We start from the raw sequence: 71,400 nt of genomic DNA, 5'->3' as shown, positions 1-71,400 counted from the left end.
AGATGGTCTGAGTTTGGCTTTAATGTTTCATACGACCACGACTGTAGGAGCAGGAAGGCTGGGAAACATGGCCTCTGCTGCATATTCAGTTAAACCACACTGGATAGATGGATGTATGGATAGAGGGGTGTTAGTTACATGTTTATTTTAGCATAATTCACTTATGTCTTTACATTTTGTTTACTTAATGTGTATCTAGTTGAATGTTTACACAGTGTGTGCAGCGGTGGACGGATGGTTGGAAAAGGGAATCACACATTTAATGTGAGTTTAGTGAAATATAGTAACGGAACAGGAATGGACAAAGTATTCAGTGGGTTAGGATTTTTTTTCAAGTCTATCTATCGCGACATATATGGAAATTGAAAGTGTTATAGGGTGCTGAAATCATTTCTTCTTTCCTTACTAGATATGAAAAAATGCCTTTGTAGTGCAGCAGCACTTTAATAAATTTGGGTCAATTCCTCGTTCTATGCAAAAAAGGAAAAACTATATAATATATAGAGAAAAAATTACCAACTCAGTTTCAAGCTGAACTGTTCAATGCATTTTTGATGTGTTTGCTACAGTGTGGTCTCTCTCTCACTTTTGAGTATAAAAAGGACAAATAATTACAGCAACTCTTTTAACACAAGTATTAAGTGAAACCCGAAAACATTTGAACCTATCTATTAAATCAAAAAAAGCAAACAAATCAGCAGCATGTGTGCATAAGCAGCACAATATAAAGCAATGTAAGATATGCATGAAATAAAGTACAAAGCAAGCCTGACCAACTGTAAAGTAACAAACTTTTGTTTGAAACTTGTCATCTTCAAGAAAACAGGAGGTGAGATCATTTATCTGCACTGCTCCATTAAAACAAATAATAATTTAATGTGCTGTTCGCATTAGTCTACTTCTTTACAATAAAGATTGTGACAAATTTTTCTCTACGCATACTTATATTTGATCATGTTTCTTATGTTTTGTTCTTGCACCACACCACCTGGATAGACAACCAGAGATGAACACAGTGTTGTGTTTCAGTACCATGCTCAGTAAGTTTATTTGAACAGATCAGAGCGTAGATGTAGTTGTTTGAGAGTTATTCGCAGTATATCTACTCCACTGTATGGATGAATTGCTGGGATGTATGGTTGGCTTGTAAATTGACCATCATTGATTGTCTGCAGCTGTGGTTTTCCCATGGGGCCTGAAAATGGAGAGATCAATGTGCTTTGGTAGAGGGTGAAACATAAAGCTGCTGCATTACTACACGCAGCAGATTTTTCAGATCACTGAATTAAAAAATATTTTCACTTTCATTTCATGATAAGTGTTTCATTATCGTTGTCCAGGCAGAATAATACTTACATAGCAATGCACCACAGCCATGTAGCGTCATTTTTTTTTTTTTTTTTTTATTGCAAGAGCAAAGCATGATGGGAAGTGACATTGGTGCCTGGGGCAACATGGCAGAAAGAGGGTAGACGGAGATGGAAAAAGGAAAGGGAAGCAGAGGATGGGGGGAGATATACTGTTACATCAGGGTACATAGAAATGCACAGACATATAAATCATACTACAGCAGTACACGGGGTCAGTAGGACAGACAATCCTCTGGTCTGATGTGTTCTGACTTTGAGATGATGACAGTGTTGGGGAAAACACTTGGGAATACTACACAGGTGGGTTTTTTCAAGTCCAACAAATGATATATTAATTTGTCGTTTTTCTCAATCACTTTGGTCTTAAATCATCACTCAGTGAGTGTATTTCTAGAAACAATTTGAACAAACAGCACCACACAACTGATGATGGCCTTTGTATACCTACGTCACACAAGCACTGTGACATGCACAGAGCAGGGGGAAGCTCTAACCTTCATAAGTAAGTATTTCAAGTTATGTCACTTCATCAACATCACCACCTGAGTTACACATGTTTTCATTTCTTCATGGATTTGAGCAAAGAGTGTACATCAACTTTTGTGTCAGACTCGGGAAAATCGGTAACAGAGATCCTTGAAATTCTTCAGAGGGCCTACGGCAACGAAGCAATGAGCCAGGCGAGGTGTTTTGAATAACATTAAAGTTTCAAGAGGTACAGAATGTCACTGTCCAAGGCCAAAGGAGGCACATCAGGTCAGGAGTACAACCAGGTGGGTTTTCTTTGATGTTCACAGGGTTGTGAACCGTGAATTTGTCCCCTAGGTTCAAACTGTCAACACCAAGTTCTACTGTGGTGTTCTGAGGCGTTTCAGAGAAAGCAATCGGTGCAAATGACCTGAATTGTTACGCAATGGCAATTGGGTTTCGGATGTGCGCTTCCTCCTCAAGTTCAAGGTCCATGCTCAAATTGCAAATGTGGTCTCAAAAACACGTGTAACTCAGGGGCTGATGTTGATCAAGCGACGTAACTTGGGATCCTTGCTCATGAAGGTGATTGCCTCTCCCGGTGTTGTGCACGTCACGGTGCTGCAGTCCGTTCACGCGCAACAGGAACAGCGTCTGAATTTTTTTGTGAACTTTGGCAAAGGCTTTAATTGAAAATGCACATATGGCTGCACTTTTCTGTACAGTACAAAGCTGCACATGACTGTATGTGAGAGACTGATTGCAAGAGATTGGACAGGACTCACATTTCAATATGCTTCTATTCTTTGTACTGTGAGTGTTGACATATCATTACAATACAGAATAGAAAAAAAGACAAAAATGTTTTACGGCACTGCATAACACAAAGAAAAAAAATACCAAATTAAAAATGTAAACCAAGGAAAGACCCCTTAGGCAGAGTTGTACAAGACACCCTGTATGGGGAATAACAGTGCAGTCTTTCTACACCTCCTGACATTCCTGTCTGTCGGTCACGGATTCTCAGTCACATCAAAACAGATATGCATCTTCTGGAGTGTCTCACTTTTTACTGTAAAGAACAGTTACTGTAGGCAAATAGATTTGTTTCACCTGTACATACTGGTGCTGTAGCTCCTGTCACCATTCCTTTTAAATCAGTCGCTGAATAATCTTTTCAAGTAATCTTATAGTCAGTTATTTTGTAAATTAGACATCAGACAGCAATCTGAAGATTCCAGAGCCCAAGATGATGGTTTTGAATCTTTTGCTTTGAAGAACCATAAGTCCAAAAACCAGAGATATTCAATTTAGGACAATAAAAACAAAGAGGGACAAAAAACATCCCCACATTTAAAAAGCTGGAACTGTCAAATTGTAAAAAAATACTCGGTCTGTTATGTGTAGACCTAAACATGACACCAAACACCATCACAGACCTGTGAGACCAGACAGGGTCTCGGTGAAGAGACCAAGCTGTACAAACGACCTCACACTAGTAAGAAATCTGTGACCTTGTCTCTCATCCCACACACATTAACACTCGAGTACAAAAATAAGAACACATTGCATATTACACTCTGAAAGTCAAGTTGTTTGTTCTTGTATCAAGAGCATGCGTGTGATTGATTACATCGTGTTGAGAAGGATCTAACATGGTGTCCTTCAGCTCCACTTTTTTTACATGTGCCGGCAAAGGTAATATTGCAGAGTAATCATAACAACATCTCTGCCTAATAATGCCCTGTAATGAGATTTCCAGTTACACGTCCACTGATTTCAGCCTGCTGTATTTCAGCCCTCTCAAACAGAAAGAGGCTGAAATTGGTTTTGGCACCGAGAGGTACTGAAAAAGAGAAAAGAGAGAAAAGACGGAAAACGAAAATGTTGGACTGTTGATTTTTTTTTTCTTTTTTTCTGATGTTTTTAACAAATAAGGTAAATGAAAGACCATTGCAGAGTGATATAAGAAAGTCTGTGTGAGGTGTGCAGTGAAAATGTTTCTGTGTTTGCATTGGGGTAAATGCATTGCTACCCATGCAAATGTGTATACTTGTGCACGCATTCATGTGTCTATTTTACGTGACAAAATGTATGTAAATCCATCGTTGAATGATTTCAGATGCTTTGAGAGAAGATGTTAGTCTAAAGACCTGTAATTAGCTAATACATTGAATCATTATCAAGATGACACTACTGATAGAAACCAATTTGTGCAACATATTGTCATATGTGACCCTTTTTTAGTGTCTTTGTGTGTGTGCGTACCTGTGTACTCGTCTGTCTCCCATTTTTTTTCATGTAAGGCGAGAGTTGAAGTTGCCAGCAGGTTTTCTCATTAGTGAAAAAAGAAAGCTCGTTCGTGCTTTTAACCCACGAGACTTTAAAGATAAAGGGAGAAAGACAGAATGACAGACAGGGGCTGGGAGGGGGATTATGGAGAAAGAGGCTATGATTGACTCGCTGAGCAACTTAATAAGTTTTTAAATGAGAGGAAAAAAGAAAACTGGAGTGAAAGCGGAAGGGAAACAAAATAAAAAACTACACTGTTGAGGTCGAGGCAAAAGGAGATAGATGGGGCAGACAAGAGGCATAACATTATTTATGGGCTGGGAGTAAGGTGAACATGAAGCTGCATCACAGACTGGAGTTGTCTTCTAAAAAGCCATGTGAAGATTCACTTTTCTCCGAGTCTCGCACACACTCTGAAGCACTCGTGACTGCTGACAATGCACACACACAGAACACACACTCACATACACCTCTGATCCCATTCATCTATCAATATTTTAGAGTGGCAGAGCAAGGACACCACTGTTACCAGGCAGACTAAAAAAAACAAAGATACACAAATCATAATTAAGACAGACAGACAGAGTTAGACAGACAGATAGATAGACAGATAGATAGACAGATAGATAGATAGACAGATAGATAGATAGATAGATAGATAGATAGATAGATAGATAGATAGATAGATAGATAGATAGATAGATAGATAGATAGATAGATAGATAGATAGATAGATAGATAGATAGATAGATAGATAGATAGATAGATAGATAGATAGATAGATAGATAGATAGATAGATAGATAGATAGATAGATCTAACTAATGTACACCCAGTGCATGTTACCTTCCTGCACCCATCACCTCATGGCTTGGGGGATAAATAGAGAGAGAGATGGCAGGGCTGAGTGGAGGGACTGAATCAGTATCCAGGGAGAAAGAGGGGGATCACATCTGGACCACAGACTGAGCGAGAGGAAGAGCAGGATGAGGAGGAGGAGGGGTGGAGCATAGACTCAGTTGAATGAATCATTGCCCTAACAAACATACACACACAGTCATTTTTCCATCATTAAAGAGGACATTACATTGACTAATATACATCCTCTGGAGATTTACCTTAAGTGTAACCATAACTAATGCTTTCCCAACCTTAGATATAATATGCACGCTTACATTTAAACATTTACATTATGACGACTTGCTTTTTGTCCCAAAAGAGAGGCAGGTCTCCACAATGTGACTATTGACTACTATATAACAGCTTTATGTCCCCACAACAAGAGTAATACAAGTTAACACACACACACACACACACACACACACACACACACACACACACACACACACACACACACACACACACACACACACACACACACACACACACACACACACACACACACACACAATCTACCCTTCCCCACAGCCTGTTTCACCCTGCAGCACCCACTGCCATACAGCTGCCGACCCCCCTTTTAAAACACTCTAACACAGACGTAGTTACAGTGCACTGACTCACACAGACAGCCACACGCATGCTGTATCCTATCTAATATCCATTTCATATTTTTGGGTTTTAACATCTATCCAGCTCAACAAAGGAAACTTCACAGACATTAACAGCCCTTTCATCAGCACCGGATTTGCATTTATGCACAGTTGAAAATTTCAGATCAATTTAAAGGAGCGCCCTGTGGTCATGTTTGCCCTGTTGCAAATATCAAATCCCAACTAATGGCATTTACACTGACATTTCCACCACTCTGTTTTTCTCTTCACAGATGGCGTTAATGTTTTTGATCATGCCCAGCGTGCTGCGAAGCCTCCTTATAAGAACTTTGCCCCACAGCTTTTTTACTTCGTGTGTGTGTTTGTGTGTGTGTGCATTCGCGTGTGCTTCCCACAGTTATGGACACACAGATTCCACAGTCAGGCAGTCAATGGAGCTCCAGTGTGGTGCTGTGATTGTGCTGGTCAATGTGCTCCGCTGTGTGACTGCATGCCCCCAAGACTGAGGCTGAGTCTAGACACGAGTCAGCCAAGCCGCCCTGCTGACCTATATCCTACAGTTACACTAAGTGAGAGACATAGAGAACCAGAAAGAGAGGGAGAGAGGCGAAGGGAATAGAGAGATAGAGGGATGACTGGGGGAGACACGAGGAGAGGATGCAGAAAGTGAAAGGGTGCAATAAAGTAAGAGAGCAAATTGAGAGAAGGGGGGAAAGACGAGAGACAGAGATTGAGCGAAAGAGCAAGCGAACATGCAGACAGGAAAGAGGGGGATGGAGACGGAAAAGAGGAAAAGCGAGGGAGCGATGCGGCTATGGATAATTCAGAATGAGTTAAAAGGGGGAAGGGATAGGAGGAGAGGAGAGATTGGAAGTGGCAGCCACTAAAGCAAAGAGAGAGCGATGGCTAAGTACAGGATGTAAAGCAAAAGAAACAGAGGAGAGAGCACTGAAAAAAAAATCCCAAGAGAAGGACGACAGCCACATCAAATTATCAGCATAATCTCATGGAAAAACACTGAAAGATGTATCAAAATTCACATTAGCATACTGCATCAAACCCTCTTTATTATGACTGTCAATGCAAGAGATTCCGAGCACTTTTCTGTAAATAACAATTCTGTAGAATTTATGATTAAATTTTCAGTTGATTCAAGTTGCGATTGGAGGGCAGTCATCAGTTAACCATTTATGAACTTTTAAACTCTGCAGCATTTTTGTATAAACTACAATTCTATAGTCAAGCAGTCGTAAAACAGTCTCCAGTATTTGGGAAATACAGTCCTATCAGCCATCCTTTTGTCATGGTACACATGTACACATCAAGACTCAGTAAAGGCACTCTGAAGTAACTTAGTGTTTACCATCTCAACCATAAACCTCAATGGACAAATCATCATCTATGTCTTTCCATTTTTTTCTTTCTCTTTTCCCCATTACTCTTCCTCCCATATATGAGAGAATGAATAGGCCCAGACAGAAGAGGACAAAGACTTAACATGTTTTTCTCTCTTTTCTTCTGCGCATTGAGAGGATGAGCTGGACTGTACTAATAGTCTTTGTGTGTGTGAATGGGACAGAGGGCTTTTTGTGTGTGTGTTCCAGACAGCGGCGCATAAGGCAGGACTTAAGTAGATGTTCGCCAAAGCGTATGTAATGCCAGGGAAATATCAACTAATCCCTACACTCTTCTATCCTACCCCTCCCTCAACATCCATTCTTCTCCTCCTCCTACTCATCATCAGCATCATCAGCATCACCATCATCATCCTACTGTACTGTTAAATGACACCCTTAAAGTAACATTTCTCAAAAGACTTCTAAACAAGATTTGCAAATTTGAACTAAAGGAAGTGCCAAAATCAAAATTCAGAGATGCAGATTCAGACATGGAATCATACTGTACTGCACTCTCTCTCTCTCTCTCTCTCTCCCTCACACACACACACACACACACACACACACACACACACACACACACACACACACACACACACACACACACACACACACACACACACACACACACACACACACACACCATACACTCCATGGGGGGATTGTTGTTGTTTCTTAATCCTGGTGGATTAACAGACTAACAGACTCATTTTACCTCAGACCAAACAAAGAGAGATGTCAAATCATCCTCGCAAAGCTAAAGGTGATGATTGTATTACCGTGATGAAGCTGCATGTATGCTTGTGTTTGTTAGTAGGGGGTAGGGAGTGGTGGCGGGGAGTTATCTGGCATCCACTCCATGAAGAAGAAAAAAGGCTGAAAATCATAACACCTGTTGGGAACATTCATAATCTCTCTCAGACAAACACTCTTTTTTTTTTCGGAAAAATGTGTTCATACACTCACATATATGCATCATGCCACAGTATTAAAGCCAGTGCCTGCACTCTGATTGCATAGGATGTCATTAGCCAATGTGCTAACTCCAATATTCTCACAGAGCTGTGAGTGTAAACTGCTTAAAGACGTAATCTTATATACTCTGTAGGAAACACGGCGGTCTGTCAAACAGTGGTGCTGCAGAGTGTCCACTAATCCACATGCTAGACTCCAGATTAACGAGAGGGGATGGGGACGTGGGCAAGGGAGGGGTTAAAAACATGCCGGCCAGACCCACTCCCACCCCCACCACATCATCACACACATACACAACCATAATCACTCCCCCTCCCTTCAGATTAAAATGCTTAGTGCTGCCACTGTGCGACAGACAGTAAGAGGATCTCTGGGTGGCGTCCCCCAGGGCTTCGTTATTGGTCTTCTAGAAAAGCCCCCCTGGAATGGACACCTATAGACAGGATGGAGGTCAGAGGTCAAGGGTTAGGGGTATGAAGGGTGTACGATGAGGTGGTTATAAAAGATACATCTGTTTGTTTTGATGAGAGGGATTACTATATATCAACCCGGGGATGTCTCATGAGAATAGGGTAGAAAAAGCTTCACTTCACTAAGGCATAACATATCAGAAGAAAGGGTTTGAAATATGATTATAATTTGCCATCACACACTCTAAAAACTGTCTAACATAAAATTCTTGATTACTCTGGAAAGTGTAATTTGCTCAAACTAAAATCAGACACACAGTTTGAGCGGTCCTCTTCAATAAAGTCTAATGTCAGGAAGTGTTTCTCTTCAGGCCGACCCATCTTTCACAAACCATCTGTGAATATTGACTGAAGAGGCTGATTTAGAAAGCTGCTGCTGTATCCTCCGTTGGTTTATATCATTACGAACCACTTCAGAAAATCAAGTAGCCTTGTACATGAAAGCTTCATACAGTCCCAGTTTGAAATTTCCTCCCCATTTGGACGTCAACGTTTATTAAGCTCTCCCAGAGAAATCATCGACGACTAAATTATTTTGAGAGAGAGCCTCGGGCTACGGAGGCACATTCGATATGCCTACCGAATTTTTTTTAAAAATATATATATTAAGAGGAACAAGGAGAGAGGAGAGAAGGGAAAAATGACTGACTCAAAGTAAAACTAGATTTAATATCTTAATGGCTTTGTGTGGAAAAAAAAAAAACTGATAATAGAGAAATCCAATTAAAATCTGATGATTGGCACTGTGAGGTAGAGACATGAAACTGTTTGTCTGAACCACTGGCTCTATATAAAGCTTTGATTAGATGATGCTAGTAATAGTAGCAGCCAGACTAATAGGTTGTATATTTTTAACTCTGATATACCACAGGCTCTGAGCTCTTAACACAAATGAAATGTGTAGTATCAAAAAAAAGAAAAAAAAAAAAAAAAAAGGGTCCGGACAAAGTGGTTGAATATAAATAATGGAGTAACTCATTACAGGAATACATGAGGATAAAGGTTTAGATTTGCATGAAGACTTGAAATTATACTGAACCGTTTTCAGTGTGTGTGTGTGTGGTGGGTAAGCGTTTCCCCTAATGCCTCTCAAGGTGACTTGGCCTTCCTCCTTCAGGGCTTTCCTTTCAATTCTTTTTGGGATTGAAATTATGATGAAGTAATTTTTCGACAGAAATTGCCTATGTCACTTGTGGTATCTCTCGGCAAATTTCTCAAGTGTATTTTCAATCTCTCCCTCTCTCTCTCTGTCCTCCTCTTCCATCTCTCATCTTTCTCTCTTTCCCTTTTCTCTGAGCTCTCACTTGACATGTCAATGTGTCAATGTCACATTACAAGGAGGCAATATATGTGAAACAATTTGGAGCATGGGTTAATAGAAAAGATGAACAACCTCTTTATTTCGCACCAGCAAAACAGCCTATCTTTGAGTGCTATATATGGTTATGCTCAGAGCAGCATATGTATGTGTGTGTGTGTGGAAAATGTACTGTAATAAAATAAAAGACAGAAAAATTTGCACAGACACATGGAATTACACTGTTTGTGTGTATGTGCACACTCACAAAATCACACATGTGCTCCTACACACTAACACACACACATATATATATATATATATATATATATATATATATATATATATATATATATATAGTTTAACAGTGAAAAATCACCTGCTTGTTTCAGGGGAAAATAAGAGGCAGTGTGGAACATGTCGTCAGATTGGAGAGGAAGACTCCTCAGAGACCTCTGGCCTAATTTCTTATTTTCAAGAGGAAACTTATCTAATTATATATAAGTTAACTTCCTAGTGGTCGATTCAAGGGCAGCACTGAGTGGTACGAATGAACAGCCTTAACAGAAGCAAGGCTGTCACGTCCTGCTCTCTTCCAGCTTGTTGTTTTCTCTTGTCTTTCAACAAACAATCATATCTCCCCACTCGTGTCGCATGTCGTTTTGTTGTCGCATGTGCGTGTGTCTGTGTGTTTTTGTGTGTGTGTTTAGTACAGACACATTTCCTGTCTGCTCCTCTAACCAAGCAAAGCCTTCGCATTGCAAGGAAGCACGTTCCAACGCCTTAATGACAGTGAATCACTGTGATGCGTTTGGTGTCAAAGAAATGGGAATGGTTGAAGAAGGCTTTGTATGTTATCATGACATCAAAGGGTCAAATGTTAAAAGAAACTGAAAATAGTGGCTTTCACAAGATTGGGAGTATACAGCCACACGAGCTGCCCTATGGGGCTAAACTTGTGCTAAATGCGAATATACTGGTGTTTAGCAGGTGTATGGTTCACCACATTCACTTTCTTACGTTAGAGTATGAGCATGCTAATATCTGCTAATTAGCATGAAACAGAACAGAGGGCAGTGCTATTCGCAGGTATTTGACAATCCAGTTATTGGGCAAATAATGGTGGCACAAGGGGTTTCTTGAAGACATTGCATATCTCATCCAAAAGGTGTTTTATCTCTCATTCGAAATTCTCAAGGAAGCAGGTGCGGTTACCTTCGGATAACATGTAGATGCATGGCCTATGTTTGCCCCAAAACTCCATTCTTTCTGTACCCTTCAGACAAGCAATGACACCTTTACCCTGAGGTTAAGCTGGAACTTTGTGGCAATCCATCCATTAGAACCACAAATGCCAACCTCGTGGTAGCATTAGAGGAAGGGAAAGAAACAAACTGAAATGAAGAGAAACATAAAAAGCATTAAAAAAAAAAAACTGGATGCAAGCCGAAATAAATGACAAACACGATGGTCCAAAATTCATGTGCAATCAGCCAAGCAGTTATATGGACCTGACAACGTTGAAGGCAGGAGGACTATCGGTCAGACAGGTAAACACACAGAGATTTAGCAAGCAACCAGGCAGCCAATAGAAGCAGACAGTGAAACATAAAAAGCAGAAGGACCTGAGATCCCATCTCGGAGCCGAGTGCTGCTGCTTTCTCCTTCTCCAAGTTCAGCCCTGAGGCATGGCCCAGTCTGCTCCCTTCCTCCCTCTCACCACCATATGGCCAGAGCAGCCTACACGCCAGTATATCTCACCAAACACAACCTCTACGCTCTTTCTCGCTCAACAGACGACGTACACTTTTGGTCATGTTTAAAGTAATTTATCTGCTATCTCTGTGGCTTTGGGAGAACAGTGAATGGTTGGCAATGAGGGGTAATCCTTCTTAATGGAGGATGGATTGAAGTCCACACCAATCACATGAAGACACATTTTATTACTTTGACAAAATGGGGAAGAAACCTTCATTGTATTCTCAAGAGCCAACTACCGCCTCTTTTATTTCCAACGCCCCTCCACTGTCTATGTTTCACTATCTCCTCTTTTCTTTATCTCATTCTTTTGCCTGCCTGTCTTCAAAAGTGTTTCACCCTGACCAGTCTGCGATTTTATCACGCTTCCTTTGGTCATTACATCACAATTATGGAGCTGTTGGTACAGGAGAAATAAGAGATGGGAAAAAAAAAAAAAGAGGAGTGGAAAAAAGCGACAGATGAAATGTAGGTCAGTGGAGATGTGCTTGGGGCAGTTTCTCTCTCTGTTTCTCTGTGTGTCTCTCTCTCTCTCCCTGGGCCACAGCTAAAGAGGCTAAAAGAGACCGGGGGTGAAAGTGCCTCTCACCCACACCTGCCTCTCCCTCTACCCCGCACAGACCGACAGAAGCTCCGGCAGTGTTATCTCTTAGAAAACCACTCTAATGACAGACGCTGGAGACCGGCTGTGACGCTAACCGTGAGTGACAGGAGTGGCTCTTTTCAGCACCGTAAGGATATACACTTGCTTGTTCACGTTCATGACATGATAATTTTTTGGTAGTATTTCACTGACTGCAGCACCAGAGGTCACCAGGAGTCAGTCCAGGGTCAAAGCAGACCCGGTGGAGTTGGTTTTTGGTTCAGTCAGTCAGGCTTTTCCCCCCCATGATCAAATTTTGGGTTTATAAATCTGCTGCTACACTGCTCACAAAAGAACACCATCAAAAACAGGCTGAAAACGCAGCTGTCCCTTTATAAACTCATCAAAAAAAGACCATACTGTTCGCTCTTTTAATGATGTTAAGACCTCTAATAAGTAATTAAAAGCATTAGCTAATATTTTATTAAACATATTACACCAGTTTTTTTTACCCCCACTGTATTATCTCTTTACCATCAGAAGATAAAACAGTTGGCACTAATTTTGTGTAAAGCTTTGAATTGTGGGAAAATGTACAGGACTACTCAAACAGTTTACAGCCATTATTTTATGTGAAACAATCACTGAAAGGCATTGGTTGTGACAACTTTACAAACTAATTAATCACCTCTTAAATGTGCCATAACTGTTATCACAAGTATGCCACAGATAAGATTGTAAAGTCTTTGAAAGTCATAAAATCTGAATGTCGCCTTAATTTTAAAGTGATTTCTTGATGGTTAGAAGTCATACAGTGACGATGCAGTGAAAGATTTCTAGAAGAAAGACACTGAATATTTCATGCATTGCACAACAAACTACACCAAAATATCAAATTACAACCTGATATTCTTAAAATAAGATAATAAAATGCATTACAAAACACAATTATCCGTTGTCCCGATTTTAAATTCTGATAGGAATAAGCTGAAGTTTGGATCAAACATTCTCTACATATGCTTTAATACCCTGCTGTTAACACTGTGTTAGTCGTCGTACAGTGCGGTGGTGGTCTGACCAGGACCGACTCTTTCATTTTCCAGGTCAGTATTTCAGTGTTTCTCAGAGGAAGGAGAGGACCCCACCCTGAAAACCATCCAGAGGACACCTGAGACAACTCGTATCACCTGAGCTGCTCTTCTTTCTGTGGCATAAGATCTATTAACCGCTCTTTATATATAACTTTTATGGGGGTAAATATGAGGTTTTTTTGTTATTATTGTTTCAACTTAGTCTCATGTAAGAATCGTGGTAATGTCTTTTACTGTAAAAACTGCAATTCAAATTGAACATCAGCAGTTGTTGTGGGAATAATGTGTTCTGTTTTGTGCAGTAATTCATGTAAACATGCAAGAAAGTATTAAAGCATCATAATGAATAAACATAAAATGAATTTAGTTTCATTTATAGGGACATAAATGTGTGTGGATGTTTTTAAAATCCGTTTTTTAACTTCACTGTCTTGACAATATGGATTGGACTTTAAATGCCATCTTGATCATATTTCCGTTTTATTGTTTGTCTGTATCAATCTAATGTTTGTCTGTATCAAACTGCTGCTTTTTCAAGAGCAGTTTTACATCATTTTTATCCGTTTTTATTGAACTATAAACAAGAAGCGTTTGCACTCCAACAAAAAGTGACGTTAACTCATAAATGTAAGCATACAATCATTTTTAAAGCTATGAACCATTAACTGTTTGACTTAAATTAACTTGGTCAAGCACTGGTCACGTTTTCATGAATCTTATTCAATATCCATTCTGAATGATCTCTTTCCACTAGACACAATATTCGATTTCAGTAGTTAAAATCAGATTAAAGCTTGACTTTTTTTTTGTGCTTGCATGGAAAAAAAAAATAGCCTAAATTGCACGAGGCTGACTAAATGTGGAAGATGACATTAAAAACTTCGCTGAGACTGTCTGTGTACGGTAGCAGAAGAGTGCGCTCAGGCTGTGTGCGTGTGCGCGCGCGCGCGCGTGTGTGTGTGTGTGTGTGTGTGTGTGTGTGCAGGCTCCGGGCTGCAGGCTGAGCAGGAGAGAGTGGGAGGAGCGGAAAGTGCTCCAGTCCAATCCGGGCCGCCGGGTAAAGCCTCTCCTATACGCTCTTCCCTCCCTCAGCCCGCAGAAAACAGTGAAACCCTCCCATAGAGGTGAGAGCGCAGATGTCATGAGAAAAGCGGCCACACGACCAGAGCGCACCGACCGACGCACCGACCGACCTCAGTCTGCCTCCCTGCGCCCCGGTCTGGGATGCTTTTAGTGCAGAGACGCTTCCACTCAGGGCAGCCAGTGGACGTCGAAGCAGACACTCGACACTCTTTTCGTTGTTGTTGTTATTTTTAACCGAGGATCTTTTCCCCCCCGCAACCCCCCCTTTTTAAGTGTTTATGTTTGTTTCTTCATGACTGCTGCTTTGGGAAGCGAGCCTCAGCACCAGCTCCAGCAACGCCAACACGATGCGAGGTAAGACCATCCCACTTCTCCAAATACCGCCGCACTTTCCCCACGCTCCATCCCGCTAAACACACACACACGCGCACACACACACACACACACACACACACACACACACACACACACACACACACACACACACACACACACACACGCACACAGCACGACAAGCTTCAGCACAGATTTGGCCTTGAAAGTTTGCTCTGGGAGTTTTTAGCTGCAAAGATGTTTCATGTATCTAAAAATCAGGGTGTGTGGTTGGATATCTCGGAAACCACCTCACTGTTTAAAAGTTTATCTGCATCCCTCTGCGTGTGTGTGTGTGTGTGTGTGTGTGTGTGTGTGTGTGTGTGTGTGTGTGTGTGTGTGTGTGTGTGTGGCCTGCAGTTTTGCAAATTCATGCCTAAGGCCACTTGAGGCTGTGATTGGAAATTAAAAGTGGCGCATGATATTTAGCTTTAATCGTTTGAGCTCCACTCCACACCAGCGGAAGTCGCGGATAGGCTGCCACCAGACCGGATCAGATTATTTAATAAGAAAAAAAAAAACTTTATTCAGTTATGCATTGGTGATCAACTTTATTGAATGATTTAGGGATAGGCTACTTTTCAAGCGCTCCACTAACCCATTTCCGTGACGCTCTGCACCGCGCCGAGGATTTTGAAATTCAATGTCAATAACGTTCTGTGCGCACATACTCACACACAGATTGGCTACACATTGACAGTCTGACACACACACACACACACACACACACACACACACACACACACACACACACACACACACACACACACACACACACACGCACGCACGCACGCAGGTTAACACCGCTCATCTCACTCTGACCAAGCCTTTCCTTGCACTTAAATTCTCTTAAAATGCATAATCAAAATGCATTTTTCGTTTCTCCATAATACGTATTTGCAGTGTATTTTAGGTACAGCACACATGAGTTAATATTTAACCTTATCAGCTTATAGTGCTTTCGGATTTTTTCTTTTTCTTTTTCTTTTTCCTCTTCTCGGCGTTGTGCAATTATCGCTGGCGCAAAGTTGCGACACTCGTTCGAGACGATCTCGAACTCTAATTAATCAGTCATCTGTTTAAGGTTGCTGAACCTCCCTGTGCTGCCATTTGCCATTTGAAACAAGCAAATTAGTTTGAAAGAAAGGAGGTCTAAATGGTGCCACATGAAGTCGGAGAAGCAACGGAGAGAAACTGTTGGGAGAATTTTGATCCACCTGTAGAAGATCTGAACTTCACACAAAACATAAAATATGTTTCTCAATAATCAATAATCAGGGAAAAATTATGTGCTCTTAAATAAAAATACAGCTTGTATGTACTTTAACCTAAACACACACTTTTTACTGACTTTTTACACTGGACTGTTGGTAGTCTAAATGGCTGGCAAACATTATTAGTGAACATATTCCTGTCATTAAGATGATTATTAATTATAATTATAAACAAGAATAATTTTAAAGTCTATCTATCTATCTATCTATCTATCTATCTATCTATCTATCTATCTATCTATCTATCTATCTATCTATCTATCCTGTTGTTTTTTTGTCTTTGAATGTCATATAAAGCTATCTGCTGCCTCAGCTTTAGGCCAACAAACCTTGGGCAAGAAAAAACATGAGAAGGCCAAACACCCCCTCCTCTCTTTCTCTCTCTTTTTCTAATCCCATGGCAAACTCCTCTGTCATGTACCTTGTATTTTATCCACATTTTAATGGGCCTTGCGACCACTCTCGTGCACGGGAGGCTTTGGGGGGTATACCGAAAGCTCCTGCTTTCACTTTATAGCCGTGGTTGGCAGAAGAGGCCCCTGAAGCGTCTCTCTCACCCCTCTTTCACCATGTCTCTCTCTCTTTCTCCCTCTCTCTCCCCATCTTCCTCTCTCCCTCTGCACGCCCCAAAGGGTTTTGTCAGATAGAATTAAATCAGTGTGGGCCGTGCGGCCCCCACTCCCAATCTGTGTGTGTGTGTGTGTGCGTGTATGTGCGTTGAGTCTCGGCTGCCCTTACACAGAAATGTGCTCACAACCACAAGGTTATAAAAAATAGAGGCCCCTCATGAGCCGTGGTAATTATCATTTAACAATAGCCACAACTCCTGAAGCCCTGACTGAAGATGATGTCACCCATCGCCCGGCCCGGAGAAGCCCGAGAAATAACAGACAGAATAATATCATCAGGGGCATTTTTGCATCTCTGAAAATGGGGCATTGTGTGTCTTTTCCAATATGGCTTAGTGTTGTGTAGGTTGTTACAAACAGCATAATTATATCTGTATTTTCAACAGCAACATGGTGATGCTGTGCTTTGAATGGTGTTCCTCTGAAACTCAGCAAAAAAAATGGTGTACAAAGAGATATTAGTGACAGGGGTAATATATTTTTGAGTATTCAAAAAAACACTTTAAATTGGCAATAAATGACAAAATAACAACCCGAACAAAAATGAGTCCATTGTTCTAGTCTATTTTTATTTGAATAATTATTTTAATAACTCTAATTAAATGTCAGATAAATCAGAGAAATAAGTTGTATCCAAAGCACATCAGAGCCAGTCATCATCATCATCATCATCCTCCTACCAAATGTTTCATTTAGTTAGAATCAATATGAGCTCAGTGCCTCCACTGAGATCTGTTAAAAACAGCCAAATGCACCTACACACTTGGAACCATATGGGTGTTTGCATACATTTACAGCATCACACAAACATGAATTGGCATGGTCCACACGTATTCTGCATGTCAATAGTTTCCTATTTACACAGTGATCCTTAAAATAGTCCCCATTAGCCCGTGTCTGCTTTGTATTATTGGTAAAAGCGTAAGAGCATTTGACACTACATAGATGCACCCGGGTCAGACAGGTCAAAGAGTTCAGCGTTGAACGGAGCAACAGGGGAGGAGGGGCTCTCAGCGCCATTTGATCTCCTCCTGTTAGCGATATGTGTCAATCACAATCTCCCACGCTCCTTCGCCATGGGAAAAGATAGGATGACAGGAACTGGGAGAGTGTGAGAGGACAATTAAGTGGTAAGGTGATGACAAGCAAAAGAAGAGGACAGGAACCACTGAAAATGTTCGGCAGGCATCTGCGACAACTCTCGTCTATCGGCTTCTCTGACATCATTTACATTACCTTGCAAGATGGCATGAGCTCACACACACACACAAAAGCTGAAAGCACTGAAAACACACACGGACACACAAACAGCTGCAATACCACGCATGAAGGCCTCATGCCAATAGAATTAGTCCCATCCTGCTTTGTTTTGGAGGCTTGTGTGAGCATTGATTTGTCCAGTTCAAAAGCATCCCGGGATCAATCTTTAGTCAAAGCCAGCGGAAGCAGTCGGTTTAGATAAATCCATAGCACATAAACTCGGTTGGCTTCAGTTTTACATTTAATGTTGAAATATCTGTACCTTTTAGAATTGCATCCATAATTACAGCTCCTGATTATTTATTAGTAATTTTGTTATGTTTGTTCCTATTTTTTTTTTAAACATTACAACAGCAACAGCGTTTAGCATTTCTAAGTTTGGTCAACAGCTACAACTCCTGTGAGCACCCACAAGGTGGAGGCTGGTGTAAAAACAGACGATAAATGAAAAATAGTGAACTTGAATAAATGTCCTATCTGCTCTGAACTACATTAAAGGGAGTTACGCACCATTTAATAGATGTTTATATAGTGTTTATTAATGCTAGATAGAGAGTTAAAGTAAAATGTTAAAGCTTGTCCTATAAAAGATGATAAAAATCATCTGAATCTGACTGAAGTGCATTTGCAACCAATTTCGCTAACGGCATCAACAACGGACAACTAAACCAAAATATAAACGGACACAATTCACACTCATTAGTGAGGCAACCCATTTAGAAACCAGTTGCCCCATTAGTCAGAAACACCATCTTATTTGCCACCAAATCAGTTTTCCATTGTCGCCATGAAATCACTTCTTGCACACAGTAGCGGGCACCTGGCCCGGATGAATCTCTGGTTTGCGGCGCTACCGGTGCATCTGTGGCCTGTTGTCAAGCTCTGTTGTTGTTGATTGTGTTGTTTATTATGTGTTTGTGCTGACTAATGGGCCGGTGTTATGTAAGAAGAGAGGAGAGATTACCCCAAGCCCATGCAGGCCACGCTGTTAATCCCTCAACACAGCCCTACTGACTGACTGAGTTAGCACCAGAGTGCTGTTGCAACACACCTACAAGCACACACAAGCACACACACACACACACTTTTACATTCAGGATTCATTTCCCACCTGTCTTAAGATACTCGCATGTTTTTAGGAGAGGGCTTGAACAATGGTCCGGCAGCAGCGTTAGGTGTCTGCCGGACCTTTTTTCAAGCCCTCTCCTAAAAACATCCCACCATGCTGTGTGTGTGGCCTGAATGGCCCTTCTGTGGTCCCACTGAGCCGCTATCATAGTCCGTGTTTGTTTAGCATGCGCTCAGCATGCACTCCATGTTGGTTTTATCCCTCCGCGGCTGTCTAGGGGAGTCTGGGCGAACAGTTTTTCCCTCCTCAGTCAATTTTCTCTCTTTTCTTAAATCTTTCTACACATAAAGCGTGGGCTATACGGCACGCTTCAGTTTGTGTCTCCACTTTATCTTAGCCGGGAGGGATTTCAGCCTGAACCACTCCTAAACTCTAAATCTGCCTTGAAGTCACAGAGTCCTCTGACAGCTCCTTCTGTTTTGTCAGTTTTACTCATCCATGAAGGCAGCGTGTCTCAGTGGACGCACAATGATATTCAATATTCACATTTTCCTCCGATTTACATTGAAGTAAAAGCTGGGGGAAGAGGGTGACTGCGCTTATTAAACACGGAAAGCGAGTAAAATATGAACAGAGAGACAAAGATATCATTGCAGGGATAGCTTTATAAAAATATACGCTTATATCAAAAGCAGGAATTATCATACTATCATAACCAATTTGGTTTTGTGGTGAGATATCGGGTGCACTGTTTGATAGTTCAAGGTCAGGTAGCATGTTCACCTGCGCTACTACTGAATTAATGCAGCAATTTGGCTAGTTAATCAGGTTCAGTCACTTATTGAAAGAAGTCGTGTCCCCTTTTTTGGACTTTTTTTTTGGTAGGATCATGATCCGCATTAAGAATCTATGAGGTGAAAAAAATAGAAAACAAACAGAAAGGAGAGAAGGGAGACTGTAAGTGAGTGAATGAGTGAGATAAGAAAAAAAAAAAAGAGGGCAAGTAAGAGAGCGAGAGAGAGAAAGACTTAAGAGTTATATAATAGTGCAATCGTGGATGTGTGTGCGCGTTCGCTTGAACAAGAGAGTGTATGCGAAACGGCGAGGGAGGGTGGTGAAAACCATTACTTTGTGTTTACTTGCATGCACACTGGCACCGGCACAAACACACACAGACACAACCTATCCTGTCCTCAGATGGCACTCGCACACTGGCTGCCCTCAGCAATGAATAACACCGGCACCTGTAATAGTCACATCCAAAGTCCACACTTGCAAACCACCTATTAGACTTTAGCTAACACTCAAAGCAGATTAGTACTGAAGGCAAGTATCAGTGTAACATTCCAGCCTCGACTTTATATATAATCATATAGATGCAGACACATAAAGAGGCATATTATCAATGCTCCTTTACAGGATAAAAAAAAAAAAAAACACGTCTCAGGCTTTAGGAAATTGTCACAAGTTTATAGCGAAGCTGTTGTTCTTATTTCGTCAAAACTTAACTTTCTGATGACGAATTGCTATTAATAGTTTATAAAAAAAAGTAACAAATCTGATTATTTGTAGATACTGTATTGTTTTTACAGTGACTACTTTTACATAAAAAAAAAAAAAAAAAGCAGAATTAGTCTCCCCACAGTTACAGTAAAGGTGTAAAGATGATAGATGAGGTGATCCTTTAGCTGCGAAAAGGCAGATACTCTGTGAAGGTGTTCAGTGCTGGCAGGTGAATAACACACACCAGCTACAATAAGCCTATAATATGACTTAGCCTACTGCGGCATCTTTTCTTAATGACAAAGATTAGCCTTTTTTAGTGCTTGTAATCTCATTGAAGGGACTCTTATTAGGTCTACCTTTCTTTCTCTCCACATCTCTCTCTCTCTCTCTCTCACTGTGTCCAAATCCTGAGAAATCTCACTTAACTCGGTGTGTGTGTGTGTGTGTGTGTGTGTGTGTGTGTGTGTGTGTGTGTGTGTGTGTGTGTGTGTGTGTGTGTGTCCTATGTAGTGGCTGTTGACGCGAGGTCTCCTGCCATTCACAAAGAGAATGCAATTATGAAATCAAGACGTCTGCTGCTGCTGCTGCTTTTTCCCTCTCTTGACTGCGATTTAATGTTCATAACGCATTCTGTTCAATCATCCCACCAGAGAGAGAGAGAGAGAGAGAGAGCAGGTGAAGAGCAGAGCAGGCTGGGTCGAGCCGAGCCGAGCTGTGTGATAGTCTTTGTGATCAATTTGCCTCTGTGAGAGATGCCCCTGGGGCCACTTTGGGGAGAACCTTGTTAGGCTGAGTTAAATTGTTGCCCGAGGCGAGCTATTAGCGGCCATCCCTGGGAGAGGACACACATACAATCACACATGTGCATGCTCACACACTCACTCAGACAGACACACTGAACACACACACACACACACACACACACACACACACACACACACACGGGCATTTGAACCTTTTTAAAACATGAACTCAAACGGGAACTCGTTCACGTGTTCAGTCTCAATCAGTCGGCCCGTTTCCCTCCTGAGAAACTCAGAAGCATTGGGGCAAAAGTCTTTACTCCAGCAGGCATAACATTGAGCCGTTCTGTTTTTTTTTTTTTAAAGGTGTTATGTAAACAAACAAAAGTTGTAATTATAACTGCAACATTTAATTTGAAATGATCAGAGAATTGGAAAAAGTACTACATAACCTAAAATGCACGCTTTGGGAGACTGCAAGCAGAAAGGTATGAGCAGATTTTTGGCTAAAAAGTCTGCGACATGCAAAATAACCATCCTAATCCTTTAAAGCAAACTAAGAGAAGCACAAATTGAAAATTTTAAGGTATTCATAATGCAGACTACACACTTTCAGAGACCAGTTAATTTCATTATTTGAGGCAGTAATGAGTAAACATATTTTTTATGTTTTTTCATATACTGTTGGGTAGTTTAATGTGTTGCAGTGAATCCTATTTGTTCATAAAATGCTTTGCATGCAAAATTATTAATCTAAAAAGACTTTATAGGTGTCGGATAAATGCACTGGAGTGAAAGGTCAAGTATTTCCTTCTAAAATAGAGAGGAATATAAGAATAAAGTACCTGGTTAAGTTAAAGCACTTGTGCACCACTGCTCCGCACTAAACTTACATTGCATGTAGGCATAAGTCTAGACATGTCTATACAGTATATTAAAGCCTTTCCAGTTCATGTACATGGTCATGCATTAACAATTTTAACAATGTCCAATCAGAGTTGGAAGAAAATGTTAATTGAATTTGAAAGAAATCATCCACACAGACTCAGTTTCCATCTTTCTCTCAGCGATTTGATTCTATTAGCTATCCACACTAAGTGCTGCTCTCTTCATTAATGCTTTAAAGTCCATTCAGCCTCACTTATGTTGATGTTCCTGTTTCCTGATTTTATCTGCCTGACCACCGACTATCACGATAAAGGATGCGAGGGCGAATTTTCCTCTACCTTATGTAAGAACTGAAAGCAATTTTCTGTCTGTCTCTCCTCAGATGTCCCTCTCTTTCTTTTTGTCGCTCCACACACTGGGATAGCCACCTTTCCTCTCCCTTCCCCCTCAAAGACACACACACACACACACACACACACACACACACACACACACACACACTCATCTACAATTAAACTCAAGAGAAACACCATAGTAGGAGGAGCGAGTGAGGTTATGGGAGGATGGCCAACGCCAACAAAATATAATTTTTTATCTCGGGAATGAAACGACGGGATCTCAGTCGATGTGTAAACGTATTCTCCTCTGCACTGATTCCCTTCACCCAAATAAAGCACGAACGCTGCTCAGTGTTTTAACAGCTCAGTGTGCACACATTGCATCTGCTAACGTGAGGGCAAAAGCATGACAGGAAATGAAAATAAATATATAAAGAGAGCGGGCTTAATACACTCTGTGTGTGTGTGTGTGTGTGTGTGTGTGTGTGTGTGTGTGTGTGTGTGTGTGTGTGTGTGTGTGTGTGTGTGTGTGTGTGTGTGTGTGTGTGTGTGTGTGTGTGTTTTCATGTTTGCTACAGCAAGAGCGCCTCAGTGTGTGTGTGCATTCTCATGGCTGATTTCAGGATGGTAATGACCAGATGCAGGCCTCTCACACTCAGACTTGCTCCTTCCACTCAAATGCGTTCTCTCAGTCCTTAAGGAAAGGTCAAAGGCCGTCAGGGTCCTACAGGTCACCCAGAGGGTTCGAGTGTGAGTGCCTCTGTGTGTGTGTGTGTGTGTGTGTGTGTGTGTGTGTGTGTGTGTGTGTGTGTGTGTGTGTGTGTGTGTGTGTACAGTGACCACGAAAAGCAGATCTGAAAATGCAGATTGTGTGTGTGTGTGTGTGCAGGCAGGGGCTTGGTTTACCCTGTGGATTTTTTCCCACGCCTCCCTTCTTCTCTTATCTATCTGAGGACACATGCTGCACTGGGCGGGAGACTCTCTCTCTGTGTGTGTGTGTGTGTGTGTGTGTGTGTGTGTGTGTGTGTGTGTGTGTGTGTGTGTGTGTGTGTGTGTGTGTGTGTGTGTGTGTGTGTGTGTGTGTGTGTGTGTGTTGGAGGTAGGATGTGGGGGGTAGGGGATGCAAGCATAAAATCATACTGTAAAGTCTGCTTTAACAAAAAAAAGTGGTTTGCAGTAATGTATGCATTCAAGCATGTCTGACTGTCTGTCTGAATGTGTCTCTGGGTGCATGTTAGGGTGCATGTTAGTGTGTGTGTGTGTGTGTGTGTGTGTGTGCCTGCGCATGTGAATCGATGCGCTGGATGACAGCCAGTGGCCCCCTTCTGTTCCCTCGCCATGGCGTCCAATCACGGCGCGGCACAATATTCTATGAGCGAACCGCAGCTGATCCCAGACCTGCTATCTGAGCAATTACCCAGAGTGCTTTGGGGCCGCATGGCAAGTTGGACAAGCTCATGCCCTCTGACATACAGCATGGGGGGAGGGCAAGAGCGACTGTTTTTCTGACTGTTTGTACGTGTATGTGTGTGTGATGGCAAAGTGTGCGAGGGGGGGTTGATGAGGATAGACTGATGGGAAAAGCGGAGGTGCGGGGTAGCGGATGTAGGCTCAGCAGCAACAGTGTGACTGTCCATATTACAAAGTGGACAAAGACATGATTGGCGAGGAGAAGGGGATGGAGGTGGGGGAGGGTAGGTGGGCCCACTGCATGGCATTATGATTATTACTATAACACACTGCCCAGCAGATTGTACAAACAAAGAGAACCGGGCTGTGTCACCTTAGAGTACATCACTGAAGATGTTCAGGCCAGGTTCGAGTCAGGAGTGATAATCACTGGCTGCTGCTGTCTGTTCAGGGCTGAAACTAAAGATTATTTTCATTATCAATTAACCTACATTTTATTTTCTCAGTTAATCAAGTAAATGTTTGATCTACAATATGTAAGAAAATAGTGAAAAACCAAATTGATCCAAATCTCAAAGAAAACAATCTAAAGAATGGCTGGAAGTTTGACTTAAATGGTTTCCAATTATTTTCCTACTGATTAATAGATTAATTGAATAAACGTCGCAGTTCGGCTGATTTTTACGAGCGGTTTCTGAAGACATTGAATAAAAGCAACCGATCAAGCGGCAATGATGGGATCATAAGAATTCAACCTTGTTGAAATAAAAAAGAAAAAGCACAAATGGACCTTAAATATATTTGTCACCAGCCACAACTGCCTGTACTGAGTACTGAAAATGTTTAAGCACTTAACAAATGGCCTTTATTGTAGAAAAGGCTGTAAAGACAGAGAAATGACATGCAACACAGATCTTTAGCCGGAGTTTGTAATTACATAGTCAGTGCCTTAAACCCGAAGACCACAGGGCTCACAAACAATGTCAGTACTGTACGCTGATGTCTGAATCACAAAGAGAAGTAAAGAGAACATATCGAAGACAGATGAAAGTGAGTAAAATGCATTCTATTTTATATATATTAAAAAGGAGAGCAGATAGTACGCCACTCCTCAGTATATTCTTTTTCAGATGTTTCTGACAGTAAAAACAGACAGGAAAGAGAGAAAAGTATGACAGCCCATAGCTGAAGTCCGTTTGAAAACCACGTGCAGTGGCAGGGTTTCATTGATTTTAATGGGACAGTATGATGTGGAAACATGACAGGAGACACAGGGGAAATAACCCAAGCAGCACCGCTATAAGCTATTCCCAGCTGTGTGCATAAATCCACTCAGTGATCACTCCACCAAAAGTTTTCTCTGTGTTTTTCATCATCGGCAGAGAGAGAGAGAGAGAGAGAAAAAAAAGCTTGTTCCTCTCTAAGCTCTATGAGACAAGGAAGACAGTGTCGCTGAGAGATGGAAATAGATCAGGAAATACAGAAACTGAAATGATTTCCCAGTCACACAGCCACTTACAACGAGGAGGAACACTCAGAGACGAATGAAAAAGTCAAACAGACTGAAGTGGAGTGGATGACGAACAGTGATAGCATAATTCACAGTGTATAGACATCTAAAACCAGCGCCAGAGTTGTTCAGCTCTAACAAGGAGTGGTGGGGGGTAAAGTGCTGATCTCCTTCATTTTCCCAGAAGAAATCTAGTTAACTGGGAAGAAGCTATGCATATTTTTTTTTTTAATGAAGTGGAGATACCACCCACATTCATCCCCAACAAATCAACCCCTGGGACTACAGTAGGAGTCGTGTTTGCATTTCTGAAGTGGCTTACACTGGCAAAAGTTACGATAGAAAGTGATTTCAACTGTTCCATAAACTGTGATAGTACGACACCAACCTCTAGTGTATTATTGCTACTGCATAATACTGTGTGCTGCTTTGGATACCACTCTGTTGTCGACCCACCCCGCAGGCTGAATGAATGAAACATGCATGTCCAGTCTGGCCGTTTGGAAACACGCACACGCACACACTAAACATGTAGAGCAACACCTAGTGGGCTTAATTTGCTGTTACATTGTCAGTATAGACAGAGACAGCCTGTTAAATAGCCATTTAATTTTGTGTGTATGCATGTATGCATAGCCCCCAGCAACCCTGTGTGTGAGATACTTATGTGCTTTAGACCGAAATATTGCTAAGATATCGGTGCAAGGCTGCTGCTTTTTTTTTCTGCAGTGCAATGTAGATAATTAGGACTCTATTTAGAGAAAGGGCCAGCCCAGGAAATACACAGGAGATCCTCACTTCATTAAAAATCAATTATCACAACACATGTGCCAGCGCAATACAGCCCTCATGGCCACAACCAGCTACACACACACACACACACACACACATGCATGTGTGCAACTCTCACATTACAGCAACTATCTTTGCCTTGTTCTTTGTGAAATTCATCTCGAGTTAGTTCACTCTATCTTTTCTTTCTCTCTCAAGAGATTGTGCAGGCCTGATCTCCTCTTAGCAGAGGAATCGCCAGCGTTGCAGTCCCGCTCTTACATAATAACCTCAGGATAACACTCACGCTCTCGCCTGGCTGAGGACGCTGTCAGTCACTCTACTCCGACTGGGTCAAGTCAGGTTGGAAATAAGTCCCATCCACCTCAGTGAAACACATGTAGCTAGAAGCGAAACAGTCCCCGGGAACAGGAATGAGTGGCTTTTTCCATAACAGTTTTTGTTTGCAAAATGGATGTCAGTGAAGTGAGTTTTAGCAGAATAGGAGTAATAAACTCCTTTCTCTGAAGTTCTTCTCTACTTTAGTAATTCACTTGTACTGCAGCTTTAAAGCTGCGAGTTTAGTTGTGTAATGTGAAAGCATAAAATCAAACACCCAAAATGTTTTATCGTACATCCCAACTTTGTAGACAAAAAGAACACAGATTTCTCTAAACACCCGACAGATAAACACATCTTAATTCTGCTACATGTATAATCCACCACTGTGCCTAAAGTATAGCAAGGCAGCCGGCATGTATTGTTGCCTGGATGTGGAAGTGGGAGTCCTTTGGTAAACAATTCACAAAGCCTCCGCTGCTGAGAGAGGGCGACAGGACGAGCAGTGATGATACACTGAGCTGGCTCCGCACACCGATGACGTCACTTCCTTTAAGCGTGTGACAGCTTAGCACATCATTGCTGTGACAGCCAGACGAGTGCAGCGAGTGGGTGGTCACCCTGGCAACAGCAATGCTGTCATGACCATCTCCCTATATCCTACCTGACAGTCCCCACTGGCAATGAACACAACACAACACACACCCACACACATACACACACACACATATTCACAAACACTTTGTCAAACACACACATGTACACATACTTTATCTTTTCCTGCGTCTTCCTTATAAGTGAAACGCTCACTCAAAAACCGTCCCTGAAACACACGAAAACAATGCACATGCCCACACGCCCATGCTCTTTTGGGCATAATTACGTGATACAAAGAGGAGTACAATTTCCCATGGGGTAAATAGAAATACAGTCGAGATATAATGTAATCGCTGCAGAGAAACAGTAAACACACACGCCTTTGAGGTGGAAAAATGTAAAGAGCTTATTCTAAAAATCTACAAAAATAATAACTATGCATATCCACATCACACACAGCAGCAGCAGGTGTGGGCTGAACACATTCAGATTGTCTAAACCCATGAAGATTAACTTGTTTTCTGATTAACATTTCAATCAAAGAGTTTGACTAAAAGTACGGGACAAACAGTAGCGGCCACAAAGAGGATCGTGAGCGCGAAGAATGAAGACGACAAGAAGCACGGCTGAGACACTGTTGTCCTGTCTTCTGTTTATTGCTCATATGTGGTCTGTTGATAACGGCCCCCGGGTGCAACTGACCTGTTTTACACACTATAAATAGCGTGTTACAGGCCGCGTTCATTGACAGCTCTGTGTATGTGGTCTGTGTGTCGTCCCAGTCCAGTGCTCTGCTCTGACCCAGTTTGGAGGCCGTTGGCCGAGAATCGGTGAAAATGGGTCACACGTTGGGCAGCACCAGAACTTAGAGCGTGAGCTACCTTAAGCACAAAGTCAAACAGCTTGTCGTTTCATCTCTCGGTCAGTCACTCTCAGACAACCTACTGTGGTGAACACAATGATCTATTGGGTTGCAGTTACTGGACTGTACGTAGACTACAACCAAGAGGACTAAAGGCAATTTCATATCTTGATGACAACTATGAATATATGAACAGCAATGCATCGTGAAACTGCCATGAAGGAGAGCACATAGTCCAGGATCAGGGCACGCTGGACGCCAGGTTTTATAAATGCTATGCCTCTTGTTAGCCACCAGGGGGCAGAGAGTCAAGAGAACAAATGAATAAGAGGAAAAAGAAATGACCATGAAAGTGTCTATAACAAGCTCATTTGTAGAGTTTTAAGGTTTTTGTTTACTATCTCTCATTTATCATTTTCTTGAACTGTGTCTCTGCAAACGAGATTTAGGTTTATGTGAAGAGAATACAGTACAAATGATTCAAATGAATCAGCTGGCACTGGCAGAGCATCACTGAAGATCAGTGTATTAAGGCAGGAACTTAAACATCCCCTCCAGGCATGTTTGAAAATATATAAAAAATACTTTGCTTTGAATAACAATTTGTGTCTCATATGGTTTTTCTATATTAAAAAAATTGTTCAATTACCTGGTTAAAAGTTCTTAAAATAACATAGACTCCTTCTCCCCTATTGAAAAATATAGAAACTATGAATATGTGAATATTTTACTTTTCATTTTAGTTCAACTGCAGATATTAGATGTCTGTTACATCATTGAAAGGCCATTCGCAGTGTATGTGCAACACAGTTTCCACACCAGCTCCTTAAACTCAGACTTTGGTAGAGCACAGTAAAACTTCCCTCCAGTATCTCTGAACATACATAATTCTGTACAGTGCAGCTCTAACAACTAAGAGAAATGACATTGACCAATGACATTTCTGATAACGAAACACTTGATCACGACGTGGTCAGACTCCCTGGGTTGCAGGTAAAAGTTTATACATAGCAGTGATTGTCTGTACCTGCAGAACTGCCTCCATTGATCCTCACAAGAGATTATCCAATTATATATATAGTGCAAACTCATTCCGCCAGACGTTCTGCGCACACGTACATGCACACACACGAACTGTACATTAAATACCCACAAACAATTCGGTCAAACCAAAGCATGCACACATGCTCAAATGAACAAAAAACAAGATAAAACTCACTTCAACTGCACCTCAGTGTGCACACATACATATTACAGCCATGCACAGACATGCATATGGAAACACGAGGTTTTTTAAATGTGCGTAAGGGGGATCAATAGGTGCACAATTCATGCAAACACAGACATGTGGATTTGCTTTGTGATTTCGTCCGTTTCTTAACTTCTCTGAACATTCATAAAACTTGCACAATTTGCTTCCGATGGGAATATGCAAGGAGCTTATATGTGAACGGCTATTTCAGCTGTGGTTAAGCCAGTGCTCAGCAGAGGAGGGAACCAGCTCGTCGGGAAATAATTTCGGATTAGATAGGCGGTCTAATCTCTTTATAGAGACTGTGCCATCTCAGCAGCATACCTGCCCTACCTCTACATCCATGTCATATCTCTTAACAGGAACTGCGGCTTTCTCTTTCTTTACATCATGGAAAGCATGTTCGATAACACCCCTGAAAGGTGCTTCTGTGTGCTGAAATAGTTTCTGTTTTTGTTATTTTGTGCCTTTGGTTGTGACTGTACATGGAGCTGCCAATACACAGTGAGTAACATAGTTCAATTAGTAAATTCATAGATTAGGAAAAGTTAAATACAGACAGCATTTAAGGTGGAGAACTCAATGTGTGTGTGTGTGTGTCTCTGTGTGTGTCTGTGTGTGTGTGCACGAGAACAAGACACAGTTGAAGAGCAAGTGTGGTCCTTCAGTTTTTCTCATTATGGCCAACCTTTGAAACCTGCAGGGGTCTATTCTTCAAATGTAACACACAGAGTCCACATACACACAGTCCTGTCACTTAGGTGTGTGTGTGTGTGTGTGTGTGTGTGTGTGTGTGTGTGTGTGTGTGTGTGTGTGTGTGTGTGTGTGTGTGTGTGTGTGTGTGTGTGTGTGTGTGTGTGGTGTACATGTAAGCAGTCCTCGATGTCCCAGTCATTAGAAAAAGCTATTACAAGGACATAAATGAATGTCCAAATGTCACTGTGCCCTTGTGAAGTTGAAGTCACAGAAGTACAATAGGCAGACTTATTGTAAGCTCCATCAGGTCCGACAGCCAACCAGGTTTTGTGCCGCTTTTTAACCTCAAATTAGACCACCAGCTGAGGTCTAACATCTGTGAGGTGACTAAACGAGGTAATCAGCAAAAGTCTATGCGGAGTCCAAAATGTGATTTGTAAAGCACTTCTTTTTTTGTCCTCTCACTTTTCTCACAGCCCAAATCGAAGTTATACCGTGCAAAATCTGCGGAGATAAATCATCAGGTATCCACTACGGAGTCATTACGTGTGAGGGATGTAAGGTGAGGCGTGATATCTTGTTTCATCAAAGCCTACTTTATTATGCTCATGCTGATAAATTCAGCATAGTTAGTCTGAGCTCTACGGGTGTCTGAAGCATGTTTTTCTTTGTTGACATGTAACCAGGGATTCTTCAGACGGAGTCAGCAGAACAATGCCTCCTACTCCTGCCCCCGCCAGAGGAACTGCCTCATCGACAGAACAAACCGCAACCGCTGCCAACACTGCCGCCTGCAGAAATGTCTCGCCCTAGGAATGTCCAGAGATGGTGAGGTCCAGTATTTCTCAATTCATATCTATGATGCGTTAACGTGCACACAAAAGTAGCAGAATTTTAATATTTTAAAATTGTACTTTGTCCCGATACAGCGGTAAAGTTTGGCCGCATGTCCAAGAAGCAACGTGATAGCCTGTATGCAGAGGTCCAGAAGCACCAGGCACGACTGCAGGAGCAGCGGCAACAGCAGACGGGCGAAGCAGAAGCTCTGGCGCGTGTTTACTCGTCCAGTTTAACCAACGGACTGTCCACCCTTAACCATGAAATCGGGGGCACCTATGCCAATGGTCACGTCATTGAGCTACCCAAAGGCGGCCACGGGAATGGAGGCGGAGTCCCGGGGGGCTACTACGGGATGGACTCCACCCAGCCGTCTCCAGACCAGTCAGGTTTGGACATGTCGGGCATGAAGCACATTAAGCAGGAGCCGGTGTACGACCTGACGCCAGTACCCAACCTGTTCAGCTACGGAGGCTACCAGGACAGTCAGCTGGGGCCCAGTAACGTCAGCATGGGAGAGCTGGGTAAACACTGCACGAGATTTTCCTCTATTTGTCAGACAGATACAGTAGATTGATTCATCGTTTAAAATCGACGTTGGATTATCCAAAAAGAAAAACTAGCGATTACCCACAAAGTAGTCATGAGAGAGAACCTGAGTCAGAGTCCTAATCTGAGAGCAGAACAGGAGATCAGACAGGCTTATACAGGTAGCTGAGGAGGTGTCATATTATTGTATGTACAGCTCAGTCTCATTGCACAAGTTGAGATTTAGTTAACTTGTACTATTAGCATAAAATAAGCACTCCTTCCAGGTAATGGCACAATAAGTAGCAATTGGAGAGCGATGTGTCTTTCTCAAAATGTTCAGCATACAGGGTTTATAGCACCTAATGTGCAAAACACATGTATAGATATGTTGTGTAAATTCCAGGACTGAATGCCCTGACCATATACTGCTTTATCAAATGTACAATGTATAAATCAAATACATGAATAAACATGGGGTATTGAGAAATAAATGAATAATCCTGTCTTCCAGACCGTATTGCTCAGAATATCATCAAGTCCCACTTGGAGACATGTCAGTACACAACAGAGGAACTGCAGCAGCTCGCCTGGCAGACACATTCCTATGAAGAGGTCAAGATGTACCAGAGCAAGGTGAGGTGTTCTGTTATGACACCACCCTCATGTACAGAAGGTGTCATTTACATTTACAGTGTTCCATGTACCTCTATATCTTTTTTTCAAATCCTACAAAATGTATCATAGTTACTTGTAGTAGTAGTTACTTTAAATTTCAGCTACTGCTACCACACTAGAGGTGAAATGTACTTCATTGATACTTACGCGTCTGCATTCGATGCATCAATGGCCATTAATGTGCGCTGCTTCGAAACGACTTTTCATCAGGCCTCGAAGAAGGACTTCAATTTTGAGTAGTGGAGATTCAAATTCAATTGAGCTCGTGTTTTTCCCTTTAAAAATGGAAATTAAACACATTCATAGTCACACAGTAGTGTCAGTCATAGCAATAATAAAATGCAGTTTCATTTCCTGACATTAATATACTGTAACTACATGAGTACAGAACACATATCACTAAACTGGATGTTTGGTTTTAGCCCCGAGACGTACTGTGGCAGCAGTGTGCCATCCAGATCACCCATGCAATCCAGTACGTGGTGGAGTTCGCCAAGCGCATCTCAGGGTTCATGGAACTGTGCCAGAACGACCAGATCCTCCTCCTCAAGTCAGGTGAGTCGACGGGGCAGCCAACGCCAGTCCAGTCTTTTGGCTTCTTTTTCTCGTGGCCTTTTAGTGAGTATATCAGCTTCAAAATCTAAACAGTCTCTCTCTTTGGTTCTTCCAGGATGCTTGGAAGTAGTCTTGGTGCGGATGTGCAGGGCATTCAACCCCCTCAACAACACTGTGCTCTTTGAAGGGAAGTACGGAGGCATGCAGATGTTCAAAGCTCTAGGTAAGACATTACTACCAGTGCATTTTGTCTTGGTATGAATAAGGAAAAAGGCCAGTTGAAAATGAAAGTAGCAGAGGAAAAAAGCAAAACCTGAAATAGAAAAAACCTTCTCTTCCCTATTAGGTACATGACCAGAATAAATGTAATGAAATTCTCTCTTTGTCTGCCCTTGTCTGTGCTTCCCTCCAAGGTTGTGATGACTTAGTGAGCGCCGTGTTTGACTTTGCCAAGAGTTTGTGTTCACTGCAGCTAACAGAGGAGGAGATCGCTCTGTTCTCAGCAGCCGTACTAATTTCCACAGGTCAGTGTATATCTCCTATTATCATCATTATGACACAGGAAGTAATGTTCGTGGACTTTAAGTGCTTAGATTGAAGGCACTTTGATGGTTTTGTTTGCCTGTTTCAAGCAGCATAAGCACAGTCAAAGTACTTACGTCCATGTATTTCTACTGTTCTGTACCGCCACATCAGCATTACATAAAGCTCTGTAATCAGCATGTGTTAACCAACTATTGACACAAAAAAAAAACAATCAACACTTTTCTCTGTTCAGATCGGCCATGGCTGATGGAGCCGCGGAAAGTCCAGAAGCTCCAGGAGAAGATCTACTTTGCTCTGCAACACATTATGCAGAAGAACCACATGGACGAAGATGCACTGGCAAAGGTAGGCCAAGCCTTTGTTGTGAGATAAGTCATACCGACATAGTACATGAAAGTACATGCATCCTTAGGCAGACAAATCAAACAAACAGTCTTCAAGGACAGGTGGAGTCATGTGAAAAAACAATGACTTTTAACCTTGTCCCTGTCTGTACTTTGTCGGTCTAAATTTCCTTGTCCCTGACCGTCTCTCCCCCTTTCGTCTGGCAGCTCATCAGCCGAATCCCAACGTTGTCAGCCCTGTGCACGCTCCACACCGAGGAGCTTCAGGCCTTCCAGCAACTCCACCCAGAAACAGTCAATGTCCTCTTCCCTCCGCTCTACAAAGAACTCTTCAACCCTGACCCAAACTCTGCCATGGCCATGCCCAAGTGACTGCCTGTGGTCCAAACGCAAAAAACGGCGCCAGCAGAGGACCAAGAAAACAAGACAGCCCCGTCCAACGAGACGATCGCAGCTGTGTCACCATCATGGCAACCACACATTTCCGAGCTCCCCCAAGCACATTTCAGGCTGGTGGGTGAGGAATCATCTGCTAGAAACTTAGAGTTACCGCCAACAATACTAGGAATGTCCAGCACTTATCCCATCCTGTTCACCGATACAGTCTGAAGAATGTATATATAAACGAAACACGCCCCCAAGCCACGACCTGAGTGGGGCTTCCACCCGTCTCCTGAACTGAAGTGACTGACCAGAAATGTACAGACTTTAAAACATCTAGGAACAATTTAAGCTATCAATCTTTAAAAAAAAAAAAAAAAAAAAAAAAAAAAAAATGGGTGAGTTAATTTGATTTAACCGTGAAAAAAAATCTTTTTTGTAAAAATATTTTTTTTCACATGAAGACATTGTGAAGTTGAAGAAGCTGGATGGGGGAGGGAACTATGGATTTAGAGAAGCTATTGTAGATATTCTTCTAGTGGAGAGCGGATTCCAGTATTACTTCTTGTTCTGTTAAAATAAGTTAGTCCTAATTTAAATATACAGCAGTCCACTGCGGCTGACTATACCTTGTCTATGTGTTTTAATTTTATTTGATAGTTTCTTGTGTACAGAATTTGTAAAGTTGAAACTTGTAAAAGAATACTGGGTAAAAACTGGGAGTCAATTTGGGTTCGTTGATATATAGAAGCCTTGTCTGGATTTTGTTCATATGTAAGGAAGGTACGACATCCTTCTGATCAGAACTTATAGAAATGTAAAGAGAGCATATGAAGGATTTAAAAAAAAAATAATGGCTACTACTTTTCAAGGTGAAGATATATACAGAAATATTCTATTTTGCAAGAAAAAGAATCTGGCAGATTTGCCATCCTATCAATCATTTATGTCTCGCTGCAATAATTACGTCCAATAAAAGCTGTACTACTTTCGAACAATCAACCAGAAACAACCAATCTGAAACCAGGACCTCACAATAAACCCCACATCTCTTCCCAAACTCCCCTTACCCTGCCTTTTATCTCTTATGTATCAGGACCTTGACATGAGCTCTTGGCAGACACAAGTGGATTAAAATCACATTGAAAAAGTGTTTTAAAAAAAATCCACTGAAAAAAGGTGACAAAAATCACAACAGACTTGAATTTAAATTCAAAACTTTCCAATCACATAAAACCTGTATGAGCGCTGTACGCTCTCATCCCTCCAATCACTATTTGCACAATCCAGTCCATGGATGTTAATCACTCTGAGCTGTGAAAAACAAAGGACCCTTTCTCTAAAGAGCAATAACTTTCACACTGCCTTTCTGATCTTACTCGTCTCCTTTCCTCCTCTTCCTGTTTTCAGCTGGTCAGAACAGGGTAGCAGTTTTAACTAGAATGCACTATATTTCACTCTCGATCACCGATTATGTCTAGCAATCATTTCTATGGATGGTTCTCATTCTACCACAGACTCCGCAGTGTTTTCAGTGTGGCACAATGTGTTGTGGGATTAGGGCATAAAACAGCACTGATTGAAAGATGTGAAGAAATGCAGATTAACCTCTGATGATCTTTAACAACATTTAAATCTGCATTAACAATGTATACAGGAAGTTGTGATAGACAATCACTTTTTGTTTGTTTTCCTAGTCATTCCATAATTACTAGCACTTAAACGTTGTCATTTTGTTATTGCTTTTTCTGCATTTTGTTGATTAGCATTTGGCCACTGTGTAAAATCACACTGGCTTTAATGGTCATTTATCTATGCGTGTTGTTATCTCTGTCTTTGTAGGTGATGGAACAAATTGAAAAATCATTGAGGATACATGTTTTAGCCACTAGATGCTCTGTATGCATTAGTTTAGCATCTATGATGAACTATGAGAAATCTCAGCACAGCTAAAGAGCTCCCTTTCAAAATGAGTGTGTAACCCTCTACACAACAGTAGCACAGAATTAATCATGGTGGTACTTTTATAGTTTGTTACCGAATCACATGTTTTGGACGAAATGTCAATTTTGCTGAAATCCTTTTTTTTTTTTTTTTTTTTCTTTTCTTTTAATCTAAGACAGCACTTTTACCTCAACTTTAAATGCTATGATTAGTGGACTCTGATCTAGTGTTATTGAAGCACTAAAACGTGAGACCTCTGTTAGGTTTTCTGATGTTTGCAAATGTTCATTGCACGGTGGCCAAATTTTCGACTTCCTGTAGGCACAGACACAGTCAAGACTAGAAATGTATCTGTTAACATTAACAAGACAGGAACCATCCTTGTTTTTAGCCTTCTGTAAATGTTTTTTTTTTCCCATTCGGCTAACGAAACAACGTAGACAGTTTGGGGGAACAAGCACAGATGTTAACCGTTAGCAATCTGTTCACATCCGTCCATTTCCTCCGAAGTCCATCATCTTTCCTTGAACCCCTGACCCGACCACAGATCAGAAGCCGGTGACTCTTAAAGACAATCACTTGCTCATTAAGGCTCGATGCACTACACAGCATCTCTCAGGGAGCAGCTCTTTTTCTGACTTTGCATTAAAAGAGGGTTTAAATATTTTTGCAAATTTACAAAAAAAATTATTAATTATAAAAGAATAACTTTTTAGGATAAAAAAAAAAAAAAAAAAGGCATACGCCGCCAACGTATGGTGGAAACGGAATCTGCCCAGACAAGGCTTTGATAGGTGTATGTCTGTGTGTATGTGTGTACAGAGCATGAATTCACTGTCCAAATCTCCCTAGAGCCCAGACTATATGACAAGCATCGTTAAATAGCACAAGAGAAACACAAAAAATATATATAGCCTACTATATGTCAGTGTGCTCTTGTCACCACTGTACGCCAATGTTTACCGCTTATTTTGCTGCTTTTGGGACAGAGAGGGAAGTCCACTAGTAAGCTGTGATTCAAGTGTCACCATGACAACCCCTGGGACAGTGAATTCCAACTCTGAATATGAAGTTTTTGTGTGTGATGTTTTTATTTTCCCTCGTTAGACTGTGAATCAGAGGGGTGGGATGGGGTTGTGAGGGGGGATGTGCTGGCAAGAACGAGTGGCAACGCAACACTGTAAGTAAGATACTGTAGCAATAAGAACTGGAGGCATTTACTACTGTCATGTTTGCATTGTAAGATTATTTTTTATTTTATTACTATTTACTATTATTATTGTTCTTATTATGACTACTATTCTTCTATTACTATTAGCCTATTGTTGTTCTGTTCTATTTGCATGACGTTTCATTGCAATGAAACATTTGGGGCTTATTTGTGTTTTCTCTTCTCATGATAATGTGGGTTTCGTGGGAGAGGTTTTTGGCAGGGTGGGCAATGGGTTTTGGGCAAATTCCGTATCAATAAGTCAGTTCAAAGCAATTTTTTTCACAAGCTGAAAGAATTTTTAAATAAAATGATCTAATTTATACACACGAAATTAAAAATTTGTCGTTGGATTTAAAATGATTTTTTTTTTTTTTTCCTCTCTCAACCTTTGAATGTGTGAGTTGCTACAACCAGCCAGTGAACGGCCCTTTCTGAACTGGCCTTATTGAACCGGATCAGAGACCCTTAACCTGCTGTGGGAGGGATCGATGTGGGGAGGGTAAATCTATTCTGAATGTTATGGAGTAGCCTGTTCAGTGTGAGGGGCTGAACGCATCATGCGCCTTTACCACTCCATCAACACAGAACGACATCACAGAGCGCACAACAAAAGCAGTCGCCATGACTTCCTGACGACTCGGACAAATTGCGCAGACATTTTTACTACACTTGGTTTGAAATGCATTTCCTACACTTAGTCAAATACACTCCAAACCTCCTTCTCCCTTTCCTAAGAAAACCTGTGTGAATGTGTGTATGAGTGAGTGTATGAGACAGAAAAGCGAGTGAGACGATGTTTGCTCTACCAATGCTTTGTAAACTTTCTTGATGCATTACACGTGTGCAATTGGAGTAGTGTTGAAAATTGTTAATTTATTGTTTAGAATGTCTTTGCGTCCCAGCAAGAGCAAATAAAAACAAAATGTAGCAATCTGTAACCGAAAACCTAAAAGGTACTTGGGCTGCAGAACCTCTTTTACACAGGACTAACAAAACAAAACAAAACAAAACAAAAAAAATACAAAAAAATGAGACATTTTGTTTGTTTTCAAAGTGCCATAGCTAGTGAGGAGAGGAAGGATTGGCAGAGTGGGGCGTAGATGCTTTACTGTGTGAGTTTACTTGAGAAATCAATCAAAAAAGGGGAACTCCAAGGAAAATGTGTATTTGATTACACTGACAAACCGTTTTTACATTTTATGCTTTTTTTCTTTTGGTGGGAACTCTGCTGGATTCTGAACTCTGACTCTACTATTAATCCATGAGCTCTACTGTTGAGTTTTCATTTTCACACGAGAATGAAAGTGTGTGTGTGTGCATGCAGGCATTTGCAATAATAGCGAGCCACAAACACCCACAATCGATGGATCAGACGGGGTTGAAGTTCAGAGCTATGCAGGGGCCTTAGTGAGTCCTCCTTTGAGATGTACATACAATGTGAAGGTCTGAAGTGATTTTTGTTAAATTCTATATTTTATCGCTTTTGTAGACATTTTGTTGTGGGAAGAAAAAAAAATAAAAGAAATTTTATGGGTGCATCTCTGCCTCATTTTTCTGAGTCACACGTACATCACACATTTAATCTTAGTTAAACGTGGAAAAATAGCATTTTGGTAAATTGGTCCATAATGTGCCAGTGTAAAATAATTCTGTTATTAATTATTATTAGAAATATTATTTAAAAAATAAGTCTTTTAGACTTTTGTGAAGTCTTAAAAGATAATCTGGTATTACTGTGATTACCTATTATGTTTCATGAGATACAGCACACTGATATAAAACCTTTATTTAACAGTGCCTTCCTCCTGTAAGCATTTACTTAATACACTGAAAAATTATAATAGCCACCTTGGTGCAAATTGTAATAATCTAATAATCTCGGGTCACAGATCCTCTCATGATGAGATGTCTGTGTTTATATCCCTGTTTACACTGCAAAGTAATCAGGGCTGACACAGGACACCAGGGCGGTATTTTATGAAAATATGTCTGTAAGTAGAAGCGCACGTGTCTACTTTTTTTCCTACTTCCTGCGTTAAAGGTTACATCCTGGTTTCATCGTCCTCTTGTTCGTCTTTCTCCGGCGTCGGCTCTTCCTCACTTCTGTTCCCGCAGCTGTCCGGACGCTTCCTTAAATCTGAACAACAGAAACATCAGTTAGCAACGTGTCGCTCCAATAACACAGTCATTACCACAAGAAAGAGAATACTGACAGGCCTGGGAGGAAGTCCATGCATCCAGCATGAATAATTTGTTTTGATTTGTTGGGAGAAATCTTGGAGAGGACACAAGAAGAGGAAGAGGAAACACAACGCACCTTTGAAATATCAAAACAACTGTGTCTGAATGTTTCTGTTTGTGTGTTTGTTTGCTGGGCTTGTTTGTTTTTGAGCACAGTTTCTTTCCGCGCAGTTATCCTCTAGATGCCGGTATCATGTCTACCCAGAGACGTTAATTAATAGCTAATCAAAGCTAATGTCTCAGCAGCACATCGCCAGCACAAAGACATGATTAATATGTAATCAAAGGCCGTGCAGCACAACGCACAAAGCAGGGCCCACCCCCATGCCTCAAACACTACTGTTGTTATAGAAATAAACGAACACTCGCAGATTAATTAGCTGGCTGTTGGTGTGTGCTGTCTTCATTTGAAGTTGTTGGGGATTTCTCAGAGCCAAGTTGGCCTCCTGAGTGACGACACAGAGGTGACATACAAATACATGCATATGCACACGTACACAAGATAAAAAATTTAAAAAAAATACTGAGAGAAAATCCTATGTAAATGCAAATGAAGTGTGTGACACACATTATTAAATGTCACTATCACACACATGTTTTCTCTGTCTCTCAGATACTGATCTGGTACATTTCTGACCTTTCAGGCCCAGTCGGCGGCAGCAGACACTGCAAGAATGTTTCTGCAGGAAACCATTGATGGCAGCATCTCCAAGATTATCAGGACCAAACAGCATCTCGCCTCTGTTACCACTGCAACAAGGTCAGAGACAGCATCAGAGTGCAGCCTGAAAAAAAATTCTTATCCATCTTTGTTCAATATACATCAAATATGATGTAAAGTTCTTAAATCAGAGGTGAATGATTTCTGAAACCAGAAGTTATTAATGGTATATTTAACAGAAGTGGTTACTGCACCTTTGGTTGTCTGCCATAATGACTGTTGGATCAGTCAACTCCTCTCCCACTCCTGTTAAGAACGGAACAAAGTAATAAGAAAAACACAACAGAACAAAAACAGCGAAAAAGAAAAAGACAGATTCACACTCAACATCTCACACCTGCAAACATACACAGGCATGCCACAAACACACACATGGTGAAAGGACCTGCCTTGTATATCGAGCACCAGCAGCTCTCTGCGCGAATACTCGTAGGTCCAGTGGGAGAACGCTAGCAGCATTTCTTCCAGTGAACAGCAGGGGGTGATCTCCTCTCCTGTGTTGTTGTTGTATTTCCTGAAGTCACCAGACATGTTCCTCTCAATAGTCAACCACTGACCGTTCAAATGCCAGAGGACCAGTGATACATCGAGAAATCTGGTGGGTGGAAAGGCCTAATTACTACATTTGTCTGATGCATGAATATTATACATGGAAAAAAAAAAAAAACACACACACACACCTTGGTGAGTGGTGCATATCATCGGGTTTGACCTGGTTAAACACTTGCATCATCTTCTGGGCTGCTCTCTGCTGCTGGATCTCCTTTAAAGATGTCAAACGGAAATGAATAATGGAGTTCAAGTTATATAAAATTGCCCTTAAATGCGCCCAATTTAGCTGAATGACCTTGCCAGTGGCTTATATAAATATCATCAACAATTCAGTGAATGTTTGCTCACGTGCACCGAATTTTGGTACACTTACCCTTAAACAAAGCTGCAGTGGTGTGCTACCATGGAAGTTTCTCTGCCAGGCATGAACCACCTCTGGCCTGAAGGCTTTGACCACGTACACCATACCAGGTCTGAGTACATCCTGTTCTGCCCAGGTACATAGCATTCTGCAACCCCGTCGGAGACCCCCATCCAGAGAGCCCTCTTCACTGGAGAGGAGCTGAAGCAATGCAGACTGACCTCGTGATGACCAGGAAGAGATTGAGCCTGATTCAGGATCAGTATCAGAGGGAACTTCCTCCAGAGAGTAGATGCTTACTTCTTCACCTCCTACAGAAAATGAGGAAAAACTAAATGAGGTAAATGTAAGAAATTTAAGAGACATTTTTTTGTCAAGTAAAACAACAGTAGATAAGTACAGCTGTTACTAACTCAGAATTTTGCCATTCGAATAGGATGTTACTGCTCAATACAAAGATTTGATTGTTTGTTTTTTTTCGGTCATACAGACGATCGATCGCTATAGATAGATCGATATAGATAGATAGATCGATCGATAGATAGATACTTTATTAATCCCACAAGGGGAAATTGTTTCGCTACAGCAGCATTATGATATTATGATACAGGTAAAGCAATAAAAATAACAGAGTAAAAAATATTAAATATAAAAATGCACAATATATACAATAAAATAGAATAATATTAAATTAAATTAAACTAACTAAACAATCGTGCAAGGAATTAAACAAACAAGAAAACAAACAACCAACGGTGTTATTGTTGGGTGATAACCCTATCTGGCAATTAGAAAATGTGCAGCCCGCTCTACTTTGTCTCTGGTTTGCCGAGGGTCTCTGGCCCGGTCTGCTTCCAGCAGCATGCAGCAGACGTGTCATCCTCTGCCGTCCCCCCTGTGGTTTCGGTGCGGGTATTCCGAGACAAAGGACTCTGCTTCCACATGGGCTCCTTGTCACCTCTGTCCTCACCTGCATACCTCCTGGCTGGCAGGGACCAGCAAACATAAAAACACCCCTTTGCCCTAGCCTCTCTCCTGACCGGACAACCCTGTGACCCCCACCACGTCTATCTAACCGACGCACTGACGGCAGCCTGCTCCACAGGCTGATGGGTCTCTGATGGATTAATCAACTTGTTGACTTTGCTGCTGTAAAAAAAGAGACCTAAGGAGACTAACACCAAACAAGAAAATTACCCAACATGGAAACAGGAGTGAAGGGGATGGTGTGAGCCAATCTCATCAGATTGTTTCTCTCCATTGCTGTTAACACACAGACACAACAGGGTCAAAACTACTAATGACACAATACACAAGTGCAATTACTCATTCAATCCCAGAAAAACAGACACACAATAGGTGATTCCAGACAGAAACCCCTTCGGTAACAGAGTGCACCATGAATGTTGATCGCCTCTGATTTAGTCAAGCATTCATTTTCAGAATACAATGTTAATACCTGAATAGTGTGGATACAAATTGTCAGTGGACTGAAATGAGGAGCTCTTGGCTGCTGTAAACAAAATGAAAAAAAAATGACAATACAAAACAGTACAGTCTCACAATAATGAACAAATTAATTATATTGCCATATTACTTTAAAGGAGATGTATTCAAGCTATATGCTTAGAAATACCTTCAGGTGTGATGCCACTCTGTAAACTGTGACAAAGACAAAGATAAAAATGTTATGTAATTATTACAATCAGGGGCTTTGAAATTCATGGTCATTGTGGCTAGTCGGAAGAGAGGCAGACTTACGAAGACCTACGGTTCATGGATCTGGCCCAGCTGTTCCACGCTGAATGAGGAGGGCTCCACACATCCTAAAGAACAATCAATCAGACCAATCTCACTGACATAAACTCACTGTGTATTGTATGTCCTGAATATTTCTGATGCCACCACAAATTTAACACAGATTTACCTGATGGGAAAACACCCGTTTCTGCAACAAATCCATGGGTTCAAAATCTGAAACAATTGTGATATTAAAAATCATCAAATCTTGAAAACAAAACTTTGCAATGTTGGTAATTTATACACACATAATGGGTTGGTAGTATAACAAATTCAGAAAGGTCTTGATATGACAAACCAACAGGCTCTTTTTATTGTCATCTACCTCTCTCCACCTTGTCATTCTTCTTGTGCTACTGTGCACACAGATTCAACTGGATGATGTATATTTACAGTTACTTTCTGAAATCTCTACTTACTAATACAGTGTGCACTCAATCTAAATAGGATTGTAGGTCCTTACTAAGCTGACAGAGACTGGTTGAAGCAGACCAACATGTAGGTTCTCCTCTTAACCTCTGACGCCTTCTCCAGGAGGCATCAGACCAATGGGACTGCACAGCAACCTATTTACCATAACAAATAAAGAGATAAAAAAAAAAATAAAAAAAAATCACAGAATATAACTTTTGAAGAGAAATTTCAGTGGTCATGAATACAGTCAATCTCAACCATATGCTCTGAGAAACACAACTAGTTGCACATTACAGGATCTGGACTGGTCTCCTGTATCTTCACTGTCTTCCTTTTCTGTTTTTTTCCTCTGTTGTCCAACACCTGAGTGAAGTCAGATGATTTGGACCACTCTGCAGAAACAAAGATACACATAAGCTGTTCAACTGTGTGGATGCATGATAACACAATAATGCACCCAGTACACAAAAGAAGCCATAATGTACATACAGATTTAAAAAAAAAAAAAAAAAAAAAGAAATTGTATAAAGTTTGCTTTTCTATTATTTTCATCGGGAACAAAACACAAGGAATATCTGAATATCTTCATACCTGAATAATACATGTCTTTTTATAATACAAGTTCTAGCGCTTTCACAAAAATGAGGTCAACATTTCCATATACTGTATACTTATCGTAAACATTTCTCAGCTAATGCAAGCTCTTTTGGCTTGTAGATTTTCTAACCGCACTTGTCTGCAGCGATACCTTGGCTCCTGCTGCATTGTAGCAATGTGTTATCCATGAAGCCCCACCTACCAGACTCTTTGTTCATTGGCTCGTTGAGAGAAGGAAATGATTCCATCATTGAGCCGATGGGTGCTCCAGAAAAAGTGATATTCTCCACGCTGGAAGACAGAGACCTGCAGTAATCGTAGGGACGGTCTCTGGACATACACAGCAACCTGGGGGATTTTATTGGTCTTCTCCATTGGCTGGAATGCCTGGACTGAGAATATGGTTGGCTATCAACCAGAGAAAAGGCAGGATTTATTAAACCCTCGGATATGTCTGGTGGGTCAGACAGTAGGAAAGCATTGCTCGAGGCTCGGCATAAGTCTATATTAGACATCTGTTCCTGTGTCCTTTCCTCCTCTTGCTCTTGCTCTTCTTCATCTTCCTCCTCTACTCCCATTTCCATGGACGTTTCCTCCTGATTAGGATATAAATGATGGGGTGACTCCAAGCCTCTGCGTGAGAGAGGAGAACCACAGCAGGATGGTTCACAGGACTCACAGGGTGTCTGAATCCTGACACCACAAAGAGGAACTCTGCCACTGTAAAAGTGAGAGGAGGAGGCACGGGACGCAGGTCGAGAAACTCCCAACCAATGGTCAACAGTAGCAGACTGTGAATCCTGAGGAAAGAATGTGTTGCACAAAACATTTCAAACTGTAAAAGTCATGAGCTTTAATGTGGAAGTTTGACTGTTATAAAGCTGAGAGGACAGTGTTAGGTATTAAAATAATGATGTGATACTTTATGAGTCTGGACACAATCTTTTTAAGCTGGTCTCCCCCCAAAGGCCGAGGTCAGGTTTGCAACATCCTCATTTTCTTTCATTGCATTATTATGAAATGACAGCATTAAAATAAAACACTAAATACCTCCTGTGCTGTTTCCTCTCCCATCTCGGTGGGTCCATGTCTGTCGCTGCCTCCAACATGGCACTCCTGTGACACAAGTCTACTCGCCGCCAAACTATGGCCTTTTAGTAGGGAGGGTGAGGTACTTTTACATGAGTTGGCCATCAGTCGCCGCATATTAGGAACATCACAGTCGGCAACACTTCCGTGTGGGAGGGACCAGCTGTGGGGGTGGACGTGCCGGGATGCTGTGATGAGTTGACATTGAGCCAGGCGTGCTTCCTCCTGATGTAGGCTGTCGGAAGCAGAGAGCAGAGTGAGGGTGTCCACGGCTAGCGCCAAAAGGTCCTGGAGTTGACCCAGCTGACAGTCCAACTCTGACAGGCTGTCCTGGATGAAGCTGACCTTCTCTGAGACTTCCCCCACCGTCATGCACATCTCTTCTGCTCTAGTGGAACAAAACAAAATAATATTTATACTTTCAAAACGTGTTTTTCCTCCTTTTAACAATAATGTTGCATGTTTGCTGTTCTTCAGTTTACCAAATCTCACAGCTGATAAAAATCAGTGAGCAGTCGACCATAAACTCATACCAATGTCACAATCAAAATGTAAATCAATCATATACATACATACAATTACAAAGAATCAGCTGCAACTGCAGTGTAAATTTCCAGCAAGAATGATATCACTGTTCACGTGCATTTCACTTTTCTGTGATTTATCGGAGTCAGAAAAAAGCGCTCTTTTTAAACAGAAATATAAATTCACTGAGAATCAGCTGTCATCTTCAGACAGATGCATCAACACGAATACCTGTTAATCACATAATAATCATTATGAGGGAAAATATGAGGACAGAAAGAGCCATTGTGGGTCCGATAGTACAGACAATGTATTGTTTTTTGCTTTAAACACAAATGTCTGGCCTCCCACTTATTAGAGAAACTATTATCACTTCACTACACCAAATCCAATTTGTACCAGGCGACAGAGCACCTAATCATTTTTAAACATTCTTCTTTGCTACATGAGCCCCTTATACTAAATGTCACTATCACAGCTTACTCTTTATAAAAGCATGAACGCTGATATCATCCTGTACGAGGACCCACATGAGACAAATATAAAAGGCCAGAAAGTAGTCAGAGAGACAGCAGGGCCTGATGCAGTAGAAACACACAAGAGCATCTCTGTAATTGCACATTCTACACTCCTAGTTTACACAATATCAATCCAACCTCTCAGCTGTGGCTTTAATCCTGTTAATTTGGCTGCTGTGGAGACATTCACTCTTCTCATGAAAGTACGCCTGTACACATTTCTCCTCAAACTCATGGAGCTTCTTGCGATCCTTGTGGCCAAGATAGAGCTCTGGTAAAGAGAAGTAAGAAAGGAGAGGTGACTTTATTGACTTGTAAGCTGCTTAATTAGTTTTCTATCCACAACACACACGCTTTGGTACTCACTAAGTCCAGAGCTTCTCTCTTCCCGCTCAGCATCTCCACTAAATTTCCTGTTGATGGCTCTCAAAGCGAAGGTCATGTGACTAAGGAGGATCAGAGGCGGGGGCAGCCATGGCCTTTCCTGATAGGTCATTATGTAGCGATACCGGTTGTACTTCCACAGCTTGTTGGATGTTGATGCCATGTCAAAGTAGATGTTGCTGTTAATAAGAAGACAACAGTCATTTAAGAAGGGCCCATTAAAATACTAAATAATTTAATTACGATTTCTTAAAATGAACATACTTAAAAAATGCAATGAGGATGTTGACCATGATAATATACTGGAAGAACAAGTAGACCGCCTGGAGGATTGGCGTGAGGAAGGACGCAGGAGGACATGGAAGATCTGTGCCACATGCTGTTGACACACAGGTAATGATCAAATTATGTTTAACTCATTCACCAATGTCACAAATACTGAAATGCCTGAATGTAGATTGATTTTGTTCTTTTAACATTACTGTGCAAATGCTTTTAGCCCGACAGATGTTTAGATTCGTATCAATCACATAACATTAGAGAGGTGATTTCATTGGTCTGAAATTCCTTCTGCTTATTGTCAACGACCACAAACAAACATACAGTGACCAGTAGCAAGTTGCACTTTGCAAGAAAATCTGCCATTAAGCACCTCCACAAGGAAACTCGAGGTGACAACAAAAACATGGACATTAAATTCTAGTGTTTTTATTGAATCACTAACGATCTATCTCTGACGCGTAGACCTCTCCATAGATCATCCAGTAGGGCTGGAAGACGATGTCTTGAGCGAGGCTCCAGGACGGCTCCTCATCTGGCGACAGGATGGCCTTCCTGGACACCCCGAAGCTCAACAGTACTATTGCCATCATCACCACGATGAAGAACATGTTACTGGTCTGGGCACAGAGAGAGAAAGAGGTGGGAGTGGTTACTACAAAGAACACTTCTCCACTTTCTTCTCCAACAAGTCTTGTAGCGTCTCTACTAACCATCTTAGTGATCATGGTGAGGTAAGGGCCAGCATACTGATTAACAGCCAGCAGATCTGTCACCCTGATGAACCAGAAGATGATGTCCAGACAGTAAGTGATGCGTCCTGCCGTCAGGTAAGGCTCAGGATGCCAACGCATTACCAGTCCGGCCAGGAAAAGGAGGATGGCTATGAAATCTGAGACGTTCCAGTACTCTGAGAACCAAATCTTCAGCTTCTGGACCAGCTTCCTCGGCTCAGACATTAACACCTAATTTAGAGGTATATATTTTGATAGTTTTTGTTATCTAGCATGAAACTGTATTGCTTTATCAAACATGATATTATTTTCATTGAAAATTGTTTACACATATATTCCTATAAATAATTGTATTATCTATATTTTTTACAAATGCCTTCTTTGATCTCTCACCTCTCTGGTTTTCTCTACTGCAGTGGACAACATGTACGCTATGACCAGCCACTCCTGAACACTGGGTCGATCCCCCATCTTCACCAGGACGACGTAGGAGAATAACATCAGAAAGACCAAGTAGGACATCTAAAGTAGAGACAGAAAAACATTCAGAGAGAGATAATAAGAGATTAGATACCACACACAGACAAGAGATACAAGAGCGATGTAATGTGCTCCGATGTACGCCACCTACGGTGTGAAACCAGAATTTGACAACAGGAGCTGTGTAGAAATCATAGAGTCTTGTGATCCAGAACAGACACAGCACAGTTACGGAGGAGACCGTTTCTGACACAGAACCAAGACATTTGTTATGGAAAGACAGGCCTCGCTCTGCATCCTGACTGTCCTGTAAGAGGGTAGACGAGAGTACAACAGGAAGAACAGAATGGGAGACCAGACAAAAGAAGTGTGATACTGAGGCTATTAGGAGTCCAGATCCAGTTTGAAAAAAGTGCTGGATGAGAGAACCACTGACACTTTACCATGTGATCAGTTCCCTCAGGTGATGATGCTGACTTGACAGAGTCAAGTCCAAACAGCATTGCCTCATGGGTCTGTGGTACGTGGCACATTTCAGCTTTGCTCTTAAACTCCAGTAGCAAGATGGCGGGAGGCAGAAGAAGGCTCAAAATGATCTGAACCAAAGAGATAACAAGTGTATCATGTAAGACTATACAACTACCAAGAAACTTCAGGAAAGCATAACTTATGACATGAAACATTAGCTTAATCAAGAAATCTTTTTTTTAATTAAATTTGGATCAAATGACTAATTGTAATGATAATTGTAATGCTATTACAATGGTCAATGGGCTGGGATGTTGAACCCAGGTAGAATTACATTTATTATTTTCGTCTGTTCATTTTTCTTTTCAATTATAATCAGAGACCACTTTATGGTTGTAACAAATTCAAACATATGAATTTAATCTGGTTTATCTGACTTTTTCTGCAATGTTCACCTTCAAAAAAGAGTTTTTCCTCATGTTGAGCGGACCGGTCCAGAGATCTGTGAGGAGGGTCTGGGTGCAGGAGTGTGAGACGAACGGTCTATGACATGAGGAGACAGCCATCTGCAGACAGGTGAAGTGGCTCCATGTCTCCATCTCAGAGGTCAATAGCTTCATGGCCATTTGTTCGTTCTGACGAAATGCACAGTCTAACACATCCACAGCCAGCTGACCAAACTCACTGAGACACAGAGACAGGAAAGAGACACAGGTTTCATTATCAACAATTAAATGACATTTATCAAATAAACATAAAAATAAGAAATAAACACCAACAACACCAAAAACTCAAAACACAGGATGAAACGAGACTCGAAAACAGTCAAAATTACACATTGGATCTTTAGTCACGCTACTACGAACCTATATCTCATAAACACACAGTAACATATAGTCATGTGAAAAAAATAAGTACCTCCCATAGAAATTGTAGACATTTTTGACATGTTTTCGAACAAGCAAACATTGAATCCTTTTTGATGCAGTTACAACAGATAAAGGTGATAAACTTGAACAACACTACAAGAAAAATTTGGTTTTGTAATAATATATTCAAGAAAAATATCAATAGATGTAACATTTTATGAAAAAAAGTAAGTACACCCTTGGCCTCAGAAGCTAGAATTGCCCCCTTTAGCAGAAATAACTTCTTGTCTGTTTCTTCTATAATTATCCTCTTGAAATTCTTGATCATTTTTCCATGTAAAATTCCTTTATCTGCAAGATGTTTGAAGGTTTTCTTGCATGAACTGCCGGTTGAAAAATCCACACAACATTTCAATAGGTTTAATCTTTGATTTTTCTGTCCACAGCACATTTTTCCAAAAGGCCTGGTCTTTGCCTGTATGTTCAATGGCAAATTGTACTTTTGCTCTCATGTTCTTCTCAGACACCAAAGGCTTTTTCCTGGCACGTTTCCCATTTCCGTTAAATTTGTTCAATATCTTCCTGATTTTAGATGCCTGCACTCTGACATCAACAATTCTGAGCAGATCATGCAGATCATGTGATGTCATTTTGGGATTCTTGGAGACTTGTTTAAGCAACAGTCTGCTCCTGGTTTGAATTTATGCAGTGGAAAGCCCTGAACAAATGCAGTCATTTAAAATCTACGCTCCTTATAGATGTTTCTTTTTTTTTTTTTACAGTGGAATAATTTAGATTCAATAATTTGGAGATCTTTTTAACTACCTTGCTACACTCATAGATTTACAAAAGCAATTTTGAAGGCCTTAGAGAGCTCTTCACACCTTGGCTTGATGACAACACACACTTCAATAGCAAAGACACCAGACCCTCAATATCAAAAGTTTAAATAAGAGAAGTTCCCCCTGTCACTCCCTATGGTTCTAATCATGGCCTCTGTACTCTGGAACCCCTGATTCTAATGTTATGGATTTAGGAGGGAATGAATGTGACTGAACTGTATTTTTGTTATGTAAATCATGAGAATACCCACAAAATGTCAATTATAGGTGTAATTTATCCAAGTATATCACTTTTATCTGAAGGCACTGTTTTAAGGAGGATCAATTCTTTCCCTCTTCAAATATGTTGAAAACGTTACAACAGCTTTCCTTCATTATTTCACATGATTGTATACTCACAGTGAATATGTCTTGAATCGCTCCGCAACGTTGTCGTCCATGCTGCTCTGCCTTGCCTCGAAGGCCATGGAGCGGTAAAGCTTACAGGCTACAATTGCACGTGCCAAAGCTTCTTCGCTGTGTTGCCACAGGAACAGTGCCATCTGCTGCCGCTGCTGAAGAACTGCCCACACAAACAGGTCGCTGAAGTTGAAAGGAACCAGCATCGAAGCCTCATCAAGGCCTGGACTCAACGTCATCTCTTGACTGGTGCCGGGTGACACATCTTGCTCCTACATGCAAAAGACAGAAGTGCGGACGTAAGAAAAGACAATGGAATGGAAATAAAGAGGGCTAGAGATGACCCACACAAAAGATGTGATAGAGAAAAGAGGAGGCAGAAGGGAAAATAAAGAGGCAATGTAACACAGTTTAAAATGTAAAAATAAAATGTCTGTACAAGGCTATATTAAAGATGCCTTGGAGATCCAAAAGGTTGAGTTACACAGGGGTACAAGAATTTATCAGAAAACACATAATTGTTTCAATTGTTAAGTATTGGTTTGAATGACTTAAAGGAAGTTTGACAGTATACGTATAACCCACACTGAAAACTCGAATTCTGCCCCAACCAGTCAAGTTACAGTTTACATCCATGTCTGTCTAGACTCATATAATAACGCAGTGAAGTCTTTGAATGAAGTAATGAAAGTTATTAAGTGTATTTTTAGGAAGGACGACAACCTGAAAAGATAATGCCTCTGGCCATGGCTGTCGCCGGCGCCCTCACCAACCTTGCGTTTGTAGGGCTGAGCAGTTCTAAAGAAATGCAGGTCCTGAGGACTCCTGTTCCTGGTTGGCACCAATCCTCGTCTGTGTTTAGGCAAGGAGGAGGAACTATCCTGTCTACCCTCCTACAAAACAATGAGGAATGGGCTAATTACTTGTGAGAAAATTCAAGTGAAGCCATTTTTATAGGACATTTATTAAAAAACAGCAGACGAAAAAATACTTCGTAGTATCAGTGCTCACTTTGTCCTGCATGCGGCTGTACGCGGCTCTGAACTGTTTCCGTGTGTAGTTGCTGCGGTACGCTCCTCCTATAAGGTATTCAATCACCAGGCCGATGTCAATGAGGGAAAGACGGTAACCTATGGGAAGAGAAGTCTATACATATACACACACACACACATACATACATACAAGAACACAGTAAACGACACATACTGAATATAATACACAGATGTAGATATGGCTGCTCCAGTAAATAAAAAGAAACTGTAAAATACGATAACATCTGTAGTATAATGTATAATTTCTGTATGCATGCATGTACTTTTGTATTATAATTTAATATTCATGATTAAAGGCCTTCTCACTACTCACCTGTTTTGTGTCTTCAACAAGGTGGTGCAGGAAACGGTGTGTCTGCCCCTGTGGCTGGAGAGACAAATTTGTATTATTATTTAGAGAGAAAAGATGAGTAACCAGAAATCTACCAGTTACTTTTTTAACACAATTGCATATTGCACATTAAGCGGCAGCTCTGCGATTGTTAACTTGACTCTTGAAGGGACTTATTATTCCAGAGTTATGAATAAGTAAACAGGCTTTAATACACAAAAAATAAAGGAAGTGTGGAGAAAGCCAAGTGTGAATGTATGACAAAGAGCTCTGTGATTTCAGAAAATCCCCAAAAACAACAACTTGGAAAATACCCTAGATGCAACTGACCACAAAACACAGTGAATCTTGGTGCAAAACACTTACAGTGCATTATTGTGATTTCAATCAAAGCCACAGTTTTGGAATTTGTGCTTCAAGAGCCACAAACAAAAGAATTGTTTTTCTTCAGTTTGTATAGCAAAGTGAGAGCCAAGGGAAAACAAAAGACAGCACAGCAAGACAAACAAGAGTTGTGTGGGGTGCGAGATATTTTTCCTATGATAGAATGACAGCTTTTTAAAATGTATTTCAGTGTTGTATTCTATTCTTGATCAATGAGATTGAAGAACTCAAACAGAAAGGCGTGTCTTAAACATTATAAGTAGTTAAATATATCACAACAACCGTGTTGTAGAGCTCCTCGAGACAATCCACGGTGAGGAAGCGGCTCATAGTCATGCCGTTGTCGATCAGCATTTTGACAAAACTGACACGGTCCATCACCAGAGCATCGAGCATTGCTTGCTCCAAGGAGCCCACCTACATACAGCACATTCAATTATTAAAATTGATATGATCACGACAGAAAAAAATAAGCATGTACAATGTTCCTCATCTGCGTTAATGGACTGCATTTAAACTATATCTTGCAGAAGTGATTTTCAGTCTCACCTGCCAATGCTGTCCGTACACTAGGACGTCTTTCTGAGCAATGTCAGCCCTGTCCCAAGCCAGAGCCATGCTCAGCTGCTCTGCAGGACTGGCCTTAGTGCCTGTGTTTTATTCAAAGCAAAAAACATACAACGCAACTTATTTCACTACATTCCAAGCACACCTTTTTCCTGGCTGACATTTTGACTTGTTGAAGAAAAACCCTGATCTAACATAATTGATCATTAGTCCAAGCGTGGATCTAATCAATCCATAAAGAATGAAGCAATTGTTAATGTTACCATTTAAACATGCACTTTTCCTGCTGACATGTTAAACTGTTCACAGAGAAAAATGCCTACAATCACTACCAAGAGGAGAAAACAAGTACCCTTGAGAGTGGTAGTCAAAATGGCTGCATCAGGTGCCATCTGGTCCTCTGACTCTGAATCAAAGATGGTGATCTGTTGTTTAATGAAATACTGATTGAGTAATTGCTGTCTTCAATGATAACGCACACATTCCCGAATGCTGTTTTACTCACAGACTGTCTGTGATCCATACACTGCAGGAGGAGAGTGTAGAGGTGAGTGGCTTCGGTCCTCTCTACGCCAAACACACCTCCAATCCTGACGAGGAAGTCCTCTTCAATGTCAGCATCCAGTTGCCTGAAAAACGCAGTGGATATTTAAAGTAACATAAGACGTAGGCCTATCCAGTTTATTAGGGAAGCTTCACAGCACTATGCTGTACATTGTTGTAAAACCCATATTGTGTCATTTTTAGCTGCACAAGATTTACAGTTTTCAGTCATTACAGTTGGGATTTTATATCACTTAACAAGCTTTTTAAATGCCATGTTGGGCCAAAACAAAGAAGGTGCGGGCCAAACCTGGTCCACGGGCCCCAAGTTGGGCTGCTCCATTTCAATGAGACTGCAACTTATATTGGAGTTTCATTTTACACAACATGTTGGATCCAAATGACCCATAAATGTGGATTCACTGCACATAGGTCGACACCTAACTACATACCTGTCAACAGCAGTCTGCTTGTGTAAGAAGGCGAGGAGGTCAGCAGCCTTGCCCGAGCCCTCGAACACAAACACCGGCACAGGGGGCACATTGCTAACATAGTCCAGCACTGTAGACACAATGGCAGGACCTCCCTCCACCACCACACACACCACAGGCACGCCTTGGTTTAGTCCTACAAAGACAGGAGGAGAGGGTAATGTAGTATCGGTCGCATTGAAGCCATGTGCTTCCTTTATGTATTGCACAAAAACACACACTGACTCACGAGGATGTATCTTCTGTAGATTGATGTGTTTTTCCAATTTCCTCCTGATGCCGTGCTGACAGCCGTGTTTTCCCAGAGTCCCATCGTCCACCAACAGAAAGTGGGAGTGGAAACCATTAAGACAGGCCCGCTTGCTCAAGGGGTTCCCCAGCGGCTGGTAAGGCCTGAACACCTGAAACAATGTTGAGTCAGTCGTAGTAAAACAATGCACTATGATATATAATGTTGTAAACACTTGTACACATTTTCGGTGAAGAATGGTGTTCTCATTCGGCATGAAACAGATTTTAGTACTGACATCTCTGCCTATGAGGTCCACGTTGTTATCAATCACTCCCCACGGTGCAATGCCGACTGTGTTTCTCTTCCTCAGGTCGTGACTTCCAAATGTTTTCACGGCCTCACCCACGTACTTAGAAACACCTACAAAGCATATAAAGAGCAGCTGAATGCAGAGCAAATATATAATTAGACATGGCATGCTGTCACAGCCCACACATTAGACACAGGGACACTGAGAATAGATGCACTAAAATCCTTTGACAACAGCATGACATATAAATTGACATACCACTCAAAATAAAACCCTTTGTTACATGGACATCATACAGGCAGATGTTTCACATCAGTTAATGCATGTCAGACATTAGCCCAAGATTCAGTATACTGACCCACAATCGTTACCTGTATTAATGCCATCAGTGAGTATCCAGGCCCCTGTGCTGAGGGCAGCAGTGATCAGCCCTTTGCTGAAGGCCTGCTTGACTTTCACGGGCAGTGTAAAGTTTTCTGAGCCTCCCTGGATGGTCAGTAGCAACTTGGGTCTCTCCATCTGCCATTCCCTCAGCATCAGTTGGAGTAATGCTTCTGGCTTGGAGTCCACAGCCACACGAACATACTGGAAAAACATAGAGGTGTTTGGGACTCAGAAGCTCTTTTCTCAGGTGCTGCTAGTGGGATTGTTTTGTCACGACTGTAGATGTCATCTTTGCTGTCATACAGCGCGATAAAACCTGCTTCCATCATAATAAAGCAGTATGTACAACAAATCTAGACCCTTGGCTCACTCACTCTCGGGCAAGCATTTATCATTATTTTTAGAGAAATACTTTGTTAAAAATGAGGAATATATTTAAAGATTTGTTCTTAATGTAAACTGAGCCTAGAAACACACAAACAGTTTTTAAACTTCCAGACCTTGGCCCGACAGACACGTGTGGCAGTATCTTCAAAATCGATGGTCCCATAGGCGTTGGTGGGACTGGCTTTGGTGTGCAGCTCCATGGACCAGTCCTCTTCCACGTCCTGCCCAGGACCAGGATGGAGAGATACTGGAGGAAGGTACTCCTGCCATGAGTGTTCCCCCATCAGGCGGCCACAACAACATCTGGCCAAAACAAAGACATTGAAAAGAGTCTTAGGAAAGGTGACAGTTGGGGCTGTAAAGGCCATATTTATTGGGCTTCACAGATTAGCAGAGAAATAAAAAAAAATAAAAGACTTGCTCGGACAACGCTAGTTCTATATTTATGCTACTAATGGTTTGCAGTGTCACCTAAAGAAACCCCCAAACCAAAAGCAATATATATAATTATTTTTATGATTTAATATCACACCTCATAATGGCCCAATATAACCTTTTTCCATGCATATTTTGTCTTCCGTCTCTGTCCTACCATATTATGTATATGTATTTTTAAAAGACACACCTATTACTTGCTATGAATTAATTTTAGATAAATATAGGAACATAGGACATGTGGGGATTCTTAATTAGATATTTCCCTTCGACTATGCATGTAACAAATATATGTCGGTAAAGCACCCCAAATAAAGGTAGAGTTGTTCATGTATAATTTACAAAGAAAAGGCCTTTACCTGGACTATTTAAGGCAGAGTGCTACAATTCCTCTCATTTTCCTGTCTCCTGTCCTTCCTCTTCACCTCCCTTTGTCATTGAGTCTACATTTCTGTTTGGTTGTGTTTTACATTTCACAGCCCATAAAATTCCCACGTTCTCTCATTCATTCCTAAATCCCCCTACGCTGTTAGTACTTTGATCATTTTGAGTCTGTAAGCCCCATTAAAACTGAGAAAATGTAAAAGAAATAGAGAAAAAGTAAAAAATAAAAAAAAAACCGCGAAATGTCAAAAAAAGGAGCATAAAACTTCACAAAATATGAAAACAAGAACCTCATGGAAGGGTTGATTGGGTGTTATGTGAGGGTATAAAGAGAGACATAAACAAAGAATTCATAAATTATACCTGATTAAGTTTTGGCATACTTGGCATACTGGAATACATCTGTAGGAAACAGGAAAAAACACATTATCAAAGAATACACTTCCTGGAAGGAAGGGCCGACCGCCAAATAGTTCTGCTCTGAGAAAAATATTGTTTCCAAGCACTGATATTAATGTCATACGATGTATTGATGAAACAAACCCGCCTGTATTTCTTCTGAGAATCATAAAATCTTGTACTTCCAACACTTTTTGGAAGCTCATCACTGCGATTAGATTCCAGTTTACCTGTGTAGGTCCCAGGAGGAAGGGATAAACTTCACGCACTCTCTCTTGAAGAAGGTTTCCTCAATCCAACGCTTCCGTGACTGGAACGAGAAGAGAAAATGTTCACTTACGGTACACAGATCCTGGAGCAGTAACGGCCTTTATTTTCATCTTCACTGGCAAACTTTTCCTCAAGCAAGAAAAGATACACACATCCTTAAAAAAAATGTAATCAGTGACCTTCTCAGGGAAGCTCATTGTAGTGCCGGGAGCGGTCTACAGAGGGAACTAACTGTAGGTCCCTCCCTTTCACAGAAACCTGAGCTGCACTCCTCCAAAACACCTAAAAAAAAAACTGACCGGATGTGAGCAATAACAGTCAACCTATCGTTCCACTTCAGAGCAACCTTTTCTTAATGCATCCTCTGTCTTTTTTTTAAAGGTCTGTGCTCTGTTTCCCAAACAGATTTAACAATGGCCTCGCTGAGGAGAGCGCTGTTGGTAGGAAACATACACACATCCACTTCCTGAGATTAGTCCACATGGTTGGGGAGCTGTTGTGCTCCCTCCCTGAGTCAGACTGTGTAAACACTAAACAGGGTCCTGAAGCATAGCTCATGCAGCTTAGTGTTTTTACTATGAATAGTTTTCTTTATAAACCTCAGTAGTTTACAAAATTCCCACATGACAAACAAACATAAATCAACTAAAGCACTACTTTAAAGGTCCTGAGCTCAATGTAGTAACTTAACATAGTTAGTTATGTAGATTTATGACCAAATAAAAGAATGCATGTTTATATAATTTAAGGTGATGCTGCTCTACAAAGGACAAGTGACAGTAGATTGCATTGTTTACGGCACCATATATTTATACATTTGTTATGTCATCTTTCTTGATTAATTCAGCCACATCACTATTGTTTTTGATGATTAGATATCATGCATATATGCAGTGGTTGTATGCATTACATTTACTCAAACGATGTACTTAAGTACAAATTCCAGGATCTCGTACTTGATCATTTCCATTTCATGCAGCTTGATACTTCTACCCCAATATATCTCACAGGTAAGTATCGCACTTTTTATTTCACTGCATTTCTCTGGCAGCTTTAGGTGCTAGTGACTTTTCAGATTTTCATACACTCTAAAAAGAGCAGTAGTTGAAGTAATGTAATGTTTCCAATGAGTCTCACTAACTTTTCTGCGTTAGTGATGACAGGGTACTTTTGTGACCTATATCAACTTACTATTACACGTTGCTCCCTTAACGTGCTCTTCTAATTTCAGTTAAAGCAGGTCAGTTAAGTTTCTCGTCGTATTGTGCGTATGACGTCATGATGTCCACACCCTTTTCAAAATTTTCCACCACAACTTCAGCCGGCAATTTCTACCGACACGGTGATTCCTCTCGAGAAGGTAAGTCTAATGCATGACAAAATTATGTTTTTGGTTTTTTTTAATGTGAGAAAAATTTACTGTTAAATATGAAATTATCCTCCTGGATTGGTTTTACATAATATTTAGTTTATAGCTCCTAAACTTGCTTTTCTGTGCTGCTATGCAAGTTAACGTTCTACTTTTGCTAGACTGAACAGAGCTAACCTAATCTAAATATCGTTGTTACAACCAGCTGCTAACGCCAAGGTTAGTAATTTTCGGACGGGACTTTAATATTATAACTGAAAGTTGTTTATTTAAGTCCGGGCGGAGGTGCAACGGGCTCCCGAACACAGAACAGGAGACCTGGCTGTGCGATGTGTTGTGCTAAGCAGCTTGCTGCCGGGCCGCCCCCGGTGGAGGGCTTTCCCCGGTGGTGGGTTTTCCTCATATTATGTTTGAAAGTATGGAGGCAACGGTGATAGAAGCACCTAATAACTCGCTGGGTGGTTGTCGTTAAGCTAACAGCGTTACCCTGCTCGTTACTTAACATAACATTTCTTATCACTTCTATGCCGACGACATTCAAATATACCTTCCCCTCAAATCTGGAACTCAAATTTATTAATGATCTGCCTGGCTGATGTCAAAAGCTGGCTCTCGCTAAATTTTCTATGCATCAATGGAGGTAAAACAGAGATCCTGCTAATCAGTCCTTCTCGCCTTTCAGCTGCTATACTGGACAGTCCCTCATTGTCCCTCAATTTCCATGTCAAGAATGTGGGTGTGATTTTGGACTCATCTTTTACATTGGATCTCCAAGTTAAGTCCGTTATCAAAGTCGGGTTCTTCCAGCTGAGAACTTTAGCTGAGGTCAAATCCTTTCTCTCCGCGAAAGACCTGGAGAAAGTTATCCATGATTTTATCTCCTCTAGATTGGACTGTTGTAATTCTTTGTATGCTGGAATCAGCAAAAAATCTTTTATCACGCCTTCAGTTGGTGCAGAACAGACTTTTAACTGGTACACGCAGGCATGAACACATTTCACAGATCTTAAAATCCCTTCGTTGGCTACCAGTCCAGCACAGAATTCATTTTAAAAATGTTAATGTTTGTTTTTAAGTGTCTTAATGTTTTTCATGACCTTTGTGCCATGTGAAAACTATGTCTCTCCAAAATTGAGTGATTTTGAGTTCAATGTTTTTTTTTTGGTACATTGAAGGATTAAATGTTCCTTTATGGTTGGATAAAACTCTCCTAATCCCTAAATTAATAAAGTATTTAAAATCCGACTAGGATCGGCGGGAAAAGGTCAAAGAGCTGAAAACAGGACGGTCTTCCTGAGCTTGTAGACTTTTTAAGGATATGTGGTCCTCAAAGGACAGCGAGACTACTAAAATTTGATAATCTTATGGAATATGATGCATTACTGTAGATTAAACCAATCGACAACCTTCAATAACTACAGCAGTATAATGCACATTAATACAGCCCCAAAATGAATCCAAAGTCATCACAAATTGTTGCAAAACACTGACAGGGACAGTATTATTTCAGTTATTATTTCACTAATAATACTTACATATGTTCACTGAAGTAAGGTGTTGAATCAAGACTTTTACTTGAAGTGGTGTGTCAGTAATTTTGCTAAAGTAAATGACTTGAGTACCTCCTACGCCACTGAATATACTGAATGTATTTTTACATAGCTACATGTTTTTACATTATACAGATAGTCATGCAACTTAAAATCCCAACTTCCTTCACTTGCATGTGTAAAACATGCCATGCTATGGAGTTTAAGTGTTTTGTTCATAAAATTTAAAAATAAAAAAAAAAAAAAAAAAAAAAGCAAGCTAAACTTTCACTCAGCTAAATAAGCAATTAGGATAAGGACGTCCAGCCCTGTCCAATTAGAGAAGATATAACTTCACAATAAAAGTAGTAGAACTGTACGTTGCATAAATAATATATCATTTAAAAAGTTATTTTCAATTAAATGCAGAGTAAACTAATTTGACTCGTCTACTTTGTTAGAGAAGTGTTATCTTACATGGCATTTAGCTACTAAGCCAGGTGACCTGTTTTAACCAACATTAACATCCCAGGTCAACTTTGCTCAAATTAGCGTTAGCTGTTCGCTAACAACAACTAATTGGTAAATCAATAGCGTCAAATCTTGACACCGTGATACATAACTTCTTGCATAAACCGGCTTGGGAAAAAAAAAAAAAAAAAAAATCTGAGCTGTTCAGTACATACATGTAATAGTGCTACATGACTTACCATGGCTGTAGACTCGAGTTCAAAACACGCAGCATGTCGAAGTCCAACAGAGATCTTCAGTCCAAGCCCACCTCTTCATCATTTCCCTCCTGACGAGGACTTACTGCTCTTTTTTTTTTTTTTATCAGCCACCGGTCCAAAGGGCGCCGATATACTTTCTGAGAAGCCTTGAGGAGTTCATGACTTCCTCCTTCAAACACAGTCAGGACTGTTTCTCCTCTGAGCTGTCAACAAATGGTGCAGGTGCGAGACTGTGCCCCCATCGTGGTCCTGAGCAGGAAGACGTGTTCAGGTAAAAGTACCAATTCAGAAAGGTAAAAAAAATAAAATAAATACTACTTTAGGGGAAAATGCATAAATGTTAAGTGCTATGAATGATAATATCCATCGTTATTCTGAAGATTTTATTAGGGGGTTAGTTCAGATATCGTTCACAGCCTGATTTATTTAATATATGCAAAACTATGATGAATTTAGGAGACGCAAATCAACATTAAATCAACACCTAAATGTGTATTTTGGATGTTCTCTTTCCGTGCATTAATATTTATTGCTTTACATGGACACAGCAGGCTGCTGTGAACATTAACTCTTCCATGGTTCACTCAATTTTTCCCTGACAAAGACACTGATAAAAAAAAAAAATACAAATTAAAGTAAGGAAAAATTCAATCCGACAAGTATAGAAAACTTTTTTATTGCCAAAGAAAAAAACTGTCTCTGACAATACAGTTCAAATTGGCAAAGAGAGGTATCAAAACACATGGAATAAAAGAATCAAAAATGTATATTCCAAACAACATACATCAACAACAACTCTGGGATAGTTGCACCAAATAAGCTCTGAAAGATACTGCAGAGGAGTTATAACATCAACTGGTATGTGCACACCAAGCTTACATATGTAAGTCCTTTAACAAGAGTATGCACACACTGTGTTTATAAAAATACTATTCTAATTAAGCATAAAACAAAAAGCAACTACTGTAAACCAGACTGTCTGAAATACTGTTCACACAGAACAGTTGGAGGATGGACAGGCGTCCCTTCACAGAGAAACATTTAACCACTGTAAGAGCAGTATTATTGCTTCACCTATAAATCAATGAGATGTTACACTATCGTGAGGCTCATTTACTACAGCCCGCATCAATCTCCCGACAAAACTGCCCTGACCTTCGGGACATACAGTTGCTGCATCTCACCTGCATTTCAAGCAACCATAATGTGCTTCTTATGTGTCAACCTGCTGAAGAGCATCACACTCTCCTCATCATGTTTTCCTGCTGATAAACAGGAAGAACAGAATCCCTGTATCTCTCATACTCAGGTCTCCATGGCATCAGAGGAAGAGGCTCTGAATTTTGACTTTTCTTTTGTTTGGGAATGATCACCGGCATCCTCTAGCAGTGAGAGGTCAAGTTCAGGTAAGGGGACCCTCCAGTACTGGAAAGAGTTGTAAGAACAGTCTTCAGTGTTCGTGTCTCTATCATCCTAAAAGAAGGGAAAAAGAAAGGTGAGATCACTACATTTATCTGACAGCTTTAGTTAACTTTAAGATGAAGATCTGACACATTGGACAAAATCCACAACTTTTTGTGAACGTTTTTTTCTTCCCCAGTAATCATTGACAACCTCAGAGATTTACCTGCTGGCCCTGTATATAAAACTGTATATAACATTGTTACCACTCGCTCCAGCTGCAGCAACAACAACAGTAACATGCACACACTGATGCTTCAGTATTAATAAACTAATGATGCCATATAATATCAAAATAGTCATAGGGGCCAAACCAGTACTTTTACTTTAACACTTCAACTACATTTTGCTGCTAATACTTTTGTACTTAAGTAGGATTTTGCATGCAGGAGTTTTACTTGTAAATGTTTAGTTTTAAATTGCTGTGTTAAAGATCTTAATACTTGTTTTCTAACGATGTCAGCTTTTAAAGGCTGCTGCGACGAGGTAAGGGACATAATGGGTTAATGGTGGCGTTTAGTGGAGATTCGCTATTATTACACCAATTCTCCGGACGGTTCCACCGTCGATCTGCCGTAATTTCAGTTACTTACTTTATCATTAGCTTTAGGAATAACGGTCTCTGAAGCCGCAAAGTCCTCTCGAGGACGTTTCTTATTGCTTGTGTCTGTGCTGGAGCTGCGACGGTCCTGGGGACTTCCAGAATTCTGCATCTTCGCATTTACGGCTTGCGTCCCAGTAGCGTCGCAGTGAGTGGTTTTGCGATCAGGCGTCGCTTCCTCTCGTTTCTCTCGGTCTTCGAAGTAGTTCGGCCTCTTTCTGCAGCGGCTGGCTAACAAAGGCAGCGGGGATGGCGGGCTCGCACCCCGGGTGGGAGCTTCACCGTCCAGCTGCGCGTCAATATTACAAAGAGGACTACAGCATCTTTTGGAGGGATAATCGTGCTGCAGTGTGTCCTCAACGCGCCTCTTTGCCATGAATGTGAGGTCAATGAGCGCGACACAGAGATTAACACGGAACACGTGGTGGCACACGGACACGAGCTACGTTTCCCTGTTGATGTTGCGCAGAATTTTTTTTTTTTTACAATGGCTAAAAAACCGGTAGTAAAGTTACTACGAGCAGTCCAAAGAACCAATCAGAGGATGGCAACGCTGTTTAGCCCCGCCCTCTCTTCCTGTGGCGGGTACATTCATTCTTTCATACCATGCACATGAGAATAATCAGGATGAGTCGAGTCCACTTTCTTCAGCGACACCCCAACACATGCCTTCAGAAAATCACAAAAATGACATTTAAATCATCCAGTAGTACACAGATCCTTTACTTAGGTAAATGAACCATTCCAGAAATAAGAAAATACTCAATTACAAGGTAACGTGTCCTGCATGAAAACTACCTGTAATTTTGTGTCCAAAGTAAAATGTCGTTAAAGTACTAAAATAAAGACACTAGTTTGGACCCTCTGACTGGTATATTATTATATATGACATCATTATTATTATTATGAATACTGAAGCATCAGTGTGTATATTGACCACAATATCTGTATCCTATCAAACAGGGGACACAGCTTACAAAATACTGAAATAAATGAAAAACATTTTAGTGGACCTAAAGCAGTTTTTGTTTCATTATACAGTAAAACCATTGACATATATTTTTTTAAATGTTTGGCTTTATTCTGAGTCGATGGAATTCATGTCTGGCTTTAAAACCCACTTATTCCTGAAAAGCTGAAAGGTAACTGATACAAATGAGCAGATATAGTTATTGGCACCATATTTGAGAAAAAAATAAATAGATTTCAAATGCAAATGTGTACATCACATTCTGCTATCACGCACGCACACATACATACATACATACATACATACATACCTTCAGGCAGTGGAAGTCAATGAAGATAAGAATGAGTAAGACTGTAGGCCTCAATAGTTAAAAAAAATATACACGTCATGGCTTGTATATGACACCCAAACCACAAAAAAGACAAATCAGCAGCAGCTGCAACTGATTCATCTCAAACCCAGGAATCAAGAGTTATTAGATATTTAGGCATTTTCCAGATGTCACAAGAGAACATAGTGCTGCAATACTTCATATTACATTCTACATTTTGAGGCAGGTGTCCCACAAAAAAACAGCACCCGTGTTGGGTACATATTTCCAGGAAAGATATAAAAAAAATACCTTTGACGAAAAAGAAAAATTACATCCACTTGTTTTTGTCTCCCGTGTCCATTTTCTTTTTCATTTTGTCAATCTATTCTTTTCTCAGTCAGTGGTTGTGCTCCTCAAAGTTCACTGTTTGTCCATGGATTTTTTTTTTTTTTTCACGTTAAGCTGTTGGCAGCATCCCGCCTTGATGACTTAGCAGCTGGTGGAGAACTTTGCTCTTGGTCGTCTTCATCGTCGTCGTCTTCGTCGTCGTCGGCGTCGTCGTCGTCGTCATATCCACCGTTAAAGTAGAGTACTGCGGGTTTTCGTGCCACAAAGAAGACGCAGTCGTAAACGTATCTCAACATAGACCGGTCGTTCTCTGTGTAGGTGGTCTGCATCGACTCTTTCTCCACCTGCAGGAGAAACATGAATACTGATTTACTACTGGAACAAGATTTATGAGAAACACAATGTTAAGCTATAATTAAAGTCTTTGGTTTACCTCGATTTGGAAACCAAATTTGATCATCGCTGTCCTGATGTCTTCGTAGCTAAGTTCAATTGAGAGCTCATTGGCCATGTTCTCAAAGTGATACAGCAGCGGGCCTGAAAAAACATTGAAGATTTAAACATTGAGAAAAGTTTAGTGACCCAAAATGATTACTTTTAAACATTGTTTGTGATAATAGGACTGTCTTGTGTCTACTTTCTACTAACTATTAGGAAATAACTCCAAAGCTTTTTCAAACAAACAGTAACATTAATGTATATCCTATTCATGGGATATTTAGTTCCAAAACATTCAGCGTGTAGGATTTTGGGGGATCTATTGGAAGAAATCGAATATCACTTTTCATAATTATGTTTTCATTATTGTCTAATCACCTAAAACTAACAATCAGTGTTGTTTAATTTTCTTAAAATAACCCATTCCTGAGCTGTTCAATGTAATCTCATCATAGAAAGCATTTTAATGCCAGTAGAGTTTGAATTTAAATATATTGTTGTTGTTTTTTTACAAAAGCTGACTCACCCAGGTTGATCCACACTCCACCAGGCTTAAGAATCTTCCAGATGGTCTCTACGTACTCAATTACATTATGAGCTGTGTCAATAAAGAAGCAGGTCGCCACACAGTCCCAGGACTCTGAAAGAATCACTTGATCACTTTTATTTAAGATCAAAGGGTGCTCAATTATTCATAATTTATAGTACAGTCACATTAAAATAATTAATTGAAATATGTGATGATATACACTTTTGCCCACATGGAGCACCATCTTGATCTGCCTGATATTTCTCCTTCTGGTGTTTATGCAAGTTGACTGCATCCCTTTTCAGGAACATTTCAACGGTTAAAGATCTACGCAGCTGTTACTTACCTGATTCAGTGTAGATCTCTACAAAGTCTCCCGCTACCATGGAGAAGTCTGAGTTCAGTGGCAAGTTCTGAGGGTTGACGTCGGGGAATCTGATTGGTCTTGTTTGGTCAGACGATTTCTTGTTGTTGCTAAACTGGTGGATCCAGGGGTACAGGGTCAGAGCGTTCACCTTTTCACACCTGAATGATGCAGTCCAAACATATACGCAAATATGGATGGAAGTATTATTCCGTATGAAATAAGAATTATACCACCGAATAATAATGTGTTCCAAGACTTAAAATTAAGTTTGATTAATACACAGTTCCGCACTCAGGCAAGAAAAACATGTATGCAAAGAAAGGTAACAGTCCCGAGGTGTTTGTGAAGGCACCAAGAGTCACATGTATGTTTTACCTATTGAGAACAAAGTTTGAAGAGAAGAGCATAAAGAAGCTCCATTCGTTGCCCTGGCACGTGTAACCCAGCCGAGCTATCTCCCAGGCCAGGCGGCCCAGCCCGGCACCCGGAACCAGCACGCTCACCCTAGACACATCACTGACATAATAAAATGCACAAAATGCACATATCACATAGAAAACACTGAGAAGGTCACACAGTCATAATTATTACAAGGTGCTTCGAAACCATAACACAAGGAAAAGATGTAACTTTGTATTACTACGTAGCCACATGCTTTTATTTCTGTTAGTTCTATTCTATGTATGCAAGAGAAAATATGCAGCATCAGTGTTGGCATGCATCTTTTTAAAGCAACTTCAACACTAATATGTCTTCATTTTGAAATGGCTTTTGATGAAAATAATAAAGATGAAATAAAAACAATCTCTGTCTGCACAAGCATTATAAGACTGTTTCAGAATAGACTGTTTCCATTTTAACTCACCTGAGCACATCACATGATCATTCACTTAAATTGGGCATGCCACCCAAACTCAGTGATACACCATATTTGGTAACTCATCACATTCTGTGACCTGCAGTGTTGGTTAGGTTTAGGTATGAGAATTGAGGGGGCTAGGGTAAGAGTATGAGGTAAGGTTACAGAATCTGATGGTTCACCAAATACTGTGCAACACCAGCAATTCACGCAGGACTGATAACGCCACTGGACACAGGACTTATTGCAAATTGCTCAAACAATAGATGGCTTCCTGCGCATGTAGTAGCATTGTATAATGCAGAATTTAACTACACAACAGCTGCTCACGTAAAAAATTGGGTCAGCAACACCTGCAATTTGTTGTCCGTGTTGAATTAACCACTGGTAAACAAGGCTGATGTAATTAGTTTTTTTTCCAGAAAAGGGTCATGTGATAGGTATGTGATGAATCAAGGACAGGGTGTCTGTGTCATTATTTTAAAAGGTCTCCGTTTCTGCCTGCACAGACTAAATTATGGACGTGAGACGTAAACAAGGCAAAGGTTACGACATTTTAAAGTAAAAACATATTAGTGTTGATGGAGCCTAAGTGAGCACGTATGTTTCCTACTATTGGTCACATGGGAAGAGTCTCTGGATCTCTTGAATGATGGGCTTGTAGCAGGACTCCCTCTCAGCCCGGCCCACTTCACTCCAGTCTCGGACAAACTGCTTTATGGTGGACTTCAGTTTGTCCAAGTCAAATGTAGAGGATGGGCGCACCTTCCTCGGATCCTCCTGGTAAAGAACATGAAGAGAAACATATCAACAGAAAATCTTAAATCACAGTTATTAAATGATAACATCCAAAATACATAAATAGCTGTCTTGGATCTGTGTGTGTACTTTACATGTGCAGTAGACTGTACCTGGGTTATGTCAGGTCTTACCCTCTCACCATACTCCATGTTGTCAAACATGTGGAGGCTGTTGTGGATAATGGCCTGAAGCACCTCCTGGTTGTGATCAGCACACTGGCTGATACAGGCCAAGTTGGACAGAACATTGGGCAGCAAACTCTGGTGGCGTTGTGAAATGCTTCGAAACTGACACTCAGCGCGCTTGACCTGCTCCTGGACATGGACCCTGGAAGAGGAAAAACAGAGTGCAAGGGTTAACTAACTAAACTGTCGTACCTACAGCATCTAACCCTCTGGTCCAAATAATTCCAATATCACTGAATCTATTTTTTTGCTAATTAAATCACATTATTCCTCTCATTAGTTCATTTTAAACTTGTCAGCAGTGTGATGGAGAGAGGATGGACCAGAAGTGGTACCATGCAATGACGGGAACAAAAGTCAGAAAATTAGCGAATATACTTCACGGGAAGCTGATTAAATACAAGCTGACATAGCTGTGGGAAGCATTAACTCATGTTTGAGTAAAGATTAATGATACAAGCAAGCAGTTTTTCCTCCAAACCTTATGATTTGTCATTTGCTATTGTTATTTGTTAACACCGTACATTGACAAGCAGTCGTTTCCTTTCTCGTATTTTCTTTTAAAGCACTTGTATTGTACCTGTAAAACTTAAAAGCGTCAATTATTCTCCAGAAATGCTGCCTCTCCAGCCTGGCCTCGTCCTCCGGACTGAATTTTATTCTTTCTTTGTTAAAATGTTTGCCACCTTGCGGTCCCTCTCCTGCTGTTTCGGCCATGTCTGAAACAAACTTACTGCCGTCCAATGAAAACGCGACAAACTTCTTCTTCGTGAGATTTGAGGAATTCCGGCAGACTAGACTCCGCGAGGTGAACTGCTGCCACCAACAGTCTGATCGGAGGAATGCAATTAGTTGATCTGATGCGATATCTACTGAATGTAAGCAAGTAAATCGACAAAACGATTCAATTCTGCTCACAGCAGATTATACAAATAATGAGGGCAAACATTGTATGACACATTTGACCTTTAGCTATACTGTATCCTTTCATAAAGAAAGATATTCACGTGATCATCTACATGGATAGTGTTTCTGAGTTGTTTTTCACCCTATAGGCTGCTTAAATATGAGGATAATAGAAATCATCTTACAAACGTCTGACATGCCTTTATAAAAGACTGAAGGTAATACATACACTGCTATAATAACTATTTAATACACAATATTTGTTGTTAATGACATAAAACGTGTAACATGAAGCCTTTACCAAGGAGTTCCCTAGGTCATGTAAAAAAGTGCATTATTGCGGGCCATGCCACTCCACAAATTGGTTCAGAAAATGTATACATCATACAGTGGCTGTCAAGTTACATCCATATGCACAAGAACCATTTTAAAGCTTTTACTGTAACTGAACTTTAATCTTGTTACATAAGCTAATCAGGGTGTTTAATCAAGATTCACAAATCAACAAATCCTTATTTCAAGATCTGATTTAAATTGCAATTTATAATTTCTAAAAGACTATTTAGTGGCAGTTTCACTTAAATTGTGATTATATTGCATCATTTCTCCCAGATGAATGGACTGAAATGAAGTTTAATTTCCTAATTATAAAGCTATAAGTTAACAATATTTGGCACCACAAAGCAGCATGCAGCTTACAGCAATAACTTTTCCTTACTTTATTCAGGTTGGCATTTTGTATTATTTCAGATTATACAAAATATAAAAGAGAAAAGTGTTTGAGTCACATTTAATGAAAGCAATGAATCCTTGTTTATTTATTATCCTCCAATACATAAACACTAAAATATTTTTTTTATTTGAGCATACAATTGTAAAGCATGAAACCACACAACAAAGCTTTTTCTGATTATTTAATGTGCATTACAGCAGTTGGGCTTGAAGGTGTTTCCTCCATCATTTGTTTGGGTTGATAATCTTGCCCAAGAAAAGGATGTTTTCTGTGTTGCGCTCAGTGATGAGGACCATGAATGGACGGTTGAACTTCATGACCGGGATGTGGCGGAAGGATAGAAGTGTGATGCCAATACCTGTGGCAGCTGCAGCGGTGGCTCCAGCCTCATCAACATCCAGGGTGGCTTGGTGAACAACCTACAGTACAATGGAGGTGAGAAGTGAGAAATAAGGTGGACAGAATATTTATGATGGAAAGGTGAGTTCAGTAACATATGTGCTCTGTCCTTACCTCTGACACTACCAGTTTTTGGCCCTCTGAAATGCCACTCAAATCTGCACGATCACTAAACATGTCTGACATTCCCATTTCAGTCAACACATCATTCAGTTTGTAGGAACTCTTGATGGAGAACTTTGGAATAAATATGTCATATCTCCTAAAAATTGGGAAATAGACAAACAATTAATGATTGATCTTGCAGGACAACACTGAATAGCTTACTAAAAACTAAAAGTTTTGATTGTCCCAACCTGGACTTCATCCACTTCAGCCATTTGGTGACATGGCCTGGGCAAATGGCACTCTCCAGTGTGGCCATATCATCAGGCAACAACAGCAGCATGGAGTAGGAGCTGTTGAAGGGAAGGTGGAGGACTGAGGTGTTAATTGCCTGGTCATAATAAGTATCAAAATCTTCTTCCATATTCATCATCTGGACTGCAACCTGGAAAAAAGACAAATTCAAAGTCCTTTAACTGGAAAAGAAATACAGTGTGAAGGAAGCACAGTGATGCATAATTGTGGCAAGTGAAATCTGTTCTGTGCGACTGAACCTGGTCATTCTTCTCAACGTTGAACATATCCTCCTTTGTCAGCTTAGGATCAAATGGAGTTGCCCACTTTCCTGTTTGACAGAGATGAGCAGAAATAAAACATCAAACTTAAAGGTGTGACCTGAGAATGAGAGACGCAGATGTCATCTCATGTGACCTTTCACCTTTGTAGTAGATGTAGCTGATGAGATACATGAATGTGTTCTCATCCAGGCTGTCGACCAGCTTGTCTATCTTCCCGTTGGTCTTATCCGACACATACTTGTTAATGGTATCTGCACTTTCTGTGATTTTGGTGAAGTCGACATTAAACCCATCTGCAAAATAGGACTCCTTCAAGACCTCCAAGAACTCGGGCTGAGGCTTGAAGCGGGTGTCCATGAACACAGCAGTCCCCTCACTGGTGTCTTGAGACGTAGCGTTTGCCTTATCGAGGAGTATACGGAAGCTTTGGGCGACATCTGTTTGCGTCAGTTGGGAATTGTTAAAACCCAGACCACTGAAAAGCTGCCGGTGGGTGTCCTCCCGTGCTCCTACGGACAAGGCAGCCAAGGCGGCAGAAACACTGGCAGGGGAGTAGAAGATGTTTTTGCCTTGGGAATCAGCGTGAGCCGCCAACTTCTTGTACAGACGGAAGGCAAAGTCTTTGTTTGCTGAAGTCACCAGTGAAACGCTGTTGTCGTCGCTATTGACAGTGTCTTGGGCTTCCTTGGTATGACCGATGTGGTGATGGCCTCTTCCCACACAGACCACTACTGATAAGATCCAGATACCCAGGGCTGCATGCATCATGGTGAACTGAGACAAAAGTTCAAAAGAGCACAATTGTTCAAACACAATGTCTGCCATTGGAAATACTCATGCAGAGATTTTGCTGGAGGATACAGTCAATATATTGCTTTAAACGCCCTGAAACTTTTGAACTTAGTATTACTCCAGCTTTCTGTTTCTACATAAACGCCATGTTACTAGCTGAAACAGGTTTGGTTATTTTAAATACAAATTCCGAAATTTTAAACACTTTATGAATGAAACCAAAACTTTTTTTTTTTTTCATTTTGATTGTTTAGTCAGGATTAAAGATAAATACTTCACATCTAAAACAAGTTTTTCAGGGGCTTTAAATTCAAATTTCTGACATTACAACAATATAGTCGCATTAACTCCAAGAAGATACGATTGGAAAATTGAGTCAGAATTTATATTTAAATTTCACATTTTAAATATCTGTGCATCTGTATGCAGAGAAGTTAGACATTGTGCATATTAAAAAAAAAAAAAAAAAAAAAAAAAATGAGCTCTAATTATTTTAATCACTTACCTTCTTCTGGTTGAGCTTACAGTATGTCTCATCAACCACAGAGAGAGAACAACAGGCTGGACAGAGTGAGACCTCCCCTTTATCAGAAGTCAGTTCAACTGAACTTTGATTTTGTTTATTCTCTTTCTTCATCTCTTATTTGCTCAGCCACCGTATTTATTCTGTGTAATGATTGCCGTCTAACCACGGCATCAAGCTGAGATTACACAGGACACACAGAAAAGACAAGCAGCTACTGATTGCTTTGACAACAGGAACCAAAAATACCATGATTACTATCTCTAGCCCTTACTCTGTATCATATAGTAGAAACCTATTTCATGTTTTGGTATTTAAGTAGCGCTCATAGGGAAATCAAACGGACTGCCAGGCATCAACCAAACTGCATCAGATTCATCTTTTTCATGTAAAACTTCACACCATGTATACAAACTGACAGAATATGAATAACTTTTTCTGACAATAAAAACATGATCAAGGAAAGAATCAGACTCTGTAATTCTTTTTTTAAAAACATTATCTGTAGAGGTATATGGAGAAAAATAAATACATATGCATTCATACAATAAAATCAGTCTATCTCTTCTGTTTAACATTATGGGG

At 40.7% G+C, this 71,400-nt stretch overlaps 5 protein-coding genes across 8 annotated transcripts in view; 1 reads left to right on the top strand and 4 right to left on the bottom strand.

Annotated features, from left to right (window-relative positions):
- The first annotated feature begins 14,324 nt into the window (after positions 1-14,324).
- Positions 14,325-38,374, top strand: rorb (RAR-related orphan receptor B). Its single transcript, XM_069699727.1, has 10 exons — positions 14,325-14,648; positions 30,287-30,372; positions 30,497-30,638; positions 30,740-31,171; positions 31,690-31,811; positions 32,276-32,408; positions 32,524-32,631; positions 32,822-32,932; positions 33,187-33,299; positions 33,506-38,374. The coding sequence occupies exons 1-10, from the start codon at positions 14,642-14,644 to the stop codon at positions 33,668-33,670; spliced, it is 1,419 nt and encodes a 472-aa protein (XP_069555828.1). The 5' UTR covers positions 14,325-14,641; the 3' UTR covers positions 33,671-38,374.
- trpm6 (transient receptor potential cation channel, subfamily M, member 6) lies at positions 37,690-56,482 on the bottom strand. Of its 2 annotated transcripts, XM_069699725.1 has the most exons (40): positions 56,458-56,482; positions 56,239-56,318; positions 55,973-56,011; positions 54,904-55,093; positions 54,391-54,604; positions 54,005-54,129; positions 53,707-53,878; positions 53,439-53,613; positions 52,949-53,072; positions 52,796-52,868; positions 52,426-52,526; positions 52,159-52,293; positions 51,475-51,528; positions 51,121-51,255; positions 50,883-51,002; positions 50,110-50,381; positions 48,455-48,683; positions 47,975-48,127; positions 47,683-47,838; positions 47,445-47,573; positions 47,031-47,282; positions 46,763-46,937; positions 46,303-46,417; positions 46,021-46,217; positions 45,793-45,925; positions 44,573-44,999; positions 43,725-44,322; positions 43,220-43,317; positions 42,975-43,077; positions 42,639-42,685; positions 42,473-42,537; positions 42,348-42,373; positions 42,171-42,224; positions 41,909-41,974; positions 40,724-41,022; positions 40,479-40,561; positions 40,188-40,393; positions 39,993-40,044; positions 39,715-39,827; positions 37,690-38,973 (listed from the first exon to the last, which is right to left on the bottom strand). In XM_069699725.1, the coding sequence occupies exons 1-40, from the start codon at positions 56,473-56,475 to the stop codon at positions 38,879-38,881; spliced, it is 5,898 nt and encodes a 1,965-aa protein (XP_069555826.1). In that variant the 5' UTR covers positions 56,476-56,482; the 3' UTR covers positions 37,690-38,878. The 2 variants fall into 2 exon arrangements, with proteins under 2 accessions (XP_069555826.1, XP_069555827.1); XM_069699726.1 differs by lacking the exons at positions 37,690-38,973; positions 39,715-39,827; positions 39,993-40,044; ... (9 more) ...; positions 43,220-43,317; positions 43,725-44,322 and having other exon boundaries at positions 44,661-44,994.
- A 6,189-nt stretch (positions 56,483-62,671) lies between these two features.
- On the bottom strand, positions 62,672-67,515 carry carnmt1 (carnosine N-methyltransferase 1). 3 transcript variants are annotated; one of them, XM_069699721.1, is made up of 8 exons: positions 67,360-67,515; positions 66,705-66,921; positions 66,407-66,573; positions 65,310-65,450; positions 64,914-65,092; positions 64,565-64,678; positions 64,034-64,137; positions 62,672-63,944 (listed from the first exon to the last, which is right to left on the bottom strand). In XM_069699721.1, exons 1-8 carry the CDS (start codon positions 67,494-67,496, stop codon positions 63,705-63,707), a joined length of 1,299 nt encoding a protein of 432 aa, XP_069555822.1. In that variant the 5' UTR covers positions 67,497-67,515; the 3' UTR covers positions 62,672-63,704. The 3 variants fall into 3 exon arrangements, with proteins under 3 accessions (XP_069555822.1, XP_069555824.1, XP_069555823.1); XM_069699723.1 differs by having other exon boundaries at positions 64,565-64,612; XM_069699722.1 differs by having other exon boundaries at positions 66,726-66,921.
- A 1,071-nt stretch (positions 67,516-68,586) lies between these two features.
- On the bottom strand, positions 68,587-70,309 carry LOC138621562 (serpin A3-5-like). The gene is made up of 5 exons (XM_069699719.1): positions 69,641-70,309; positions 69,477-69,547; positions 69,174-69,367; positions 68,932-69,079; positions 68,587-68,837 (listed from the first exon to the last, which is right to left on the bottom strand). The coding sequence occupies exons 1-5, from the start codon at positions 70,266-70,268 to the stop codon at positions 68,643-68,645; spliced, it is 1,236 nt and encodes a 411-aa protein (XP_069555820.1). The 5' UTR covers positions 70,269-70,309; the 3' UTR covers positions 68,587-68,642.
- Positions 70,310-70,763: 454 nt separating this feature from the next.
- Positions 70,764-71,400, bottom strand: part of LOC138621563 (dual specificity protein phosphatase 26-like) — a 2,017-nt gene continuing 1,380 nt past the window's right edge. The window contains exon 3 of the mRNA XM_069699720.1: positions 70,764-71,400. This exon is cut by the window's right edge and continues 277 nt beyond it. The gene's annotated coding sequence lies outside the window, so the exon portion shown is untranslated.

This window comes from Brachyistius frenatus, unplaced genomic scaffold, assembly GCF_029030835.1.
Source record: "Brachyistius frenatus isolate BFR_SWC_R1_liver_20210118 unplaced genomic scaffold, ASM2903083v1 Contig_31, whole genome shotgun sequence".
NCBI classification, from domain to species: domain Eukaryota; kingdom Metazoa; phylum Chordata; class Actinopteri; family Embiotocidae; genus Brachyistius; species Brachyistius frenatus.
Note: the sequence above shows the minus strand (reverse complement) of the source record. Positions and strands in the feature narration are given on the sequence as shown.

Excerpts from the sequence above, each read along its gene's own strand:
- trpm6 (XM_069699725.1), bottom strand. Across the intron at positions 53,614-53,706 it reads TCTACAGAAGATACATCCTC|GACTAAACCAAGGCGTGCCT; the intron begins GTGAGTCAGTGT and ends CTGTCTTTGTAG. Across the intron at positions 38,974-39,714 it reads CCGCCGACTGGGCCTGAAAG|ATTTAAGGAAGCGTCCGGAC; the intron begins GTCAGAAATGTA and ends TCTGTTGTTCAG.
- LOC138621562 (XM_069699719.1), bottom strand. The coding sequence starts at position 70,268 with ATGATGCATGCAGCCCTGGGTATCTGGATCTTATCAGTAGTGGTCTGT. Across the intron at positions 69,368-69,476 it reads ACGTTGAGAAGAATGACCAG|GTTGCAGTCCAGATGATGAA; the intron begins GTTCAGTCGCAC and ends TCTTTTTTCCAG. Across the intron at positions 68,838-68,931 it reads AAAAACTGGTAGTGTCAGAG|GTTGTTCACCAAGCCACCCT; the intron begins GTAAGGACAGAG and ends ATTGTACTGTAG.
- rorb (XM_069699727.1), top strand. Across the intron at positions 31,172-31,689 it reads CGTCAGCATGGGAGAGCTGG|ACCGTATTGCTCAGAATATC; the intron begins GTAAACACTGCA and ends CCTGTCTTCCAG. Across the intron at positions 31,812-32,275 it reads TCAAGATGTACCAGAGCAAG|CCCCGAGACGTACTGTGGCA; the intron begins GTGAGGTGTTCT and ends GTTTGGTTTTAG.
- carnmt1 (XM_069699721.1), bottom strand. The coding sequence starts at position 67,496 with ATGGCCGAAACAGCAGGAGAGGGACCGCAAGGTGGCAAACATTTTAAC. Across the intron at positions 65,093-65,309 it reads TCAAACTTTGTTCTCAATAG|GTGTGAAAAGGTGAACGCTC; the intron begins GTAAAACATACA and ends TGCATCATTCAG. Across the intron at positions 64,679-64,913 it reads AGAGATCTACACTGAATCAG|AGTCCTGGGACTGTGTGGCG; the intron begins GTAAGTAACAGC and ends TGATTCTTTCAG.